Consider the following 71,531-nt stretch of genomic DNA (forward strand, 5'->3'; position numbering starts at 1 on the left):
TCCACAATAACTAGATAGTACTTACTCCCGCCGATGCTTATGTAAGCAATCGGGCCGAATAGATCCATGTGTAGGAGCTCCAGTGGCCTCTCAGTCGTCATGATGTTCTTGTGTGGATGATGGGCACCAACTTGCTTCCCTGCTTGGCATGCGCTACAAATCCTGTCTTTCTCAAAATGAACATTTGTTAATCCTAAAATGTGCTCTCCCTTTAGAAGCTTATGAAGATTCTTCATCCCAATATGGGCTAGTCGGCGGTGCCATAGCCAACCCATGTTAGTCTTAGCAATTAAGCAAGTGTCGAGTTCAGCTCTACCAAAATCTACCAAGTATAGCTGACCCTCTAACACTCCCTTAAATGCTATTGAATCATCACTTCTTCTAAAGACAGTGACACCTACATCAGTGAATAGACAGTTGTAGCCCATTTGACATAATTGAGATACAGAAAGCAAATTGTAATCTAAAGAATCTACAAGAAAAACATTGGAAATAGAATGGTCAGGAGATATAGCAATTTTACCCAATCCTTTGACCAAACCTTGATTTCCATCCCCGAATGTGATAGCTCGTTGGGGATCTTGGTTTTTCTCGTAGGAGGAGAACATCTTTTTCTCCCCTATCATGTGGTTTGTGCACCCGCTGTCGATAATCCAACTTGAGCCCCGGATGCATAAACCTACAAAACATGTTTAGTTCTTGACTTTAGGTACCCAAATGGTTTTGGGTCCTTTGGCATTAGATACAAGAACTTTGGGTACCCAAACACAAGTTTTTGACCCCTTGTGCTTGCCCCCAACATATTTGGCAACTACTTTGCCGGATTTGTTAGTTAAAACATAAGATACATCAACAGTTTTAAATGAGATGTCATGGTCATTTGATGCACTAGGAGTTTTCTTCTTAGGCAACTTAACATGGGATTGTTGCCTAGAACTAGATGTCTCACTCTTATACAGAAAAGCATGATTAGGACCAGAGTGAGACTTCCTAGAGTGAATTCTCCTAATTTTGCTCTCAGGATAACCGGCAGGGTACAAAATGTATCCCTCGTTATCCTGAGGCATGGGAGCCTTGCCCTTAACAAAATTAGACAACTTCTTAGGAGGGGCATTAATTTTGACATTGTCCCCCTTTTGGAAGCCAATGCCATCCTTAATGCCAGGGCGTCTCCCACTATAGAGCATACTTCTAGCAAATTTAAATTTTTCGTTTTCTAAGTTATGCTCGACAATTTTAGCATCTAATATTGCTATATGATCATTTTGTTGTTTAATTAAGGCCATGTGATCATGAATAGCATTAATATCAACATCTCTACATCTAGTACAAATAGATACATGCTCAACAATAGATGTAGAGGGTTTGCATGAATTAAGTTCAACGATCTTAGCACGCAAAATATCATTGTTATCTCTAAGATCGGAAATTGTAACATTGCAAACATCTAGTTCTTTGGCCTTAGCAATCAAGTTTTCATTCTTTACTCTAAGGCTAGCAAGAGATACATTCAATTCATCAATCTTAGCAAGCAAATTAACATTATCATCTCTAAGATTGGGAATCGAAACATTACAAGCATTAGAATCAACCTTAGCAATTAATTTCGCATTTTCATTTCTAAGGTTGGCAATAGTGTCATGGCAAGTGCTTAGCTCACTAGATAGTTTTTGACATTTTTCTACTTCTAGAGCATAAGCTTTTTTAACCTTAACATATTTCTTGTTTTCCTTAATTAGGAAGTCCTCTTGGGAATCCAAAAGGTCATCCTTTTCATGAATAGCACTAATTAATTCATTTAATTTTTCCTTTTGTTCCATGTTAAGGTTGGCAAAAAGGGTATGCAAATTATCCTCCTCATCACTAGCATTATCATCACTAGAAGACTCATATTTAGTGGAGTATTTAGATTTAACCTTCTTCCTTTTGCCGTCCTTTGCCATGAGGCACTTGTGGCCGACGTTTGGGAAGAGAAGTCCCTTGGTGACGGCGATGTTGGCGGCGTCCTCGTCGGAGGAGGACTCGGTGGAGCTCTCGTCGGAGTCCCACTCCCGGCAAACATGGGCATCGCCGCCCTTCTTCTTGTAGTACCTCTTCTTTTCTCTCCTCTTTCCTTTCTTGTCGTCGCCCCTGTCACTGTCACTAGATATAGGACATTTTGCAATGAAATGACCGGGCTTACCACATTTGTAGCACACTTTCTTGGAGCGGGGTTTGTAGTCCTTCCCCCTCCTTTGTTTGAGGATTTGGCGTGATCTCCTGACATCACTTCGAGCGGTTAGGCTCTAATGAAGCACCGGGCTCTGATACCAATTGAAAGTCGCCTAGAGGGGGGTGAATAGGGCGAAACTGAAATTTACACAATTAATCACAACTACAAGCCGGGTTAGCGTTAGAAATAATAATGAGTCCGAGAGAGAGGGCGCAAAACAAATCGCAAACGAATGAAGAGTGTGACACGCGGATTTGTTTTACCGAGGTTCGGTTCTCGCAAACCTACTCCCCGTTGAGGAGGCCACAAAGGCCGGGTCTCTTTCAACCCTTTCCCTCTCTCAAACGGTCCCTCGGACCGAGTGAGCTTTTCTTCTCAATCACTTGGAACACAAAGTTCCCACAAGGACCACCACAAGATTGGTGTCTCTTGCCTCAATTACAAGTGAGTTTGATTGCAAGAAAGAATGAGAAAGAAAGCAAGCGATCCAAGCGCAAGAGCTCAGAAGAATTGAATGCCTAGCTCTTGTAAGTGGTTGGAAGTGTGAAAACTTGGATGACTTGAATGTGGGGTGGTTGGGGGTATTTATAACCCCAACCACCAAGCTAGCCGTTTGGTGGGGCTGTCTGTCGCATGGTGCACCGGACAGTCCGGTGCACACCGGACATGTCCGGTGCGCCAGCCACGTCACCAATGCCGTTGGGTTCCGACCGTTGGAGCTCTGTCTTCTGGGCCCGCCTTGATGTCCGGTGGCGCACCGGACATGTACTGTAGAGTGTCCGGTGCGCCAGTATGGGCGTGCCTGACTTCTGCGCGCGCTGGCGCGCATTTAATGCGCCGCAGGTAGCCGTTGGCGCCGAAATATCCATTGCTCCGTTGTCACACCGGACTGTCCGGTGTACACCGGACATGTCCGGTGAATTATAGCGGACTAGCCGTTGCGAATTCCCGAAGCTGGCGAGTTCCTGAGGCGCCGTTCCTTGGAGCACCGGACACTGTCCGGTGTACACCGGACAGTCCGGTGAATTATAGCGAAGCGCCTCTGGATTTTCCCGAAGGTGAAGAGTTCAGAGTTAAGTCCCCTGGTGCACCGGACACTGTCCGGTGGTGCACCGGACATGTCCGGTGCGCCAGACCAGGGCACACTTTGATTATCCCTTTGCTCCTTTGTTGAACCCAATTCTTGGTCTTTTTATTGGCTAAGTGTGAACCTTTAGCACCTGTATAACTTATACACTAGAGCAAACTAGTTAGTCCAATTTATTTGTGTTGGGCAATTCAACCACCAAAATCATTTAGGAAATAGGTGTAAGCCTAATTCCCTTTCAGGCGGACTGGGCAGACCCGACGGCCACGACTACGCTCTCTGCAAGGGTCCCGGCCCGAGCGGACGCCTCGGCTAGTCGCTCCGTAGCCTCAGCCAGCTGACCCCTAAGGGCCTCAGCCCGGCTCACGGCCTCGGCAACTTGGCTCCGAGATTAGTCCCGCTCGCCGATAGCCTGGTCAAGCTCCAGCTGCCGCCGCCACATCTCCTCGGCCTGGGAAGCCACCAGCTCCCGGGCCGACAAAGCCTCCGCTCGTGCCGACGCCGCCTCTGTCCGCGCCGCCGCTGCCTCTTACTTCAGCTCGTCGCAGAGCAACCGAAGGTCCGCCACCTCGGCGCTACGTTGGGCAAGGCGCTCATTGGCCTCGGCAAGCGCGGCCCGCTGGGATCGCAGCGACTCCCAAACGTCACTTTCGTGGCGGATGAACAGCGACTTGGCGGTGCTCGCGTCCGCAAGCTCCTGAGGAAGGAAAACAAGACGTCATAAAGAATGCCCTGGTGACACAAGGTGAACGTCTAAATCCTTACCTAGAAAACCCTGGGAACGTCCCTGGAAAGGATTTCCATGGTTGACCGAAGCAACCTCATCGCCGCCTCGGTATACCCACAGAAACTGTCCCAGGACTTCTCCTCCAACTCATCGTTGAGGAAGAGGAGGGGCTCCGAGGTGTCGCGGCCCCAGAACCGGAGCGGCTGCCCACACCACTCATTGGGATTGAGCTGCGCAGGAGTAAGGCCGCTGCTCCCCAGGACAGGCCACGATTCTGCACGCCCCTCCACCGAGACGTCGGGTCCCCCTGCGGTCGATGCATCGGGTACCACCGCCGTCGATGTACTGGGCCTCTCCTCGGCTAAGGTGGCGAGCCTCCGATCACCAACCTCGGCAACGACGGTCGCCCCATCCTCATGGCCGAGAACGGGGAGGTCGGGGATGACCACGGGCGGCGGCGCCTCAACCATCCCGACGTCGGCGGCGACGGGCGGCTCCGCGGGCGAATCAGCGATGGCCCCGGCAGGAGTCGATGCCGGCGCCGCCGACGAGTCAGGCGGGCTCGGGGCCACGGCCTCGTCAGCAGCCTCCCCCGGCATGATGGCCGCTCCAACGGGGGGGGTCAGCCTGGGAGGCTTGCCCCATGGCAACTTGCGCCGCCTGGGCCCCCGCTGGAGGACGCCTTGTGCGGAGGCCAACCAACCGGCATGGCGCGCCGCAGCACCAGCCGCCGAGGCCGGCTTCGTCTTAAGGGCCTTCGTGGGGGCCAGACCAGCCAGGCCCTGCCTTCGCTTGCTGAAAGAGAGAGATGGCGAGTTCAAGACACATAATGAAAGAACCAAAACAGAAGTATCCTCAGATACTTACCCGCTCCGGGGCAAGGCCAATCGTGCCTGTGAGGAGGCCCCTCGGGCCCCTATCCCCGCAGGCGCTGCCGAGGGTTGCCCCGCCGCCGGCTTCGGCACCATTTCCGCCTCGGACACCTGAGGCGCCGAGGGAGCGGCCTACCCAGACGTCGTCACAACGACCGAGGGACCTGCCTCCTGTGTAGCCAGCGCGGGCACCTGCTCTTGGGGGACAAGCGGATTGGCCTGACCCCCCAGAGTCACAACAATTGTCTTGGCCAAGGGGTCAAGTACCCCCTTGGCCTGCCTCCGCTCCTCGGATTGGGACCTCGGTGTCCCGGCCCCAGGCACTGATCGTGCCACCCACTTGGAGGCTGGCTCGGTGACCCCTGGCCTAGCCTCGGGTCCGGGCTAAGGCCAAGTCGGGCCGCCATGTCGTCGTCTTCGTCGTCGTCATCATCATCGTCGTTGTCAGGCGTCTCCGGCGACGACTCCCTCAGGAGCGCATCCCTCACCTGCCTCCGACGACGCTTCTCCAAGGCTTCCCGAGCTAGCATCCTCTCGCGAGCTCGGGCCTTTTCCGCGTCCTTCTTCTCCTTCTCCTTCTCCGCGGCAAGCCTCCGCGCGGCTCGGTCTGCCGCGTCCTCCGGGACCGGTGGCCGGACGGGTTTATAAATCCTCAACCCTTAGGGACGAACAAAAATCCCAACAATAAGAATCAAAGGCGTAGAAAACTCGGCGCAAAACAGAAGGAGGATCGGGCACTTACCAGGGACACATACCCACGGTCGGGACGCATCGCGGGCTGGCTAAGGGCGCCAGCATCCTGCCTCCCTACCGTACCTGCTACCCGCTTGAGGAGGTCGTCGGCGGAGAGGGAGGTCGAGGACATCCGCGAGCCCTCCAAATCGACCCCCGGCTTCATCTCCGCAAGCCGCAACCGCCGCTCTGCCAAAGGGAGCACCCTCCAACGATGGATAGCGGCGGCGACCCCCGCAGCGGTAAGGCCCCCATCTCGTAACTTCTGCAAGGCCTACAGAATAGGCTGGAGCTTCTCCTGGTTCTCGCGCGTGGCCCCCCAGTGCCAGTTAATGCCAGCGGCGGTCACCACTCGTTGAGAAAACGGCGGAAGCATCCCGCCGTCGTTCCAAAGATAAAACCACCGGTTCTGCCACCCCTTGTTCGAAGACACAAGGGAGGCAGGGATGTACTGCTGCGCGCGCCCCGGCCTCAGCTGGAGGGTGCAGCTACCGGCCCACACCGCCATACGGACCTTCTTCGCCTCCGTCGTCGTGGCAAAGAACTCCGCGGAGAAGAGATGGGTCCACAGGTCCCAGTGAGGGTCAATCCCCAAAAAACCCTCACAAACCGCCGTGAAGATGGCCGCTTGCACGATAGAGTTGGGGTTGAAGTTATGCAGCTCCACCCCGTAGTGGTGCAGGAGCGCCCGCATGAAGCGGCTCGCTGGCACTCCAAACCCCTGCTCATGGAAGGGGATGAAACTGACCACATACCCCGGTGGCGGAGTCGGGTCAGCCTCGCTCGCGGGGGCCATCCACCCCAGCTGCGGCCCACCGGAGAGGGGACGGAGCAAACCATCGGCAACAAAGGGCCTCCAGATCCTCCACAGCGACAGTGGAGAAAGGCCACGGGTCGCGCGGCGGAACGACGGTCACCTTGTCAGCCATCGCCGAACGGAGGTGGTGGAGGCGGAAGGGATGAGGTGCGCGGTTTCCTTTTCTCTGGCTATTCTCTTAGGTTGCGGAAACCAAAGCAGAAGGCAAGCGCAAATGGCAGGGTAAAGAACCACCACCGGCCCCTCTTCTGGGTATATAAAGGCCCGGGCGAGATCCACCCAAAGCTTCGCCCGAACCCGTCGCGAAATTCAAACTCAAAGGTGAAACGGTCTTTCTGTTCCACGAACGGCTCGCGCACGCGCAACAGACGCCCCGCGAATCGCCCGTCCCGTCGCATTAACTCCTTGGCAGGGCAAGCGACACCTCCGGCAGGCGAAGCGGGCACCGTTTTACCTCTGTCATGGTGGCCGCGTCAAAAAGGTGCCACATTATTTAAATTCATATCCTTTTCCTTTTCCTCTCTCTCTCTTGCCACAGGGACCGGGAAAGGGGATATTCCGAAAAGGATCCTTCTCAGCGAAGGAAACGGGCCCTGAGTCCTCCTACTGATCAGGGGTTCGAAGGTTGCGCCCTCCGGGGTTCGGCAACCGCCCCAGAGCACTCGGGCTCCAAGCCCATTACTGATCAGGGGTTCGAAGGCTGGCCCCTCGGAAGGGTTCGATAGCCGCCCCAGAGCATGCAGAGTCAGGGATGACCCTGGGTACGTCCGTTACATGGCCGAGGCTCGGGCTATGCTCCCGAGGTACCCTAGGACATTTCCGAGACCCACGGGAACGATTTGTAATGGAATCCCACCGGAGGGAGGCACCGAGCCCTCGGACTCTATCGAATGGGTCCGGGTCCAGCAAATCACTCGCAGGTACTTTTGGAGCGCGCCTCTGGGCCACTAGCCGACCCTTATCGAACGGGGCTCGGGCGTCCACTCGGATCACCTGCTAGCAACTCACTGGAAACACCATGTTCGGTGCCCTCCGAGGGTAACACAGCGCTTTCCCCCCTTCCTCCTTGCGGAAAGGCGACGAAGGGGCGTACAATAAAAGTTGAGACGGTCCTTGATCGTCCTCTCGCTCCGTGCAGAGGCTCGGGGGCTACTCTCGCACCAGGCTACGGCCAAACTGTTGACCACGTCAACAAACCAGCATAAAAACTCGGAGCCTGACCGTGCACCCGGGCTACAACCAGGCTGCATGAGGGAACAACAAGGCCGACCGAGACATCACCAAAAGAATTAAGACCTCAGAGGAGTCAAACCACTCCTCCGAGGCCTCGGGGGCTACACCCGACGGGTGCGCTCGCGCGCACCCATCGGAACAAAAATACGACCGAGAAGGGCCAGTTCCCTTGCAAAAATCTGGCAGAACCTCCAAGCAAGTGCCCGCACTCCCTTTGAGGCTCGGGGACTACTGTCGGGTACCGTAATTAGGGGTACCCCCAATGCTCCTAAACACGGCTGGAAAACATCTTCAGGACATACCATAAACAGCTGATAAAGCGTGGTTCAAGTCAAGGCCTCGTCTACCAAGGGATGCGACCTCATCTGAGCCCAGCCTCGGGCAAGGACGGTAGTCCCGAACGGATTCACGCCTCGCCCGAGGGTCCCCTCAGTCGGCAGACGCACCCCCGTCTCACCCGAGGCTAAGCTCGGGCGAACTTTGTCGTGCAGCGACCTTGGCCAAATCGCCTTACCAACCGACCGTATCGCATGCACATTCAATGCGGGGATCGCCTGACACCTTATCCTGACACGCGCGCCTCAGTCGGCAAGGGCGAAGTGACCGCAATCACTTCACCCTTTCACTGACGTTCTGACAGGAAAACAACACTGTTCGCCCCACTCCGGCTAATGTGCCAACCACCAGGGTAAAACTGACGACAGCAGGTCTCGACCTCCCCCGAGTTCAGCCTCGGGCGCAACAGGGAGCTCCGCCTCGCCCAACCCCTGGCCTCGGGGAAGGTCTCCGCCTCGCCCGACCCTAGGCCTCAGCCTCGGGGGAAGGTCCCCGTCTCGCCCGACCTCGGGCCTCGGCCTCGGGAGGAGTCACATCCTCACCCGACCCCAACCTCGGCCTCAGGAGAAGTCTCCATCTCGCCCGACCTTGTCCTCGGACCGACTACGCTACAGGGGATACATCATTGCCCTACCGCTAGCTAGCCACCCTTCGCTACGAAGGAACAAGACCGGAGTCACATCAAACTACTTTGATAGCAGGTAATGATGGTTCCCCGCGTGCGACCATGACGTCGATGGCTCTCAGCTCCTTACGGAAGCAAGGAAACGTCAGTAGGGTCCATGTCGCACCGCCAGCTATGTTTCTACAGGACTCAAGGTGTCAGTGTTTCGGGTCCGACCGCGCACCCAGGGTTGTCCCTCGAGGTGCTTTTAGGAGTAGGACGGTGTTACCGACTGTAGCTCGATGGTTCGTGCTGGGCGCACGAGAAAGAGTAGACAATGATGTATAGGTTCGGGCCGCTTTGAGATGTGTAACACCCTACGTCCTGGCGGGAGTGCTTTATGCGATGGGTTACAAAGGAGTTCTCTAGTGCTGGAAAACGTAGAGAACGGGGTGGATGGCTAAGTAATGAATGATGCCGATCGTCTTGAAGGGGTGCCCCCTAGGCCTTATATACTCGACCGTGGGGCATTACATGTGGATACGATAACAACGTGTGCCAAAATAATAGTGAACTAACTGAGTCTATCTTCCTATAGTTCAGCCGACTCATCCTCGCTCAGTTGTCGCCATCTATACCTCCGCATGATAATGATGGTCCTCGTCTCAGTTGTCGCCATCTCGTTCGCCATCCTGCTTCTTTTCTCTCTCCCCTCATGCCTCCGCCTCCGCGCCACGCATTCTCGGTAGAGGGCATGGGAGCATGCGCCTCCTCCCTGTATTCGTCTGACACCAACCCCGACACCGACCTGCCAGTGGCTATTGCACGTCCATGAGGGTGTTTCACAGCATGCACGCACCATCATTTTCGCTGTCGTCGGATGTCCCGTTCGTCTTTCCAGTCTTCGCCATGTTCTTCGTCCCCAACCTGCTGCTCGTGCCCACGGTCGCAGCCGTGAGCCGACCGACACTCATCGACGCGGGTACGGGCGAGTCGGTCTTGCTTCTGGCTTTTCTTCGTGCGTGTCGCCGTCGAGAACACGATAGTGCCTGTCACGCTTAGGTTATCTTGGCGATGACGAGTCCATATCTGAGATATTGGACAACCAAAGCCTGTAGCACGGCAGCAGTTGGCATATGCTACAGAGTTGGTGTTGTTGTGTCACCTCGGCGGGTCCAGGGCTAGAAGGCACTCGCATTCTCTCGCCCTTTTCGGACTGACGCCTGGTGCGGGTGTTTCTCGGTTTGGAGCTGCTCTGGCTGGGCTTCTTTCTCCGCTTGCGTGCTCTCTCCCTGTATGTATCTAGCGGTATACTACATATGTCGCCTCTAAATATACATGTCTTTGTCGTGTCCTTCTCCGGCAACGAACAAGTATGACTGCCTCTTCCCTTCCCTTCCTGTTCTACGAAACCTTGGAAGTGGGGGAGGCGAGGGATGGGGTCCCTGATTTGCTGCCTATGTTACCCATTCAATGGCTCGGCATCGCCTGTCTACATGGCCTTTACTTTAGCACGATGTCGACTCGCTTAGTCAAATAAAAAAATATGCAGAGGGTAGAGACAATCAATAAAAAATCTTGAGATCTTTTTGGTGGATAGTTTACGTGGGTATTGTTGTGAGCTGTCGCAACGCACGGGTAACCGACTAGTAGTTTTTTAAGTGTGTCATGAGTTCTACGTGGACTTACCTTTCAAGCTATTGACATGTACCTTGTCAAACCGGTCGGACTGGACAAAAAAATAGGAAACCCAAAATTGGAACCTGTAATATTTGAACCCCAAACTGAAATACCCAAACTCAAAATTTTGTTCGGTAATTTCGGGTGATAACTTGTAAAACCAAAATTTATTTTGGGTAATTCGAGTACCACAATCGGATACCCAAAATACCTGAAATACCCGAACTTTCATGTGACATTTACTTATATCATTGTTAATTATCAATTTGTGCATCTATAATTATGTGTAAGTGTGTATGACTTGTGAAATTGTGATTGCAGATTGCCTGCATTTTTTAAGTATATATATATATATCATTATTCATACTATGTTTTTTACTAATTTAATAGGGTGTTTATAAAGGTGATGCAACGGTTTGGGTAGTTCAGGAATATCTAAACCCGAAATCCAGGTATTTTTGGGTATTGTAAAACTATTGTAATTTCGGATACTGATTCTCAGAACCCAAATTTAAATTACCCAAATTACTCAACCCAAATTTTTTGAGTTATCCGAACCCACCCCTAACTGCTTCCCATAAAATTTAGGGTATATTTGGTTCAGCTGTAGATTTCTGAAAATCTGATTATATCTATGAGTTGTGAGAAAGGTGATGTGACCTAACTAATGTGAAAAACTGAAATTTGTTTAGTTGAAACAACCGTCAACTATAGATGCTATAAGAACATGACATCTTGTAACATGGATGACACAAACCTGAAAAATCTAGGGTGTGAGATGATTCTAAATTTAACTAGAGAAATTTATAGATTTTCAATAATCTATTTTGTTGTTGTGCCTGTTTGGTTGAAATTCTAGATTTTTGGCAGCGAATCTAGTCCAAAAAGTTGAACCAAACATACCCTTCGTCTAGTCGACTTTTAAAATCAGCTCGTTCTTTTGTTGGATTCTAAATTGATTCGAAAGGTCCACAGATTTATATGGCCCGACAAGGTTTTAAATAGCGGGCTATAGCCTAGGTAGACTTTTAGATGACATTATGCTATTTCAGCTATAATCGTATAGCCTAGTTTAGCTCCGCTAATGTTGTAGCTTTAGCGCTAAATAGTGATACTATTTTTATGTTCTATGGTAGGCCAAAAAATAATGAATGTAATGAAGAAGGATGAGAAAGCTCATTAACATTAAGAATGTAATGAACAACTGTTGGGGGCCTTCGTCTTCCGAAGGTCCTCAAAAACATAACTAACAATGTTTCCCAAAGCATAATTTATGTGCATAAACCTTCGGACATGGGATGAAGCTGTATACAATATGGAAAGCGGGGGTCAGAACGAAGGTTGAACCAGTGCTAAAGCCGTGCGCAAGGAAGCTTCGGCTCAATAGCAGAAAAAGGAACCGACTTAAGGAGGAAAAGACTATTTAGTCCTCGACAAATTGTTCTTAAGTTAATACTAAATATGAAGGGCATGAATGTAATTTTACACAGGCTGCGTCCTGTGCCTATAAATAGATGAACAGTACCTTCGTACTGTTCACGCTGACTTATACTCGCTCGTGTGTCACGCTTGTATTCAAACCTTCTATCGAGCCGAAGGTACAAATGTAATTCAATATTGTTCTTATTCCTCCATGATTATATAATAAAGATATGTGTCGGCGTTTCGAGACGGGGGGGTCCCTAAGCCGACGAGTGAATGTCGCCGCGTGCCCCAGCCCAGATGGGTCGACGCGAGGCCGAGCGCAAAGGGGGGAAGTGAGGTGGCCGGAGACAGGCGTGAGAGAGGTGGAAATCCCGCGGCCTCTGTGTTCGTCCCGCGCCCAGGTCGGGTGCGCTTGCAGTAGGGGGTTACAAGGGTCCACGCGGGAGAGGGAGCGAGCGGCTTCAAGCGAGCGCCTGTCTCGTCCTCGTCCCCGCGCGGCCAACCCTCTCTAAGAGGGCCCTGGTCCTTCCTTTTATAGGCGTAAGGAGAGGATCCAGGTGTACAATGGGGGGTGTAGCAGAGTGCTACGTGTCTAGCGGAGGAGAGCTAGCGCCCTAAGTACATGTCATTGTGGCAGCCGGAGAGATTTTGGCACCCAGCTGGTGTGATGTCGTGGCCGTCGGAGGAGTGCTGGAGCCTGGCGGAGGGACAGCTGTCGGAGCTGTTGAGTCCTTGCTGACGTCCTCTTGCTTCCGTAAGGGGGCTGAGAGCCGCCGTCGTCACAGAGTATGCGGGGCGCCATCATTGCCTATCTGACGGAGCAAGCCAGATGGGACACCGGTCTTGTTCCCCGTGGCCCGAGTCAGCTCGGGGTAGGGTGATGATGGCGCCTCCTGTTGACGTGGTTGGTCTGCGCTCTAGGTTGGGCGATGTGGAAGCTCCTCCGAAGCCGAGGTCGAGTCTGTCTTCCGTGGCTGAGGTCGAGTCTGAGCCCCTGGTTCGGGCGAGGCGGAGACCGTCGGCTGAGGCCAGGGTGGAGTCCGAGCCCTGGGGTCGGGTGGAGCGGAGTTCGTCGTCTTCTGGGGCTGAGCCCAAGTTCGAGCCCTAGGTCGGGCGGAGCGGAGTTCGTCGTCTTCCGGGACTTAGCCCGAGTCCGAGCCCTGGGTCGGGCGGAGCGGAGTTCGTCGTCTTCCGGGACTTAGCCCGAGTCCGAGCCCTGGGTCGGGCGGAGCGGAGTTCGCCGTCTTCCAGGGCTTAGCCCGAGTCCAAGCCCTGGGTCGGGCGGAGCGGAGTTCGTCGTCTTCCGGGACTTAACCCGAGTCCGAGCCCTGGGTCGGGCGGAGCGGAGTTCGTCGTCTTCTGGGACTTAGCCCGAGTCCGAGCCCTGGGTCGGGCGGAGCGGAGTTCGCCGTCTTCCGAGGCTTAGCCCGAGTCCGAGCCCTAGGTCGGGCGAGGTGTGATCGAGTCCCTCGAATGGACTGATCCCTGACTTAATCGCACCCATCAGGCCTTTGCAACTTTATGCTGATGGGGGTTACCAGCTGAGAATTAGGAGCCTTGAGGGTACCCCTAATTATGGTCCCCGACAGTAGCCCCCGAGCCTCGAAGGGAGTGTTAGCACTCGCTTGGAGGCTTTCGTCGCACTTTTTTGCAAGGGGACCAGCCTTTCTCGGTTGCGTTTTGTTCCGGTGGGTGCGCGCGAGCGCACCCGCCGGGTGTAGCCCCCGAGGCCTCGGAGGAGTGGTTTGACTCCTCCGAGGTCTTAATGCCTCGCGTAATGCTTCGGCTGGTCTGGTCGTTCCCTCATGCGAGCTGGCCGTAGCCCGGGTGTACGGTCGGGTCCCAAGTTCTCGGGCTGGTATGTTGACGCTGTCAACGGTTCGGCCGGAGCCGGGTTTGCGAGAGCAGCCCCCGAGCCTCTGCACAGGGCGAGAGGGCGATCAGGGACAGACTTGACTTTTTTACATACGCCCCTGCGTCGCCTTTCCGCAAGTAGGAGGGGGGAAAGCGCCATGTTGCCCTCGGTGGGCGCCGAACATGGTGTCTCCGGTGAGCTGCAGGCGGGTAATTCGAGTGGACGTCCGTGCCCCGTTCGTTATGGGTCGGCTAGAGGCCCGGAGGCGCGCCCAAAAGTACTTGCGGGTGATCTGCCGGACCCGGTCCCCTGGCAACGGGGTCTGAGGGCTCGATGCCTCCCTCTGATGGGATTCCGTTACAAGATCGTTCCCGCTGGTCTCGGAAATGTCCTAGGGTACCTCGGGAGCGCAGCCCGAGCCTTGGTTATGTATCGAACGTACCCATGGTCATCCCTCGCTCTATGTCTGAGGCGGCTGTGAACCCTTCGGGGGCCAGCCTTCGAACCCCTGATCAGTAGTGGGCGCGGAGCCCGAGTAGCCTAAGGCGGCCGTTGAACCCTTCCGAGGGCCGGCCTTCGAACCTCTGACCAGTAGTGGGTGTGGAGCCCACGCGCTCTGAGGCGGCTGTTGAACCCTTCCGAGGGGCCAGCCTTCGAACCTCTGATCAGTAGGGAGGCTCGGAGCCTGGTTCCTTCACGGGGAAGGATCCTTTTTGTGGTATCCCCCTTTCCCGGTCCCTGTTGCAAGAGAGAGAAAGAGGAAAAAAGGAAAAGGATACGAAATCGAACGACGCGGCATACCTTTTTTGACGCGGTTGTTATGGCGAAGGCGAAGCGTCGCTCGCTTCTCCTGCCAGAGGCGCCGCCTGTCCCGCCGCGGAGTTAATGCGATGGGGCGAGTGGTTCGCGGGGCGGCCGTTGCGCGTGCGCGGGCCGTTCGAAACGGAACACGGGCGCGTCGTCTTCACGCCGCGAGAGAGGGTTCTCTCGTCGCTCCTGGATGGGACGTAGGCTTGGCTGACGACGTGACCGCTGCTCCTGCCCGCCTGCCACCGCCATTACTACCGGCCCATTTTTGGTCGCATTGACCGTCGCGCCAGGCTGGCGCCGCTGGGTCGTGTTCTGGGTCGCCTCGAGTCGCGGTATTGGTTCCGCAGTCGAGGAGGCGCGGTGGTGGTGCAAGTGGCGGTGCAGTTGCATGCACGAAGCATTCGGCGCGCCGGTTGCATGACGCGTGGGCCTGGGCCTCCATGTTGGGCGTGTTGGGAGTCGGAGAAGTGCGCCCACTTGGCGCGGTTGCATGCCGCCTGCATGGCTGCCCGCCCTTTCGCCCGCTGGTCTGGGCAAAAGTGGAGAGCCGCTTGTAACCGCTGGGCGGTTGCACGCATCGCGCACGGCGGTTTGGCTTCTTCTGCTTTGAGCCGGCTTGCATGACGTGTGGGACCCAACCCCCGCGCCGTAGGAGGAGGGCCTTGGAGCGTGTTGGAGAAGACGCAGCCCGCGACGACCGGGGACGCAAGTAAGGAGAGTCGCCTTTAAAAGGGGGGTGACCCCCTTAGAAGGCGACCATGTCTTCGCGCTTCCTTATGCATCGTGTCTTTCCACCTTCCAAGCCCCCGGATGGGGGATACCCGCGGTCTTTCCGCCTTGTCGTTGGGGGAACGCAACTCCGCGAGAGTTGGTACCTCTCAGCCATCGTTCGGCTTCAAGGATTTTCATCATGCAGCCCGGTTGCACCCCTCCGTCGGCGGTCACCCAAGATGGTGACCTCCAGTTCGATGGCGGGGGAAAGCGAACCGGGCTACGGCCTCTGCCCCTCCCTCATCCTCAAGGATTTTCATCACCAGGGCTGGGGAGGGGAGTGTGCCGAGTTGGGGTCGGCCTTTGCGTGGGTGGTGGCCCGCTCCTTCCCTCAGTGATCGGGGGGAAGGGCGGTTGTCGTCCGTGGCGCCGGCAGCTGCCGCGTGCCTGGCTCTCGGACCCGAGTGGCTTCGGAGCCGCTCTCGACGCCGGCTTCCGCCACGGTAGCTGAAAGAGGTTCTTCCGCCGACGAGACAGCCAGGGCCGCCCACGGATCGACCTCCAACTCTACGGCCTTCTGCCCGTCCTTGCCTCACGAGTTTGGGCACGGGCGGGGGCCTCCTGGCAGCGGCATCCGCCCTGAGGTCATCGCTGCCGCTGTTCGGCCCCCCGGAGCAGAAGTCGTCGTCGTCGCCGCTGCCAGAGCGGGCGACGGCGCGCCGTTCGTCGGTCTTCCGTTGCTCCGCAGCCCCCCCCCCCCGTCGAGTGGGGTTGCTCGTACCTGTTGGTTGTCTGAACCGCTTCACCAAGCGTGAGTCGCCTCGTGTAAAGGTGACGAGTGAGGTATCCGTATCCTGGAGGCGTAGGAGTCCCTCGGCTCGGTCAGCCTTGTTGCCCGAGGCTTCTCTTGCTAAGTTAAAGGAACCCCTCGGCCGCTCTTCGATGAGCCGAGGCCAGGGGTAGCGGTGCCAGCGTGAACAGCGGCGGAGTTGGCTTGAAAAGAAGACCTGGTCGGCCGGAGCCTGGCCGGGTCGTCTGTTAGCAGGACCGACGCCGGAATTGACCTGCCGAGGCCTCGGGCCGGGCTGATGTCCTTGAAGGACAGCTGGCCGAGGCCCCGGGGTGGCCGGCCAAGCCGCCTGCTCGGGCCGGATTCTTGGAGAAGACCCTGGCGGCGATGGCCCGGGCTTGGTGATGACGTTGTCCTTCAGAGCAGAGACCCTTGGACCGCGTCGCCGTCCGAGGCTAGGTCGGGCCTCGCCGAAGGTGTTGTCGACGCCGGGGGCGCTCCTGCTCCCTTTAGCCGTCAGGATCTGAGCCTGCAGGATCGGATTATCTTGTAGCGTGTGTTTTCTGCGGCCGCCGAGGCCAAAACACACCCTCGCCGTGTTGTAAAGTCGCGTCTCTTTTCCTCTTGTTTCGAGTATCTGGACTTTTTTGTCGGTAACAGAATTGTTTGTGCGAGCGAGAGTTGCTTCTCACGGAAGGTGATGAGTGAGGTATCCGTATCCCGTAGGCGTGGGAGTCCCTCGGCACGGTCGGCCTTGCCGCTTACACGCACTCTTACCCGTCCATGGGGTTCTGTCACCGACGCAGTTGAGAAGGCTCAAAGAATCGCTCCGGCAGAAGAGCTTCCGAACGTGAAGACTTGTTCGGTCCGCGGAATCACTTATCCGAACGTGAGTTACTTACCGCAGAAGGTGATGAGTGAGGTATCCGTATCCCGGAGGCGTAGGAGTCCCTCGGCTCGGTCAGCCTTGGCTACTTACGTGTACTCCGTCGTTTTCAGGATCCGCTTTCGAAGTAGTCAAAAAGCACGAAAGACATTCTGGCAGAAAGGATCTTTTTTCGAGGAAAAAATTCGACGCAGAGGGGGTTCCCCCTTTTAGCCCCCGAGGGAGGGTCGGGCTTTGCCGAGGCGAGGCCGACCCTTCCTTGATGACTAAACTTTGCGTGGGAGCGAGGTATATGAACAACTTGAAAACATCTTAAGGGTAGAAGCGACGTAGCTGTTGGATGTTCTAGGCGTTGCCGTAGACCTCGCCTTGACTGTTGGCCAGCTTGTATGTTCTGGGCTTCAGAACTTTGGCGATGACGAACGGCCCCTCCCAGGGGGGCGTGAGCTTGTGCCGCCCTCGGGCGTCTTGTCGCAGCCGAAGCACCAGGTCTCCCACCTGGAGGTCTCGGGACCGGACCCCTCGGGCGTGGTAGCGTCGCAGGGACTGCTGGTACCGCGCCGAGTGTTGTAAGGCCTTGTCCCGAGCCTCCTCCAGCTGGTCCAACGAGTCATCTCGACTAGCTTGGTTGCTTTGGTCGGTGTAGGCCCTCGTCCTTGGGGAACCGTATTCTAAGTCTGTGGGCAAGATGGCCTCGGCCCCATAGACCAAAAAGAACGGCGTGAAGCCCGTGGCTCGACTCGGCGTTGTCCTCAGGCTCCAGACCACCGAGGGGAGTGCCTTCATCCATCGCTTGCCGAACTTGTTGAGGTCGTTGTAGATCCGAGGCTTGAGTCCTTGCAGAATCATGCCGTTGGCACGCTCTACTTGCCCATTTGACATGGGGTGAGCCACGGCGGCCCAGTCCACCCGGATGTGGTGATCCTCGCAAAAGTCCAGGAACTTTCTGCCGGTGAACTAGGTGCCGTTGTCGGTGATGATGGAGTTCGGGACCCCGAAGCGATGGATGATGTTGGTGAAGAACGCCACCACCTACTCGGACCTGATGCTGTTTAGGGGTCGGACCTCGATCCACTTGGAGAATTTGTCGATGGCGACCAACAGGTGCGTGTAGCCCCCGGGTGCCTTCTGCAAGGGGCCGACGAGGTCCAGACCCCACACAGCAAAAGGCCAGGTGATGGGTATCGTCTGTAGAGCCTGAGCGGGCAGGTGGGCCTGCCTTGCGTAGAACTGACACCCTTCGCAGGTGCGGACAATTCTAGTGGCGTCGGCCACCGCCGTCGGCCAGTAGAAACCTTGTCGGAAAGCATTCCTGACAAGGGCTCGAGGCGCTGCGTGATGGCCGCAAGCCCCCGAGTGTATCTCTCGCAGGAGTTCCTGACCTTCGGCGATGGAGATGCATCGCTGGAGGATGCCTGAGGTGCTGCGGTGGTAGAGCTCCTTCTCATCTCCCAGCAAGACGAACGACTTGGCGCGCCGCGCCACCCGCCGAGCTTCGGCTCGGTCGGAGGGTAGCTCTCCTCGGTGGAGATATTGCAGGTACGGGGTCTGCCAGTTTTGATCAGGCGTGACCCCACTTCGCTCCCCCCGACGTGCAGCGTCTCGCCCTCGGGGGCCGAGGGTGCCTTGGGCCGAGCCGAGGGTGCCTCGGACTGTGCTGAGGGTACCTCGAGCTGGACCGAGGGTGCCTCGGGCCGAGCCGAGGGCGCCTCGGACTGTGCTGAGGGTACCTCGGGCTGGGCCGAGGGTGCCTCAGGCTCGGGCGTGCCGTCGATCTTGACGGAGGGCTGATGCAGATCTCGGGAGAAGACGTTCGGGGGAACCGTTGTTCGCCCCGAGGCTATTTTAGCCAGCTCGTCCGTAGTCTCGTTGTAGCGTCGAGCGATGTGGTTGAGCTCGAGCCCGTAGAACTTGCCTTCCAGGCGCCGAACCTCATCGCAGTAGGCCTCCATCTTCGGGTCGCAGTAGTGGGAGTTCTTCATGACGTGGTCGATGACGAGCTGCGAGTCACCGCGAGCGTCGAGGCGTCGGACCCTTAGCTCGATGGCGATCTGCAATCCGTTAACCAGAGCCTCGTACTCAGCCACATTGTTGGATGCCGGGAAATGGAGGCGTAGCACGTAGCGTAGGTGCTTCCCGAGGGGCGAGACGAAGAGTAGGCCTGCGCCGGCTCCTGTCTTCAACAGCGACCCGTTGAAGAACATGGTCCAGAGCTCCGGTTGGATCAGAGCTGTCGGTAGCTGGGTGTCGACCCATTCGGCCACGAAGTCTGCCAGGACCTGGGACTTGATGGCCTTCCGAGAGGCGAACGAGATCGTCTCACCCATGATTTCCACCGCCCACTTTGCAATCCTACCCGAGGCTTCCCGGCACTGGATGATCTCCCCCAGGGGGAAGGATGACACCACAGTTACCGGATGAGACTCGAAGTAGTGTCGCAACTTCCGCCGTGTCAGGATCACCGCGTACAGCAGCTTCTGAACTTGTGGGTAGCGGATCTTGGTTTCGGACAGTACCTCGCTGACGAAGTAGACTGGCCTCTGAATGGGCAATGCATGCCCCTCTTATTGCCTCTCGACCACAATCGCGGTGCTAACCACCTGAGTGGTCCCGGCGACGTAGACCAAGAGGGCTTCTCCGGCAGCTAGGGGCACCAAGATAGGCGCCTTCGTGAGGAGCGCCTTCAGGTTCCCGAGGGCTTCCTCGGCCTCAGGGGTCCATGTGAAGCACTCGGCCTTCCTTAAGAGGCGGTACAGAGGTAGACCTCTTTCGCCGAGGCGTGAGATGAAGCGGCTCAAGGCCGCGAGACATCCCATGACCCTCTATACGCCTTTCAAGTCCTTGATGGGCCCCATGCTGGTGATGGCTGCGATCTTCTCCGGGTTGGCATCGATGCCCCGCTCGGAGACGATGAAACCCAAGAGCATGCCTCGGGGCACCCCGAAGACACACTTTTCGGGATTGAGCTTGACGCCTTTCGCCTTGAGACATTGGAATGTCACTTCAAGGTCGGAAAGGAGGTCGGAGGCTTTCCTCATCTTGACTACGATGTCATCGACGTAGGCCTCGACCGTCCGGCCAATGTGTTCGCCGAACACATGATTCATGCACCGCTGGTACGTCGCGCCCGCATTCCTCAAGCCGAACGACATGGTGACATAGCAGTACATGTCGAAGGGTGTGATGAAAGAAGTCGCGAGCTGGTCGGACTCTTTCATCCTGATTTGGTGATACCCTGAGTAGGCATCGAGGAAAGACAGGGTTTCGCACCCAGCAGTGGAATCCACGATTTGATCGATGCGAGGCAGAGGGTAGGGAACCTTCGGACATGCTTTGTTGAGACCAGTGTAGTCTACACACATCCGCCATTTCCCCCCTTTCTTTCTCACAAGCACAGGGTTGGCAAGCCATTCGGGATGGAATACCTCTTTGATGAACCCTGCCGCCATTAGCTTGTGGATCTCCTCGCCTATGGCTCTGTGCTTCTCCTTGTCGAATCGGCGTAGAGGCTGCTTGACGGGTCGGGCTCCGGCTCGGATGTCCAGCGAGTGCTCGGCGACATCCCTCGGTATGCCGGGCATGTCCGAGGGACTCCACGCGAAGACGTCGGCGTTCGCGCAGAGAAAGTCGACGAGCACTGCTTCCTATTTGGGACCGAGCTCGGAGCCGATCCGGATCTGCTTGGAGGCATCGCCGCTGAGGTCGAGGGGGACGGACTTAACCGTCTCCGCTGGCTCAAAGTTGCCGGCATGACGCTTCACGTCTGGCACCTCCTTAGAGAGGCTCTCCAGGTCGGCAATGAGGGCCTCGGCGTACTCCACGCACTCCACGTCGCATTCGAACGCGTGTTTGTATGTGGGGCCGACGGTGATGACCCCGTTGGGGCCCGGCATCTTGAGCTTCAGGTAGGTGTAGTTGGGGACGGCCATGAACTTCGCATAGCATGGCCTCCCCAGTACCGCGTGGTAGGTTCCTCGGAACCCGACCACCTCGAACGTCAGGGTCTCCCTTCGGAAGTTGGAGGGTGTTTCGAAGCAGACGGGAAGGTCGAGTTGTCCGAGGGGCTGGACGCGCTTCCTGGGGATGATCCCATGGAAAGGCGCAGCGCCTGCCCGGACCGAGGACAGATCGACATGCAGGAGCCCGAGGGTCTCGGCGTAGATGATGTTGAGGCTGCTGCCTCCGTCCATGAGGACCTTGGTGAGCCTGACGTCGCCGATGACGGGGTCGATGACGAGTGGGTATTTCCCCGGGCTCGGCACGTGGTCGGGGTGGTCGGCTTGGTCGAAGGTGATGGGCTTGTCGGACCAGTCTAGGTAGACTGGTGCCGCCACCTTCACCGAACAAACCTCCCGACGCTCTTGCTTGCGGTGCCGAGCCGAGGCGTTCGCCGCTTGCCCACCGTAGATCATGAAGCAGTCGCGGACCTCGGGGAACTCTCCTGCCTGGTGATCTTCCTTCTTGTCGTCGTCGTGGGCCCTGCCACCCTCCGCGGGTGGCCCGGCCCTGTGGAAGTGGCGCCGAAGCATGACGCATTCCTCAAGGGTGTGCTTGACGGGCCCCTGGTGGTAGGGGCACGGCTCCTTGAGCATCTTGTCGAAGAGGTTGGCACCTCCGAGGGGTTTCTGAGGGTTCTTGTACTCGGCGGCGGCGACAAGGTCTGCGTCGGCGGCGTCGCGTTTCGCTTGCGACTTCTTCTTGCCCTTCTTCTTGGCGCCGCGCTGAGTTGGCGCCTTGGGGGCATCTTCCGAAGGGCGGCCCTGGGGCTGCTTGTCCTTCCGGAAGATAGCCTCGACCGTCTCCTGGACGGAGGCGAACTTGGTGGCGATGTCCATCAGCTCGCTCGCCCTGGTGGGGGTCTTGCGACCCAGCTTGCTCACCAGGTCGCGGCAAGTGGTGCCGGCGAGGAACGCGCCGATGACATCCGAGTCGGTGATGTTGGGCAGCTCGGTGCGCTGCTTTGAGAATCGCCGGATGTAGTCTCGGAGAGACTCTCCCGGCTGCTGTCGGCAGCTTCGAAGGTCCCAGGAATTCCCAGGGCGCACGTACGTGCCCTGGAAATTTCCGGCGAAAGCTTGGACCAGGTCGTCCCAGTTGGAGATCTGCCCCGGAGGCAGGTGCTCCAACCAGGCACGAGCGGTGTCAGAGAGGAACAGGGGGAGGTTGCGGATAATGAGGTTGTCATCGTCCGTTCCACCCAGTTGGCAGGCCAGACGGTAGTCCACGAGCCACAGTTCCGGTCTCGTCTCCCCCGAGTACTTCGTGATAGTAGTCGGGGGTCGGAACCGGGTCGGGAACGGCGCCCGTCGTATGGCCCAGCTGAAGGCCTGCGGACCGGGTGGTTCGGGCGAGGGACTCCAATCCTCCCCGCTGTCGTAGCGTCCCCCACGCCTGGGGTGGTAGCCTCGGCGCACCCTCTCATCGAGGTGGGCTCGACGGTCGCGGTGATGGTGCTCGTTGCCGAGGCGACCCGGGGCCGCAGGCGCTGTGTTGCGCGTGCGCCCGGTGTAGACCGAGGCTTCCCGCATGAGTCGGGAAGTCGCGGCATGATGTTCCGAGGGGTACCCCTGCCTTCGGGAGGCGGAGCTCTCGGCCCGCCGGACCGCGGCACCTTCCAGGAGATTCTTGAGCTCTCCCTGGATTCGCCGCCCCTCGGTGGTTGATGGCTCCGGCATCGCGCGGAGGAGCATTGCTGCTGCAGCCAGGTTCTGGCCGACCCCACTGGATGCGGGCGGCGGCCTGACCCTGACATCGTCGGCGATGCAGTGCTGGAAGCCCTGGGGTAGATGACGTATTTCTCCGGCCATAGGTTGGCCCGCCCATGCCTGCCCGACGTCCCGGCGGATCGGCTCAAGCGCTCCTGCTCCCTCGTCGAGCCTGGCCTGCACCCCGCGGATTTGCTCGAGCTGTGGGTCATGGCCCCCCGCCTGAACGGGGACCACAGCTAGCTCCCGTGAGATGTCAACGCGAGGCACCGGCCTAGGGAGATCACCGTCCTCCGGCATGCCGAGATGGTTGCCTTCGGAGGGACCCCCTAGATCAACGTGGAAACATTCGCGGCTTGGGCCACAGTCCTCGTCGCCGAGGCTACGGCTACCGTCGGAACAGTCGGAAAGGCAGTAGTCGCATGCGGTCATGAAGTCCCGCATGGCACTGGGGTTGCCAAGTCCAGAGAAATCCCAACAGAAGCTGGGCTCGTCGTCTTCCTCGGACCCAGAGGGCCCGTAGGTCGAGACGTCTGTCAGCCGATCCCAAGGTGACCGCATACGAAACCCCGGAGGGCTTGGACTCGCCTCTACGAGCGCGCCCGCCAAAGCAAAGCCGCTAGGCGGGTCGAGGCTGAATCCGAAAGACGTGGGATGGGAATCGGTCGGTACCCCTTGGTCGACGCGCGGTGATGAAGTCACGTCAGGGACTGACTGCACCGTCGTCTCAGGTACGAGGGCGACGTCCAGCAAGCCTTTCGCGAGCGCGCTGGCGTCGTCCGTTTGCCTGGAATCAGCGCGTTGCGGGGAGACAGCGCTCGTCTTCGTCTCAAGCGCGAGGTCGATGCCCGGCGCGCCCCCCGTTGGGGTGCTGGCGCTATCGACTCGCTCGACAGCCGACGAGGCGCTGCCTCCTGCTTGGCCTTGGTTGCCCCGCCTCCCCCTCCGTCGGCGGGGAAGAGGGTGGGGTGAGCTCGAAGGTTGTTCTTCCACCACGCGGGGAAGACGTCGTCGATTCCGCCGCCGGCGAGCGGGCTGTCGGCCGCCATTGTCGCTGTCGCCCGGCGGTGGAATGAGTATCATGTCGTAGCTGCCGTCGAGGGACATGAACTCAAGACTCCCGAAACGGAGCACCGTCCCGGGTTGGAGAGGTTGCTGGAGACTACCCATCTGGAGCTTGACGGGAAGCTGTTCGTCAACACGCAGCAGGCCCCTACCTGGCGCGCCAACTGTCGGCGTTTCGAGACGGGGGGTCCCTAAGCCGACGAGTGAATGTCGCCGCGTGCCCCAGCCCAGATGGGTCGACGCGAGGCCGAGCGCAAAGGGGGGAAGTGAGGTGGCCGGAGACAGGCGTGAGAGAGGTGGAAATCCTGCGGCCTCCGTGTTCGTCCCGCGCCCAGGTCGGGTGCGCTTGCAGTAGGGGGTTACAAGCGTCCACGCGGGAGAGGGAGCGAGCGGCTTCAAGCGAGCGCCTGTCTCGTCCTCGTCCCCGCGCGGCCAACCCTCTCTAAGAGGGCCCTGGTCCTTCCTTTTATAGGCGTAAGGAGAGGATCCAGGTGTACAATGGGGGGTGTAGCAGAGTGCTACGCGTCTAGCGGAGGAGAGCTAGCGCCCTAAGTACATGCCGTTGTGGCAGCCGGAGAGATTTTGGCACCCAGCTGGTGTGATGTCGTGGCCGTCGGAGGAGTGTTGGAGCCTGGCGGAGGGACAGCTGTCGGAGCTGTTGAGTCCTTGCTGACGTCCTCTTGCTTCCGTAAGGGGGCTGAGAGCCGCCGTCGTCACAGAGTATGCGGGGCGCCATCATTGCCTATCTGACGGAGCAAGCCAGATGGGACACCGGTCTTGTTCCCCGTGGCCCGAGTCAGCTCGGGGTAGGGTGATGATGGCGCCTCCTGTTGACGTGGTTGGTCTGCGCTCTAGGTTGGGCGATGTGGAAGCTCCTCCGAAGCCGAGGTCGAGTCTGTCTTCCGTGGCTGAGGTCGAGTCTGAGCCCCTGGTTCGGGCGAGGCGGAGACCGTCGGCTGAGGCCAGGGTGGAGTCCGAGCCCTGGGGTCGGGTGGAGCGGAGTTCGTCGTCTTCTGGGGCTGAGCCCAAGTCCGAGCCCTAGGTCGGGCGGAGCGGAGTTCGTCGTCTTCCGGGACTTAGCCCGAGTCCGAGCCCTGGGTCGGGCGGAGCGGAGTTCGTCGTCTTCCGGGACTTAGCCCGAGTCCGAGCCCTGGGTCGGGCGGAGCGGAGTTCGTCGTCTTCCGGGGCTTAGCCCGAGTCCGAGCCCTGGGTCGGGCGGAGCGGAGTTCGTCGTCTTCCGGGACTTAACCCGAGTCCGAGCCCTGGGTCGGGCGGAGCGGAGTTCATCGTCTTCTGGGACTTAGCCCGAGTCCGAGCCCTGGGTCGGGCGAAGCGGAGTTCGCCGTCTTCCGAGGCTTAGCCCGAGTCCGAGCCCTAGGTCGGGCGGAGCGGAGCTTCCTATGGTGCCTGCGGCCGGGCCTGACTGCCTGTCAGCCTCACTCTGTCAAGTGGCACCGCAGTCAGAGCGGCGCAGGTGGCGCTGTCTTTTTGTCAGGCCGGTCAGTGGAGCGGCGAAGTGACGGCGGTCACTTCGGCTCTGTCGGCTGAAGGGCGCGCGTCAGGATAAAGGTGTCAGGCCACCTTTGCATTAAATGCTCCTGCGATTTGGTCGGTCGGTGCGGCGATTTGGTCAGGGTTGCTTCTTGGCGAAGACAGGGCCTCGGGCGAGCCGGAAATATGTTCGCCGCTGGAGGGGGGCCTCGAGCGAGACGGAGATCCTCCGGGGTCGGCTGCCCTTGTCCGAGGCTAGGCTCGGGCGAGGCGTGATCGAGTCCCTCGAATGGACTGATCCCTGACTTAATCGCACCCATCAGGCCTTTGCAGCTTTATGCTGATGGGGGTTACCAGCTGGGAATTAGGAGCCTTGAGGGTACCCCTAATTATGGTCCCCGACAATATGTAAATAATGTTATGTGATTATTCATGTTATTCTCTCATGTTTCATATGTTTCTCCTTTTATCAATGTAAACTGTGATGATGAAGGTATGTCCTTCATGACCTTCGTCCGAAGATCGTTATATCCTAAGGGAAAAAATGCTTCGAGAGACGAAGGGCATTAACCATTAACTTCTTTCTGTGTTGCCTTGTTCTTAATTCATAGCATTTGAGAACAAGTCCCCAACAACATCAACCTGAGGTTGCTTCATACAGATAAGAAGATTAAGCAAACCTATAAATTACATATCGTGGAGCTAACTAGCTAATGATTAACTGTGTTACTGAAATGCTAAACACTTCAATTCCATGAATCATGTATTGTGTAATGTATCTAATCTCCTAGAGCCTTGGAAACATATTGCTCTTAGTCAGATATCTTTACGTCTATGCTTTTTTGCATAAACTATGCATAGTTTTTATGTTTTTCATAAATTATACATGGTGTTGGATTAACCCACCCTGAAACATTGTTGAGATTGTTATTCTGTATGTGACATCAGTTGTTTTTTAGTAGTACACCTACTAGATCCTTAGACCTAAGATCGTCATTGTTTCTCACTATGTGTAGTTATACGTTTTAGGATGTTCAAACGCTATGTCATAACTGGGTAATCATAAAAGGAGTCTTCGAGTGTACCATGAAGCATATAATAGGTTATAAGTAGATCAAATGGGATTTGCCCCTCCTAGATAACAGGAGATATATCTCTAGGCCTTCAATATAGTTGGATTAAGAAGTGCATGGCCTTGTCAATATGATTAAATACATAATGATAGTGACTAAATATTAGTCATAAATTAAATCCACTATTTGACCGAGTGAATGATTGAGCTATAACAAGGATGGCACGTATCTCACCTCGTCTTGAGCTTGACTGATATATACGAAAGGATTAGTACGTGTATCAAGGTTCGACCGATATGATCTTTATGTACATTCGAGAGGTAGTATATCCTGCTAGGTATCGCTACTGACTTGTAGTTCAAAAACATCTTTTGTTCACTGTTGTCTGCACATGAACCTAACGAGTCACACACTTAAGAGGGTGGAATATTGAAACTTGCCAATATGATTGCCTCTAGTGCAAGTGGGACATTATTAGAGATATACCCAAAAGGCAATCATAAACAATTTAGATTAGAGTCCAACTCATTTTGGGATGAGGTTTAATAGACCACAGCCCATTAACACGCTTTATAAATATATACGCTTTATAAATATATGGTAATCGACTAGGGTTACATTATTCCACCACACATGCAACCCTAGCTATCGCTTCCCTTAGACCTAATCGTGAGACCCTCGCTGCGCTCGTACGTATGGATTAAGGATGTGACGATCATGATCAACTACTTTCTCCCCATCAGTGTGCGTCTACGTTAGATCGCTACTTCACCTCTTCTTTCGTTGTGCCACACATCTAGTGGTACCGATCTAGGATATCTTACTTGTAAGTTTTCTAAAATGACGTGGTTAATGTCTCTGCATGTTCCTTATAATGATGGCCCCTCATGTTGCGATACCGATACATGTACTTGTTGAATTATCTATTGGATTTTTCTATTTTAGCCTTTAGAAAGATGGAGAGACGTGAGAAACAACATTCCTGATCCAAGTATATAAGAGAGAAACATATAAAAGTTGTTAAGATGATTTAGAAAGTCTAGAATTCGTGATTGTCTTCTATATTTAGGACCAAAATTTTGAAAATTGTTGGAGAAAGCCAATAAATATGCTCTGAACTCTTCACAAATTTTTGCCACTTGAAAACTCATTGATCAACCAATTGCTTTTTTGAATTATTGGAGATGCTCTAAGGCCCACTTTGGTAGAGTTCATCCTACCAGGTTGGGAGTGAAATGATTTTTTTGACTAAAATCACTTCTTTAGGACAAACTATATTATACAATGATTCTCTGAATCCAGAGAAACTACTTTTTCCAGCTTCCAGCGTCCTAACTAATTATACAGCGGTCCTCCTAATTATACAGTAATTCTATGCATAGAGTGGATCAGAAGAAGCTACTTTTTTTAGCTCCCAACCCTCTAGTTAGGGGTGGTAATGTATCGCGATCTAAATGGTTCTTCACAAAATGATCTAAATGGTTCTTCACAAAATGGTAGGACCTTAAATAATTTATACTTTTATAGTTTAAAAATAAATAGAAATAGAGCCCAATCCTAATTCGATCTTTAAATCTTATAGTATAAAATTTAGAGCCCATTGTCACCCGCTACCCCTAGTACATTTCAAAGAAACACTTCCAGAGTCAACAAAGAATCAGAATCACTTATCAGTAAAAAAACTAAAACTCTTTGACGAAGCTTCTATATTTACCCAAAACCTACTATAGAAGCTGTGCCAAACTGGCTCTAAAACACACTTACAAATTCTTCCATGTACTCTCACTGTCTCACAACTTCAGTGTAAGAGCTCGCCTAAGTGAATTGAAGTTCAGAGAAACAGCTATTTCAGTTTCCTTCCACATTAATCCCTCCTAAGAGCATATTTTAAAAAAATTACATGTGAAGCTGTTTGAAAAATGGTTGAAAATACCTGTTCAGCTCAAAACAACTTCAAATGACTCGTGAAGCTGCTGGAAAATATGCGCCACACAGAACCTAAATATTTGTGATAAGAGGAAACAACTTTAAATCTACAAGGCTACAAATGAACCGTCCAGGGAACAAAGAAGAACCATGCGTTTATTACATTGAGCAATCCGAAGTTGGCCGAAGGAAACAAAAAGAATGGCATCACACTGAAGAACCCACAGAGCATACTAAGGATGAATGACAAAGAATTCTAAATAACTGGGGATGGAAAGGGGAAAATGCTTGCACAGAACTACAATCTATACTCCATGTGTACGTTGTTAATGTGTAGGAACCTACACAAATAGAATGGAAAATTGAGAACAAATGGTGAATCAAGGCAAAACCTTAGCATCAAACCCAGGATCTAAGCTCACTACTACAGATCAGTAAACTAAGCCAAAAACTATAGTAATGGAAGATTTATATATATATTATATAAAAAAAGAAACAAAAAGTTACTGCCGTGCTGTTTCTATGATGAAGATGCGATCTCAATGGCACTACCAAGGGGCCATGCTGCTTCAACATACGAATCACCATAAGGCACTTTCTTTACCAAGGTAATGTCTTGATAAGGATCAACGCCTGAAAAAAAAACAGGTGTAAGAACATAGATGTGGAGGTTATATGTTCTACTGTTATCGTGATGTTTTTTTCATTTGAAATAAGCCATACCAAATCCATCGACAAGTAATGTGTACTGGTAGACAAGATCTATGCAAAGGTAGGGAATGTTCTCCTCTGAGACATCAGGGTAGGTTGCATGTGCATCCTTCAAGTTCAATTTACAAACCCGGCGTGCAGTTTCTTCAAAGTCTGAAGGTTTAACCTTAGCAACTGCTGCTTTTGGGTCCACAAAACCAGCCTGAATGATGGGGCACAGTTAGGTGCTAATCTTGACTAGGATCAGTATGGCAATAGCAATTCACTTCAGACAGACCAGAAAGGTCAATCGTAAAATTAGACTTGCCTCGGCAGCCCTATCAAAGAAAAAGGATGCCACAAAAAGATTCTTTTGTCCATCTCCACCACCACCATTCCACACACCACCAAATGTGCATTTCATGTGTGTGCATGCTGGCTCATCAACTTTAAGAGCTCTAACTGCAAGAGCCCTGCACTTGGAATAACTAGCACCAGAAGGTGAGCCTGATGCTTCAAATGTATTACCACCGTAATTGTATTTCCCTGAGTTTAATAGCACATTTAAGATAGGATAATTTTATGAGCAATAAACAGAAAACAGATACTGACAATTTGTTGTAAACTGGAATATGTAGTGTATTCATTGCAAGATCAATCTGCTGATGAAGTAGCATGATTTTATCGACGGACTCATTATCAGAATAGTGTAATGTTTTGACTAATATTTGATAGCACACAAAATTCATAAGACAAGTCAACATATTACTTTATGTATTTTCACAACAGGGCATGGACCCTGCATAGAATAGAACAAAGCTCAGGTAAATATTTGGTTTTGTTACAAATAACCATTTGCCCTATTAATGTTGACATAATTTCAGTAAGAGTATAGGAAGTTCATCTCAAATTCAAAAAAGATAAAAAGGTAATGATACGTAAGATTTATATATTGGGCCTAGTAGATTAAATCAAGCAACCATACCAAGATGCCCCTCCAACATACAGTCGCTGTAATCACTGCCTTCGCCAGCTTTTAAGATCTCCCCTCTAGCCGCCAGCAAACCATAATGCAAATAACTGTGGATAACAACATTTGTAGTTATATATTACAGCTATGTTCTCTACACATATTATTCATATGGAGGCAATCTTTTCATGCCTGTCCCAATAATTGTCCATCACATTGTGGTAAACGATATTCCATGTCTTTTTTTAACATAAAACGATATTCCATGTCAGAATTATTATAATGTAAAGAGGGGGGGGAGGTGATAGGGTTGACCAAAGTACATATAGTGGCCTCACTTCGTGACAAGTAAACACTTTAAGTATGATGGGATGCCAAATATTCTTATTCCTCACTTGGTGACAAGTAAACCAGTTTTAACTCTTCAATATTACAATTCCTTAAACCATTTTTGGACCCAACCAGGCAACCACCCAAGTTGCTAACAACCTGTAGCAACTTCCAAATAATTGCATGTTTCGTCTTTCTATAGTGTTGTATGACATAGGTCCTCAAACTTCAGATAATAAGTTCTCGGTCGATCCTACTATTAATAGTTTAACAATGTCATGAAGACTGCACATGGAATGACTCAACCAATATAGAATAACGGAGTAAGCCACACTAGTCGCATGGTTCACCATTTTGGCATCATTGGTGTATTAGAATGGTAGAAAATAGCAGTAGAACAAAGTCAATGATAAATCTCAGATTGCCATGGCACATTTGATTCAGACCTGTGAACATAAAGATAGTATGTTGTTCCCTTAAGTAGCAGCTCCTTGACATATGAATCTTCACCATCTGCTACTAAAGGTGCCTTTGCTGCATCCTTCTCTGAGATAGCATAAGCCATTTGGACTGAGCCACCTCCTAAATCAACAACTCCAACTGTGTTTGAGTATGGCTTTCCCAATTTTCCCAAAAGATAATTGATGGTAACCTATAACATAATAGAAAAGTCATCCATGTTGCTTTTTTTAATGTGAAGGTTGCAGAAAAGCAGCAAGTGGAGAAACCATTTTGCTTTCAAAGTTAAAATGCCAAAGTCAAAGTTAAGACAGGAACATACAAAGATACGCAACTCTCCTGCTTATTTGAGGGGAAAAAAGTTAAGACAGGAACAAGCTAAAACCAACTGCTCACGCCATTCCAAACTATAGGTCGCTTTAGTTTGTTCTAAGTCAAATGTCTCTAACTTTGATCAAGTTTTTATAAATTTTATTAATATCTAGTAGTTCAAATAAAATGCAATATCAAGACATACTTCATGGAGAAATTACAACAGCAACAAAGTCTTTTAGTCCCAAACAAGTTGGGGTACGCTAGAGTTGAAACTCTACAGAAGCCACAAGTCAAGGTTCAATGGCTGTCTTCCATGCACTCATATCCAATGCTAAATCTTTGTGTATATTCCATTATTCCAGATCTTCTACTGCCTCTTTCCATGTCAACTTCGGCCTTCCTCTCTCTCTCTCTTTTCCTATTACTATCGTGCCTTAGAATCCCACTATGCATTAGTGCCTCTAGAGGTCTCCATTGGATATGTTCAAACCATTTCAACTGATGTTGTATAATCTTTTCTTCAATTAGTGCTACCCCTAACCTATCATGTATCATCGTTCTAGACTTGGTCTCTATTTGTAAGGCCACAAATCCGACACAACATATACATTTTCATAACACGTATCTGCTAAACAAGTGTCTTTTCTAGGCTAGTATTATGCACCATACAACATAGTAGGTCTAATCGTCGTCCTATAAAACTTGCATATTAGCTTCTGTGATACCCTCTTGTCACAACCAACGACAGATGCTTGATGTCACTTCATCCACTTTGCTTTGATCTAAGCCTAACATCTCCATCAATATCATTGTCTCTCTACAGCATTGATCCTAAATATTGAAAAGTATCCTTCTTAGGCACTACTTGACCTTCCAAACTAGCATCTCCTTCCTCATGTGTAGCGTTAGGTAGACTGAAACCCTAACCCTAATGTGGGTTGGGACCAATGTAGATGAGTGTTTGGGCGCAGTTACGCTAACGCCCCCCTCGGTCACAACTCTATCATGTACATATGTGAAACTGTACCGAAACTCGATGAAAAATGTGGAAGGAAGCCCCTTGGTGAGATGTCGACGAACTGCGAAGTGGTCGAGACGTGGAAAACGCGAACATCGCTGACAACGACACGCTCGCGGATGAAGTGGAGGTTGATCTCCACGTGCTTTGTGTGCTGATGCTGCACAGGATTGGTGGAGAGGTAGACTGTGCTGACGTTATCACAGTAGACGAGGGTGGCGCGCGCGAGAGGCTGTGAAGCTCATGAAGCTGACGAAGCCAGGAAGCCTCAGCCACGATATTGGCCACAACACGATAGTCTACCTCAACACTGGAGCGTGGGGCACCACTCGACATGCCTGGGTTGCCATCGAGGCACAATTTCTCGGCAACCGGGACGCCCGCGCCCTCCACCTCAATGCCGCTTTCTGCCTGTTCTCCCAAGGGATCTCTCTGTCGGTGAGTACTGTCATTGGATGAAGGGCATGGCAGACTCCCTCCACGACCTCGGCGAGCCCGTTCCCGACCACACCCTTGTCCTCAACCTTCTGCATGGTCTTAGTCGACGCTATGACCACGTGAAGGCCCTCATCAAGTGATATGTGTCTTTCCCCACCTTCCATGATGTTTGTAACGAGCTACTTCTCGATGAGCTCACCATGGACGTCAAGTCCCCCGCGTCGCCACAGCACTCTACAACGAGTCCTTCGTCGGCAAGTCCCCTCGCCCTCCAACGACGAGGGGGGCCCTACGCGCCCTCCTCATGCCCCCACCGCTCCTAAAGCTCCTCGTCAGGCTCCCAGCTCTGACGACGGTCGTCGGCATCACAAGGGCGACCACGAGGGTGGTGACTTTTCCCGTGGTGGCCCCACCGGTCACGGCGACGGTCCAGCGTGGCCGTCTTTCTAGAACCCCTGGACCAGGACCACCTTCATGTGGCCGGACCCGACCATGGGTGCTTCTTCGCCACGCCCCCCCCCCCCAGTCAGCTCTACTGACTACACCCTCCTACAGTGTCCCACCGCCTTCGGCGCCCCCTCTACCATACCCGTCGTTGGCTCTACCTCTCCTCCCACTCCTAGGGACACCTACATCGAACCCTTAGTCCCCATCGGCTAGAGGTTGGGACCAAGCTACCCTCGCCACCTCATTTAGCACCATGACGCTGACTCCACCCCCACCTCTCCAGATTGGGTGGTCGACTTCGGCGCCTCCTACCACACCACTCCTGCTACTGGCACGTTATCTCACTCTCATCCCTCCCTTCCATCCTTTGTTATTGTAGGGAACGGTTCCACCCTCCCAGTCACCTCATTAGGTGACTCGGTTCTTCCAGGACCGTTCTACCTCAAAGACGTTCTTGTTGCTCCTCACATCATTCAGAATCTTCCTTTTGTTTGTCAGTTTACCACCAGCAACTCTTATTCCATTGAGTTTGACCCTTTTGGTTTATCTGTGAAGGAACTGGTTACTAGGACCCTTTTCGTCCGATGAGACAACTCGGGGCCGCTGTACACGCTCCGGCTACCCACTTCCTCCATTGTCGTGTCTTCCTCGCATGCTTTGGCTACTACCACCTCGTCCACCACTTGGCATCGTCGTCTCAGACACCCTAGGCTGACGTCATGTTGGATAGACTGAAACCCTGCGGGTTGGGAGTATATTAATATAGTTGAGTGTCTGGGTGAAGGCCCATTACAGGAGAGAAATACACAATTACGCTAACATGTAGTAGTGTGGAAGTCATGTCTAATATATTCAACTTTGGTTCTACCGAGTCTCAAACCTTTGGAGTCTAAGAGTTTCCCACCATAACTCTAACTTCCTATTTGTTAGCATGTGCAATTTTAGGCAGTTTAGGTGGCACGACTGCACAGGCTTGTTGCCTTGTGCGCCTGCCCCTTATTTGGTTAATTAGTCTCAATAGGCAAGGATCTCCCTAATAGGATTTTGTATGATTGTTTCCTATTCCTGTGATTGTGTAGGATTGTTTCCTTTTCTGTAGACATCCTTGCCTAAATGTACTTGAGCCTTTGCTCCCATTAATCAATCATCATATTTTCTACCAATTCATTGTCTCTCATGGTATCAAGAGTCCGGGTTCTACCTTGGATTCCCTCGCTTCCGCTCAATTAGCGCGCTGGCCTCCCTACCGTGTTGCGCCATGTATGCCACTCCACAGTCACCCACGACCAAGGCGACTGCTGCTGCCGCTGGACTCGCCGACTTTGTCTCGACCACCCTCACCCGCGTTCAGCAGGACGACGTCGACGCCCGCCGAGCCAAGGAGAAGGCCAGTGCCACTGCCATGGAGCGCCAGCAAGCCTACGACGCAGCCCTTGCCCGTGTCGCCAAGGCAAAGGAGGAGGCATGGCCGCTGCCAACGCTCACGACGCCGCAATGGCGCGCGTAGATCGGGAGTGGGCGGTCGCCAAGGCTGCCGCCACCGCCCTCGCTCCCCTGCTCCATGAGGGCGACTCCTCCGCTCCTGCGCCCACGGATATCCATGGCGTCATGCTACTGCAGGAGGTTGTTGCCCTCCTCCACCTTCGTGCCCAAACTGTCGCCGTCAGCAACATCCGGAGCCTCGTCCACATCGTCCTCGACATCGACTCCGGCCACTACAACCGCTGGCGTGCCCAATTCTTACTGACCCTTGGCAAGTTCTCCCTCAAGGATCACGTCCACCTCAATGCCCCGGTTCCGTCCCTGGATTACGTCGTCAACTCCTGAATCCTCGACCTCCTCGTCGATGACCTCGTCGAGATCATCTCCTCCTAGGGAAACACTGACTGGGACACCTGTCTCGCCGTCGAGTCCTAGTTCCTCGGGAACCGGGAAATACGTGCCATCTAGCTTGAAACGAGGTTCCGCAACTTCGTCCAGGGAGACCTCTCCATCGTCGAGTATTGTCGTTGCCTCAAGAAGTTGGCCGATGACCTTGGCGCCCTCGGGGAGGTCGTCTCAAACCGCACCCTCATCCTCAATGTGATATGCGGCCTCAACGAGCGCTTCAACCACGTCGGCGCCCTGCTTCGTCGCGCTCGACCCTTCCCCACCTTCCTCGCCGTCCGCGAGGAGCTCACCTTGGCGAACCAGCAGCCTCCTCCGGCCGCTATTCTTGCCGCCACCACCAAGTCCCCACAGCGCCATGTGCAGCTTCATCGCTCCCACCGCGCAACGTGCGGCCACATCGCCCCTTCCCGCGTCACGCAAGGCCCCGACGGCGTCTTCCACAGCGCCCGCGTGGCCTCGGTTACGTGTTAGGACCCCGAATACACCTCGCCAGCGCCCCAGCGGCATAGACGGATGCCGCCACTCACGGCCCACCGTCGAGCTTCCCGCCTCTACAGCCTCAGGCGCGCGTCATCACCAACGTCTACACGCATCGGGACCGCACGGATGTCGTTCCGGAGCCGTTCGTTCCATCTCCAGTGTCGCTTCCGAAGGGTGCAGCTGCTGTCAAGCCAGTGACCAACCAACACCCCATGGTGACGCGCGCAAAACGCGGCTTTCGCGTTCCAGCACTGCTCCATGCTACCCAAATCTCCCTGGTACCCAAGATCTACCGTGGTGGCCTCGATGACAGTGGCGGATTCAAACTCAGGGTTGCCGGGGCTGCAACCCCAGTCACGGTCCTGTCTCTGCACTACGCTAGCATGCATCAACAGCACACGCTAGCCCTGTCTGTGCTGCAACAGCAGCTCACGCCAGCAACCTAGCATGCAACAGCTAGCAGCCTAAAAGCAGTGCACTAGCAACTAGCAAGCCAGAACCGTTGTTCAGCATCCAGCCTGCACAGTGCACTGAGTGCACTCCCTAGCAGACGCAAACAAGAACTATTGGGCAGTGAACCACCACGCACAAGAGTAGCGCACAGGATACTGGCACAATTGCAGGCCTGCAACATGCTAGAAACTCTACGTTAGTTGTTTTTCGAAATTTTAATTAATTTTGTTTCATCAATTATTTACTAGGTTAGTTAATAAAACTAATGTTTATGTTTATAGGGATAGAATGGATAAGTTTTTCATCAAAAAGAAGATGGTTTTAACATAATACTTAGAATAAAAAAATAAGCTTGTCTTAGTAGCCCCTCCTTTAGACTATTTCTGGATCCGCCACTGCTCGCTGACCCGAGTTGGCGTGCTGCCATGGAGGAATTGCATGCTGCCCTTCTGCAAAATCACACTTGGGATCTCGTGCCCTGACCACCTCATGCCAACGTGGTGACAGGCAAATGGATCTTCAAACACAAGTTCAATGTCGATGGGACACTGGAGCAGTACAAGGCATGTTGGGTTCTTCGAGGATTCACCTAGCGCTCAAGTGTGGATTTTTCTGAGACATTTAGTCCAGCGGTAAAGCCAGCTATGGTTCGCACAGTTCTCTCCCTAGCTTTATCCAGGAAATGGCATGTACACCGGCTTGATGTGAAGAATGCCTTTCTTCAGGGAACTCTGTCTGAGACAGTGTACTATGTTCAGTCGTCCGGATTTGAAGACCCTGCACACGCCGACCTCGTTTGTCGTCTGAACAAGTCCCTCTACGGATTGAAGCAGGCTCCTCGCGCATGGTTCAGTCGGTTTTCCACATACTTGCTCACCCTTGGATTTGTTGAGGCCAAGTCTGACACATCACTCTTTGTCTTCCGGAGTGGATCTGACGCTGCCTATTTGCTGCTATATGTTGATGACATCGTCCTCACCGCTTCCTCGCCTGCCCTTCTGTGTCGGATCATTTCAGCCCTACAACAGGAGTTCTCCATGAAGGATCTCGATGTGCTACATCACATCTTTGGTTTGCATGTTCATCCCTCAGGCGATGGTCTTCTCTCTTAGAAGCAATACATGGTGGAACTACTTGATCGCGCAGGAATGTCAAAGTGCAAGCCTTGTCTCACTCCGGATGATACAAATCCAAAGGTTGCTTCAACCGATGGTGCGCCAGTAACTGACGCTTCGGATTTCCGCAGTCTTGCTGCTTTGCAGTGGTTGACATTCACTCAGTCCGATATTGGCTATGTTGTTTGTTGGAATATAATATAAGTGAATTGCCCACCTCCTACATGCTTAATCTCATGGGAGAAGGTAGCCAACCCACTTATACATTTCAACACCCACACTCACGTGCAGCCAGAGAGAAAGGCCCAAACGCAGCCAAAGAGAAAGGCGCAAACGTGAAAATAAATGGGTGGAGGCACAAATAAAGCCTCTTCCAGGATTCGAACTCGAGACCTCTGGCTCGGATACATGTTAGAGTGGACGCACTAACCAGTCTACTCTAACATGGTATCATAGCCAGAGATCTCGAGTTCGAATCCTGTCAGATGCTTTATTTGTGCCTCCACCCATTTATTTCCATGTTTTTGCCTTTCTCTTTGGCTGTGTTTACGCCTTTCTCTCTGGCTGCACGTGAGTGGGGGTGTTCAAGTGTATAAGTGGAATCGGCTACCTTCTCCCATCAGTTTAAGCTTTTGGGTTGAACTGGTTAGTGTGTCCACCGTCTACAGCGACTGATCTTGTGGTCTACACTGATGCTAATTGGGCTTGTTGAATGGATACGCGCAGGTCCACCTCGGGTATGCTACGTTCCTTGGTGACAACCTCATCTCTTGGTCTTCCAAGCGTCAGAACACTGTCGCCAGGTCTAGTGCTGAAGTCGAGTATCACGTTGTGGCTAATGGAGTTGTCGAAGCCACATGGCTGCGCCAGCTCCTCCTGGAATTCCACGCTCCTCTTCGTCGTGCAACACTAGTGTATTGTGACACCATCAGTGTCGTCTACATGACCTCCAACCTCGTCCAGCATCAACGCATCAAGCACATTGAGATTGATCTACACTTCGTCAGAGAACGGGTTGCCGCTGGTGCTCTTCGTGTCCTACATGTGCCGACAACATCACAGTATGCCGACATCTCCACCAAGGGCCTCACATCCTCTGCCTTCAACGAATTCAGGACCAGTCTGAACGTGCGCAATGGCTGACGATCTGACTGTGGGGGTGTTAGTGTGTGCTATTTTAAGCATTTAGGTGGCACAGCTACACAGGCTTGTTGCCTTGTGCACCTGCCCCTTATTTGGTTAATTGGTCTCAATATGCAAGGACCTCCGTGATAGGATTGTGTAGGATTGTTTCCTATTCCTATGATTGTGTAGGATTGTTTCCTTTTCTGTAGACATCCTTGCCTATATGTACTTGAACCTTTGCTCCCATTAATCAATCATCATATTTTCTGCCAATTTTGTCTCTCACTATCTACGCATGGTTGGCTTTTATCAACTAGCATTACACCGTCCATAAAAGGCTACACCAAGGGGCATCCCCTTATATGTCCCTTGTGACCTCGTCCATCACCAAGGTAAAAGGGTCAGGGGTATCAAAGCTAGCTCTTGATCTAGTCCTATTCTAATTGGGGAATCATATGTGTCTCCATCACTTGTTCGACTACTAGTCACAACATTATTGTACATGTCCTTAATGAGTCCAGCATACTTCATTGGAACTCTATGTTTGTCCAAAGCCACCACATAACATTGCTTGTTATTTTGTCATAAGCCTTCTCCAAGTTAATTAAAACCATGTGCAGGTCCTTCTACTCCCTATTCTGCTCCATCACTTGTCTTATTAAGAAAATGGCTTCCATGGTTGACCTTTTAGGCAAGCAATCAAATTCATTCATAGAGATTCTAGTTATTCCTCTTAGACAATGCTCGATTACTCTCTTGGCTTTATAGTATGGCTCGTCAACTTAATTCTCCGGTAATTAATACAACTTTGAATAGCTCCCTTATTCTTGTACACCGATACCAATATACTTCTCCACTCGTCAGACTCTTGTTCGACTCGAAGATACGATTGAACTTGGTTAGCCATACTATAGCTATGTCCTCGAGGCATCTCCATGCCTCAATTGGGATACCATCAAGGACCATCACCTTACCATGTTTCACCCTTTTCAATGCCTATTTAACATCGTATTCTAGGATCTTACGCACAAAGCGCCTATTAGTGTCATCAAAAGTATCATCCAAATGAAAGATTGTGTCCCCAATCTCCACGGTGAACAATTTGTCAAAATATTCTCGCCATTTGTGTCTGATCTCATCCTCCTTCACCAAGAGATGATATGTTTCATCCTTAATGCACTTAACTTGGTTGAAGTCCCTTGTCTTCCTATCGCGGACCCTAGCCATCTTATATATGTCCTTCCCTCCTTCCTTCGTGCTCAAACATCGGTAAAGTTCCTCATATGCCCTACCCTTTGCCACACAGCTCATTTTGCAGTCTTCTTAGCTACCTTGTACTTCACTATGTTGTCCATACTCTTATCATGGTACAAATGCATATTGCATTCTTTCTTCTTAATAGTGGCTTCCCTTGACAAGAACCTGGAAAAATTGGGGGGGGGGGGGGGGCAAGACCGGGGGGAGACCACCCTCCCGGTATTATGTTAAGAAGAGACCGAAACATGGTCCCGACCGAGAAAATCCCGAACCCTGGCCCCCATCACTAGCGGGCCGTCACCGCCCACTCTGCAACGGCCTAGTCGGAGGGTGGCGCGCAGGATGTAACCAGAGAGCAGGCGGGGCATAGCAAGGGGAATTTTTTTAACCAAGCCTGAAATTCACCCCCGAGGGGGATAAAACATGGAACCTGGAGGTGCTACTCGGAAGCCTTAACCATTACGCTAGAGGCCCTTTCGCGACAAGAATCTTTTTTTAGGAAAACGCAGGAGAACTGCACCTCAATATATTAAGAAGAAGAAATAAGCCCAGGTCAAAGAGACCTGGACAGAAGGTTTTCAACTCCTTAGTGATCCTAGTCACATGGATGTTGTGGAGGCATAGAAATGCGTGCGTGTTTGATGGTGCCCAACCTCAAGTGCAATCAGTCCTCTCTCGAGTGGCTGCGGAGGGCCATTTGTGGTGCCTAGCCGAGGCCGCCATCCTGCAAGTGCTCCTCTTAAGGAGTGTGCAGACCCCATAGCTGGTTGCTACCTAGCATCGTGTTGTTTTAGCTCTCTAGAGGAGTTGTGTTAGTGTGTTGCGAGTTTAGGGAGGTCTCGTTCCTCTGTGTATTTGGTTCTCTTTTCTTCCTTAATGAAATAATATGCAGCTCTCCTGCGTTGTTCGAAAAAATAGCCCTTTTGACATTCTCGTTCCACCACCAAGTATCTTTAGCTTCGCATTCACTCCCTTTGGTTGCTCCACGCACCTCGAAGGCCATCTTCCAAATGCGTGTTGTCATCTTCTCTCACATGTGGTTTGTATCATCTTCTTCCTTCCAAATGTCCTTGATAATCCTTTCCTTGAAGAATTCTGATGTCTTTCCTTTCAGTTTTCACTGTTTAGTTCTCACGGTCTTGGCATGTTTGTCCCTACGGGCACGCACCTGAAAATGGAAGACCGCCAGACCACCATCTATGGAGAAATTAAAGAAACTAATTTGATATTGTAGATGATGGTGTGTTTTCTATAAACTTAGTCAAACTTAATGGTTCGACTTTGAACAAAGATAAAGTAGCCTATAATTTGGAGGGGGTACAGAACAATGTTAACAATCCTAAACAACAAAATAGGAAGAAAACAAAGCTCTGGAGCAAATTAGAATAACATTGTACCCACTGGAATGCGCCTTCCTGAGATCCATCTAGAACAGTGACCCAATTTGGCTGAGATTTGAAAGAACTGTCATGGAGAAGTTCCCTAACCTGAAGAACTCATATTCAGCAACAACAAAAGGAAAACAAGCAATTCAAAACTAAAAGAGAATATGCAGCACATAAAATACAAATATAAAAAAATAAGGCTACTAAAGAAAATATGGAATGATCAGATCTTGATGGATAAGACATGGAGAACATTTACCGCTTGCAAAATTTCTTCAGACCTTTGAGTCCCTAATGCTCTGAGACCTGCAGTGGCCTGCACAAGGGTCCAAAATCATGTTTTTGGTAGAAACACTGTTGCAAAAAATGATACTGTTTCAGTTTCCACTAGCATAAGATGCAATACAGGAACCATCACTCACCCCAACCCTCACAGGTGTTTGTTCACGCAACTCTGCTGGAACTACTTTCTCAGCTTCCTCTAAAAGAGAAATAAGTGATTCAGCAGCCTCCTGTGGACCCTTTGCAGCACTCAGGCCTGGTTTTTTCTAGAGCCAAAATGAGAGCCAGATAAACAATCAGAGAAGTTAGATTCCCTCTCTTTTCTGGATAGTCAATTGGTCTGTTCAATTCAAATATATAATAGGGCGACAATATATTAGCATAGAGTAATTACAGATGATCAGGTCAATGAGTAGAGATGTATATTTTTACACAGTGGGTTCTCAGGTCCTTCAGAAACTATACATCTATAAGGTATATTATTTTGAGACGTGAGAGCGGGCTCAACCAGGATGATATATTGTTTGAGGCTTTAGCTTGCTTCATAGAGATATAGTCTTGGAACAACTACCTGTAACTTGCATTTTTGCAGTGCATTACTTTGGTATGATTTCTTATGTTTTAACGTCCAATTTTCTTGCTCTAGCACCCATAACATGAAAGATTCCTGAGGGGCAGAATATTTAATTTCTTTATCTCCAAGACTCCAAACAGCTAAGAATCACAAATCCAGTTTCCTGCCACTAACGGACAATTCTTCAAGAAGTTTCAAGCTAGTTTTCAACTTAACTTTCAGTAAACTTTTCCAAAATTCAAGTAGATTTACATAGAAATCTCAAAACAGCATTTTGGTCCAAATCCATACCGAAAATGTTCTTCTTAATCTTCTACTTCTGGTATTCCCTAAGAATTAGCTGTATGCTGTCACATTCTGACATGTATTCTACATAGTTAAAAAATGTTCCTGATTACAAACACACCAAAGCTGTAATATCCCTAAAGTTGTCATCTCTAGGTAAAAATCAACTGATTTCACGTTTGAATTAACAACACTAATTTATCATGACAAGGTCCTGGCTTAATGCCTTTGTATGGCAAGGGCTCACCTCCAGTAATAAGCAGGTAGTGGTTGCTACGTGTGCAATTTATCATATCCTGATACAAAAGACAAAACCACATAGTAGCGTAACTTCATCAGCCAACATTCTTTTGGGCTTCTGGCTGTGAAAATTTTGATACGGTAGGTTTTTGTTCCAACAATTTATGGGAAACAAATATAAAGATCAACATTAAGTCGTGCAGTTTACCATTGTTAAACAGGCCCAAAGTGATTATATATGCAATACAGATTTCTGGATTCTTTTGCAAATTCTGCACAAAATATGTGCAGGACTATTTGGTTGTGAACTCTCAAGAGCCTCGCCAAAGTTTTGGAATAGCCAAAAAAACAAACAACAGCAACATTTAGGCAATACATGATATAACTGGATTTTCGTTGTTAGAGTGGCCAATTAGTGTTACTGAATTTGCAGTGCTATTAGTTTGGCTTGATATAGTAGAAGACCAAACAGGATGCATCAATAATCTCATTATGGGCTATGGCCACTCCAGGATACCTCTGCATCCGACCACAAAATGAACATATCCAGCCAACAAACGCACCACACCACAGCAGGTACAACTCAAACTAAATGGACAAGAGGAAAGCCTAAACCATTCACCTGTTTGAACAGCTCAATCTCCTTCCCTATGGGCACTAGATCCAGGTTTTCGTCGAAGCAATACACGTGCACGCGGCTCCCAGAGCTGCCGGCGTCAAATATGACCGCATACTTGTTCAGTCCGTCCTCGACGGCCCGGGGTCCCCACCTCCGACCACCAACGGCGAGGAGCACACCCCCTGAGGCGGAGGCCGGCGCGCGCGGCATGAGAAGGAGCACGAACGAGATGAGGAGTACCGGCGAGAGCAACACCATCAGCACCCGACGGTACCGGTGCACGCGGTCGGCCACCGCCTCCGTTTGCTGCTGCTGCCGTGCTCCGGCGCCCGAGTAGCGGCGCATCCTCGCGGCCACCACTGTGGCTGCCGCGGCATCCGCCGCGACATCGTCAGCGGGGAGCAGATCGGCTGCCGAGGGCGTACGGTAGCGGATGCGACCGTTGGTCGGCGATGGTTTCACCGCCTCCTGCTGCGGCGGCTCCAGCTTGTCGGTGCGTGCGGCCGCGTGCGGCGGCCTTATCGAGAGCGTGGCGGAGTGGGTGAACGGGTGGGCCTGCGACAGCACAGCTGCGCGGTAACGGGCCCGGAGCGCGAGATCTCTCCGGCACGGTCACGGCGACCTTTGGGGTTGATCACGTAGTGGCATTGCGATCGGGGTGGAGAGGGAGGAGCTGGTGGCGCATGAGCCAATTTGGCTCGATTCGGAGAAGTGGCTACGCGACTTTCGCCGTGGTCGCAACCGAGCCGCGTTGTGGAGGACAGCCGTCTGAGCCAGCGAGACGAATTGCATCACGCCGTCTGAGCCAGTAGTATGAAGAAGTAAATGCAAGTTAGTGCTAAAAATTTACAAATCAACACAAAGATAAGTGTTGACACGATAATTTTCCTAACGGAAATGAATGGTGGCGTACAAAAGTTAGGGTGAATTGGGTAATCTAATTTCTCTCTAAACTATAGCTTCTATTTTTTCACCTAGTTAAAATACATGCAATAAATAAATTATCATATGTGTAATTATTGTTTTGACTAAATGTTGTTATTTCTACCATAAAGAATTATACATGTTTATAACTAAGCTAAAAGAATAAAGCATATGACCAAAGTAACATAATATAAATATGGAATCTTGAAGTGTGATAGGAATATAAACTCCTACTGATATACATGTATTTTTAAGAAGTGTGCAAGCTTTCCCTCGATACTTGTTGGAGCCCCATAAAAGGGAATGCTCACACAAGGTCAAACCTTCTAGTCAGATGACTTCATGAATCGCATCAGACCTTCTTCACACGTAATTGGTGCTCCGGTTATGGCCTCTTCTAGATGCTCCATGTTGTCTCCATTGTTGAGTTTCCTGCCGAAATGTTGTAGTTATTGTTTCCTCCAGTATATAGTAGTGGTCACACCACAAACACAGATGGTGTAATCTCGCAAGACTTACAATCCCTCTTATACAATTATTACAATAACGTGCACAAGCATCAAGGGGTAAGACTTGTGTCTAACCTCACTTCTAATTACTAGAACTAAACCTATAGCAAATGCTAATGGCAGTGATCTAACGTCTAGAGATATTGTATTTGAGTCTCAACTCAATTGATGTCTTCCTTATCTTCCACACTCCTTAAATGGTCAGTTGGGAGGGTATATATAGCTTCTAAGACCAAGACTAGCCATAAAAAATGTCGCTCATCTCAAACAGTTCGATGGCCTACTGTTGGACCAAATCTCATGATCTGACACCTCAAATTATGTCACGTGTCTAGACATTTTATTCTAGTTGTTGCAGCCCAATAGCTAGTTATACATTGATCCGATGTAGTATAGTTTGGTGCTCGTTGAACTATAATCTCCACGGTCTAACACCCTATAGTTAGATCCCCAAGAACTTCTAGGTACTGTCATACTAGTTCGAAGACCTCAATCATACTACAGTCTAGGGTTCAATGCCTCTCTGTCCTTTACACTGACCAATGGACCCTCTAGTGAACAATGTCTCTATTTAGTTTGATGTTGTCTAGGCCAACGGTCCAACGATCGTGTCTGATGCCCTACCTTTAGCCAATTCAGTTTGAAACCTCCATCATACAATCTGAACATCTAGTGAACAGCACAAGTTTGATGCATCGGTGAGGAAAAGTACTAGCATAAGGACTGACGCTTTGTGATGGTTTTTGTTCTTTATTTCTTCGTGGTCTTCATGTCCAGTTTGGTTTCATCTTATGTCTTAGACTCTTGCATGTTGTTGTGAACATTTAATGAGTCTTCTAATGTATTTATCGAGATGTTGATCTTATCGATCACCACTTTGACTTTGTGCAAGTCTATGTTGCATCCTTTGAACTATATCCATAAACACTAGCAAAAAAGGTTAGCCCAAGTTGTTATGTTGATCATTAAACATCAAAACTTAACAATAAAATGGCCTTGGTTCATTTTCCTTGCACAAAGAATTGGTGGTTTGTCAACCACATAATCCACGTTGAGGCAAGCCTAAGGTTATCATCGATTTTTTTGCTAGTGGTGACCTATAAGTCACACTCTCTCAAGTGGAGGGTTCACACAAGACTCTAACACTTGATCTAGACAGACTATTTTTCGCTCTTCACACACCTCTCTCTATTAATGTTTCTCTTCACATTTGTCACACCTGGATTTAAGGACAAATCCAGATTTATCTCAAATGTGTGTCAGTATCAAGTCTCACACATATGATGACTCGTGGTACATGAATCAATGTCACATTTTTATTACTTAATACAATTTTTGTACAAAATAACTAATAGATTACACCATATGACAACAACGATCCTCCATGACCGTAGTTGACTATGTGACGATGACCTAGACCTCTCTAAACTCATCTTCATGATCCTCTGGCGGTACCTACTCTTGATCAGGTGTGATTATAGACAAGGGTGAGCTCCCATATGGTCATCACTCTGTAGGTGTGGGAAAAAGTGTAGTGTAAGCTTATCATGGAATGGGGTTAAGGCTGAGCATTGATTTTAAATTTGTTGGTCAAAATTTTATTAGCAATTACTAAGTATAAGTAAATACCATCCTAATTAAATAAGAGATCACAAATAATAATTTCCACAATGCAATGCTTGTCAAGTTAAGTTTAGTTCCATCATTTAATCACGTGAGTGTTCGAGCCACTCTTGACCATGAGCATAGGTGATATACGAGTTTTACACTCTACAGAGGTTACGCATCTTTAACCACAATATGTGTTTCCCTTTTAGCCTGGGTTAGCTAGACCCTTAGTGTCAGGTACCATAATTAGGGGTACCCCCAACACTCCTAAACTCGGCTGGTAATCACCATCAGCACAAGCTGCAGAGACTGATGGGCGCAATTCAGGTCAAGGCTCCGTCTACTCAAGGGACGCGATCTCGCCTCGCCCGAGCCCAGCCTCGGGCAGGAACAGTAGTCCCAGGCGAATTCACGCCTCGCCCGAGGGCCTCCTCAAGCAACGGGCGCACCCTTGACTCGCCCGAGGCCCAGCTCGGGCAGGCTTCGCAGTGAAGCAACCTTGGCCAGATCGCCTCGCCAACCGACCGTATCGCAGGAGCATTCAATGCAAGGATTGCCTGACACCTTATCTTGACGCACGTTCCTCAGTCGGCAGGGCCAAAGTGACCGCAGTCACTTCGCCCTTCCACTGACCGACCTGACAGGAAAACAGTGCTGCCTGCCCCGCTCCGACTGCTGTGCCACCCGCTAGGGTGAGGCTGACAACAGCTAAGTCCAGCCTCAGGCGCAACAGGAAGCTCCGCCTCGCCCGACCTTGGGCCTCAGCCTCAGAAGGAGGTCTCTGCCTCGCCCGACCTCAGGGCTCGGCCCCCGCCTCGGCCTCGGAAGGAGGTCTCCGCCTCGCCCGACCTCAGGGCTCGGCCCCCGCCTCGGCCTCAGAAGGTGGTCTCTGCCTTGCCCGACCCCAGGGCTTGGCCTCAACCCCGACCTCAGAAGGAATCGCGTCCTCACCCCACCCCGGCCTCGGCCTTAGGAGGAGTCTCCGCCTCGCCCGACCTTGGGCTCGGACCGACCACGCCACAGGGGGTACATCATTACCCTACCCCTAGCTAGCTCAGGCTATGGGGAACAAGACTGGCGTCCCATCTGGCTCGCCCCGGTAAACAAGTAATGATGGCAACCCGCGTGTGTCCATAACGACGGCGGTTCTCAAGCCCCCTACGGAAGCAAGGAGACGTCAGCAAGGTCCTGGCAGCCCCGATAGTTGTGCTTCTACAGGGCTCAAGCGCTCCTCCTACGGCCACGACACCGCGTGCACAGGGCTCTAGCACCTCTCCGACAACCACGTTGGCATGTACATAGGGCTCTGGCTCCTCTCTGCCGGACACGTTAGCATATTGCTACACCCCTATTGTACACCTGGACCCTCTCCTTGCATCTATAAAAGGAAGGTCCAGGGCCCTCATACGAGAGGGTGGTCACGCGGGAGGACGGGCCGACGAACAGGCTCGCACGCTCTCCCTTGTGAACGCTTGTAACCCCCTACTGCAAGCGCATCCGCCCTGGGCAGGATAACACGAGTCGCGGTTCTCTCCCCTTGTGTTCCATCTCGCGCCAACCCATCTGGGCTGGGACACGCAGCGACAATTTTTACTTGTCGGACCAGGGACCCCCCGGGGTCGAAACGCCGATAGTTGGCGCGCTAGGTAGGGGCCTGCTGTGTGTAGACGAACAACTTCCCGTCGAGCTCCAGATGGGTAGTCTCCAGCAACCTCTTCAGCCTGGGACGCTGCTCTGTTTCGGGAGTCTCGAGTTCATGTCCCTCGACGGCAACTACGACATGGTACTCCTTCCTCCGCAGCACGACAGCGATAACGGCGGACTCGACGACATCTTCCCCCGTGGCGGAAGAGCAGCATTCGGGTCTGTCCTGCCACCTTCCTCGCCGCAGGAGGAGGAGGCAGGGCAACTGTGGCCAAGCAGGAGGCGGCACCTCGTCGGCTGTCGAGCGAGTCGATGACACCGGCACCCCAGTGGGGGACGTGTCAGGCGTTGACCTCGCGTCCGAGACGACGGCGAGTGTCGTTTCCCCGCAACGTGCCAACCCCAAGCGGACCGATGATGCCAGCACTCTCGCGGAGGACTTGCTGGGCGTTAGCCTCGTACCTGAGATAACGGTCCAGTCCGTCCCCTACATGACTTCGTCACCGTCCGTCGATCAAGAGGTACCGTCCGTTTTCCACCCTGTGCCTTTTAGATTCAGCTTCGATCCACCAAGCGACCCCGCTTCGGTGGACGCTTTCATAAAGGCATATCCTAACCTTCTGGGGTACCATATGTGGTCAACCTGGGACCGACTGACGGGCGTCTCGACCTATGAGCCCCCGGGTTCCGAGGAAGAAGACGAGCCCGACTCTGGTTGGGATTTCTCCGGGCTCGGTAATCCTAGTGCCTTGCGAGACTTCATGGTCGCATGTGACTACTACCTCTCCGATTGCTCCGATGATGGCCACAGCCTTGACAACGAGGGTTGTGGCCCAAGTCGCGAATGTTTCCACGTCGATCTAGGGGGTCTCGACGAAGGCAACCACCTTGGTATGCCGGAGGACGACGATCCCCTAGGCCTGCGCCTCGCGTTGACATCCTGCGGGAGCTAGCTGTGGTCCCAGTCCCTGCGGGGGGTCAGGACACACAGCTCGAGCAAATCCGCGAGATGTAGGCCAAGCTCGACGAGGAAGCAGGACAACTTGTGCAGCTCCGGCAAAACATCGAGCAGGAGTGGGCAGGTCGAGCAGTCGTCGGAGAAGCGCGTCATCGGGCCTGGGATGTCCAGCACCACATCGCTGACGATGCCAGGGCAAGGCTGTCCCCGGCCTCCAGCGGGGTCGGCCAGAATCTGGCTGCAGCGGCAATACTACTCCGAGCGATGCCGGAGCCATCCACCACCGAGGGGCGGTGTATCCAGGGAGAACTCAAGAATCTCCTGGAGGATGCCGCGGTACGACGGGCCAAGAGCTCTGCCTCCCGAAGGCAAGGGTGCCCCCCGGAGCATCGCGCAGCGACTTCTCGATTCATGCGGGAAGCCTCGGTCCACACCGGGCGCACGCGGGACGCAATGCCTGTAGCCCCGGGTCGCCTCGGCAACGAGCACTACCGCCGCGACCGTCGAGCCCGCCTCGACGAGAAGGTGCGCCAAGGCTACCACCCTAGGCGTGGGGGACGCTACGACAGCGGGGAGGATCGGAGCCCCTCGCCCAAACCACCCGGTCCGCAAGCTTTCAGCTGGGCCATACGACGGGCGCCGTTCCCGACCCGGTTCCGAGCCCCGACTACCATCACTAAGTACTCGGGGGAAACAAGGCCGGAACTGTGGCTTGCGGACTACCGGCTGGCCTGCCAGCTGGGTGGAACGGACGATGACAACCTCATCATCCGTAACCTCCCCCTGTTCCTCTCCGACGCTGCCCGAGCCTAGCTGGAGCATCTGCCTCCTTCACAGATCTCCAACTGGGACGACCTGGTCAAAGCCTTCGCTGGAAACTTCCAGGGCACATACATGCGCCCTGGGAACTCTTGGGATCTCCGAAGCTGCCGCCAGCAGCTAGGGGAATCCCTGCGAGACTACATTCGGCGATTTTCGAAGCAGCGCACCGAGCTGCCCAACATCATCGACTCAGATGTTATCGGGGCGTTCCTCGCCGGCACCACTTGCCGCGACCTGGTGAGCAAGCTGGGTCGCAAGACTCCCACCAAGGCGAGCGAGTGGATGGACATCGCCACCAAGTTCGCCTCTGGTCAGGAGGCGGTCGAAGCCATCTTCTGTAAGGACAAGCAGCCTCAGGGACGCCAGCAGGAAGACGTCCCCGAGGCGTCCGCCCAGCGCGGCACGAAGAAGAAGGCCAAGAAGAAGTCACAAGCGAAACGCGACGCCGTCGACGCAGATCTTGTCGCCGCTGTCGAGCACAGGAACCCTCGGAAGCCTCCCGGAGGGGCCAACCTGTTCGACAAGATGCTCAACGAGTCGTGTCCCTATCACCAGGGTCCCATCAAGCACACCCTTGAGGAATGCGTCATGCTTCAGCGCTACTTCCATAAGGCCGGGCCCCCGGTGGAAGGTGGCAAAGGCCAGGACAACGACAAGAAGGAGGGCAACAAGGCAGAAGAGTTCCCCGAGGTCCACGGCTGTTTCATGATCTACGGTGGGCAAGTGGCAAACGCCTCGGCTCGGCACCGCAAGCAGGAGCGCCGGAAAGTCTGCTCGATAAAGGTGGCGGCACCAGTCTACCTAGACTAGTCCGACAAGCCCATCACCTTCGACCAGGGCGACCACCCCGACTGCGTGCCGAGCCCAGGAAAGTACCTGCTCGTCGTTGACCCCGTCATCGGCAACGTCAGGCTCACCAAGGTCCTCATGGACGGAGGCAGCAGCCTCAACATCATCTACGCCGAGACCCTCGGGCTCTTACAAATCGATCTGTCCACGATCCGGGCCGGTGCGACGCCCTTTCACGGGATCATCCCTGGGAAGCGCGTCCAGCCCCTTAGACAACTCGATCTGCCCGTCTGCTTCGGGACTCCCTCCAACTTCCGAAAAGAAACCCTCACGTTCGAGGTGGTCGGGTTCCAAGGAACCTACCATGCAGTGCTGGGGAGACCATGCTACGCCAAGTTCATGGTCGTCCCCAACTACACCTACCTCAAGTTCAAGATGTCGGGCCCCAACGGGGTCATCACCGTCGGATCCACGTACCGACACGCGTACGAATGCGACGTGGAGTACGTGGAGTACGCTGAGGCCCTCGCCGAATCTGAGGCCCTCATCGCCGACCTGGAGTGCCTCTCCAAGGAGGTGCCTGATGCGAAGCGCCACGCCGGCAACTTCGAACCAGCGGAGGCGGTTAAGTTCATCCCCCTCGACCCCAGCGACGACGCCTGCAAGCAAGTCCGGATCGGCTCCAAGCTCGACCCCAAATAGGAAGAAGTGCTCATCGACTTTCTCCGCGCGAACGCCGAGGTGTTTGCATGGAGTCCCTCGGACATGCCTGGCATACCGAGGGATGTCGTCGAGCACTCGCTGGATATCCGAGCTGGAGCCCGACCCGTGAAGCAGCCTCTGCGCTGATTCGACGAAGAAAAGCGCAGAGCCATAGGCGAGGAGATCCACAAGCTGATGGCTGCAGGGTTCATCAAAGAGGTATTCCATCCCAAATGGCTAGCCAACCCTGTGCTTGTGAAAAAGAAAGGTGGGAAATGAAGGATGTGTGTAGACTACACTGGTCTAAACAAAGCATGTCCGAAGGTTCCCTACCCTCTGCCTCGCATCGATCAAATCATGGATTCCACTGCTGGGTGCGAAACTCTGTCATTCCTTGATGCCTACTCAGGTTATCACCAAATCAAGATGAAAGAGTCTGACCAGCTCACGACTTCTTTCATCACACCTTTTGGCATGTACTGTTATATTACTATGCCATTTGGTTTGAGGAATGCAGGTGCGACATACCAAAGGTGCATGAACCACGTGTTCGGAGAGCACATCGGCCGAACGGTTGATGCTTACGTCGATGACATCGTAGTCAAGACGAGGAAAGCCTCCGACCTCCTCTCTAACCTTGAAACGACATTCAAGTGTCTGAAGGCGAAGGGCGTAAAACTCAATCCCGAGAAGTGTGTCTTCGGAGTCCCCCGAGGCATACTCCTAGGGTTCATCATCTCCGAGCGGGGCATCGAGGCCAACCCGAAGAAAATCGCGGCCATCACCAACATGGGGCCTATCAAAGACTTGAAAGGAGTACAGAGGGTCATGGGATGCCTTGCGGCTCTGAGCCGCTTCATCTCGCGCCTCGGCGAAAGAGGCCTACCCTTGTACCGCCTCTTAAGGAAGACCGAGCGCTTCGCTTGGACCCCCGAGGCCGAGGAAGCCCTCGGAAACTTAAAGGCGCTCCTTACAAGCGCGCCCATCTTGGTGCCCCCCCCGCTGCGGGAGAAGCCCTCTTGATCTACGTAGCCGCAACCACTCAGGTGGTCAGCACCACGATCGTGGTCGAGAGACAAGAAGAAGGGCATGCATTGCTCGTCCAGAGGCCGGTCTACTTCATCAGTGAAGTGCTATCCGAGACCAAGATCCACTACCCGCAAATTCAGAAGCTACTATACGCGGTAATTCTGACGCGGCGAAAGTTGCGACACTACTTCGAGTCTCATCCGGTGACTGTGGTGTCATCCTTCCCCCTGGGGGAGATCATCCAGTGCCGAGAGGCCTTGGGTAGGATAGCAAAGTGGGCGGTGGAGATCATGGGCAAGACAATCTCGTTCGCTCCTCGGAAGGCCATCAAGTCCCAAGTCTTGGCGGACTTCGTGGCTGAATGGGTCGACACCCAGCTACCAACAGCTCCGATCCAACCGGAACTCTGGACCATGTATTTCGATGGGTCGCTGATGAAAACAGGAGCAGGTGCGGGCCTTCTCTTCATCTCACCCCTCGGGAAGCACCTCCGCTACGTGTTGCGCCTCCATTTCCCGGTGTCAAACAACGTGGCCGAGTATGAGGCTTTGGATAACGAGTTACGCATCGCCATCGAGCTAGGGGTTCGGCGCCTCGACGCTCGTGGCGACTCGCAGCTTGTCATTGACCAAGTCATGAAGAACTCCCACTGCCGCGACCCGAAGATGGAGGCCTACTGCGACGAGGTTCGGCGCCTGGAAGACAAGTTCTACGGGCTCGAGCTTAACCACGTCGCTCGACGGTACAACGAGACTGCGGATGAGCTGGCTAAAATAGCCTCGGGGCGGACAACGGTTCCCTCGGACATCTTCTCCCGAGACATACATCAACCCTCCGTCAAGACCGATGACACGCCCGAGCCCGAGGAAGCCTCGGTCCAGCCCGAGGAGCCCGAGGCCTCCTCGGCCGCCGAGGGTGAGGCACTGCGCATCGAGGAAGAGCGGAATGGGGTCACGCCTAATCGAAACTGACAGACCTCGTACCTGCAATATCTCCACCGAGGAGAGCTACTCCTCGACAAATCCAAAGCTCGGCAACTGGCGCGGCGCGCCAAGTCGTTCGTCTTACTGGGTGACGAAAAGGAGCTCTACCACCGCAGCCCCTCAGGCATCCTCCAACGATGCATATCCATCGCCGAAGGTCAGGAGCTATTGCAAAAAATACACTCGGGGGCTTGCGGTCACCACGCAGCACCTCGAGCCCTCGTTGGAAACGCCTTCCGACAAGGTTTCTACTGGCCGATCGCGGTGGCTAACGCCACTAGGATTGTATGCTCCTGCCAAGGGTGTCAATTCTACGCAAGGCAGACGCACCTGCCTGCTTAGGCCCTACAAACAATACCCATCACCCGGTCGTTTGCTGTGTGGGGTCTGGACCTCGTCGGTTCCTTATAGAAGGCACCCAGGGGCTTCACGCACCTGCTGGTCGCCATCGACAAATTCTCCAAGTGGATCGAGGTCCGACCCCTAACCAGCATCAGGTCCGAGCAGGCGGTGGCATTCTTCACCAACATCATCCATGGCTTTGTGAAAGGGAATTAGGCTTACACCTATTTCCTAATTGATTTTGGTGGTTGAATTGCCCAACACAAATAATTGGACTAACTAGTTTGCTCTAGTCTATAAGTTCTACAGGTGCCAAAGGTTCACAATAAGCCAATAAAAAGACCAAGAAAAGGGTTCAAACAAAGAGAACAAGGGACAACCGAAGTGCTCCCTGGTCTGGCGCACCGGACTGTCCGGTGCATCACCGGACAGTGTCCGGTGCACCAGGGGACTCCAAGCTGAACTTCTCACCTTCGGGAATTCTCAGAGGCGCTTCGCTATAATTCACTGGACTGTCCGGTGCACCACCGGACAGTGTCCGGTGCCCCAAGGGAGAGCGACTCTGAACTCGCCAGCTTCGGGAATCCGCTCCGCTAAAATTCAACGGACTGTCCGATGAGCCAGCGGAGCAACGACTACTTCGCGCGCAATGGTCGACTGCAACGCATTAAATGCGCGCCTACGCGCGCAGAGGACAGAGCACGCGAGGGTGGCACACCGGATAGTCTACAGGACTTGTCCGGTGCACCACCGGACAGCCAGGCGGGCCCACAAGACAGAGCTCCAACGATCGAACCCCAACGGTCTGATAACGTGGCTGGCGCACCGGACAGTGTCCGGTGCGCCATGCGACTGCAGCCTCCCAACGACCATTTTTGGTGGTTGGGGCTATAAATACCCCAACCACCCCACATTCAATGGCATCCAAGTTTTCCACTCTTCTACACCTTACAAGAGCTAGCATTCAATACAATACACACCAAAGAGATCAAATCCTCTCCCAACTCCACACAAAGCTTTAGTGATTAGAGAGAGAGATTTGTTGTGCTCATTTGAGCTCTTGCGCTTGGATTGCTTCTTTTCTTCCTTCATTCTTGTGATCAAACTCAATTGTAACCAAGGCAAGAGACACCAATTGTGTGGTGGTCCTTGCGGGAACTTCGTGTTCCGTTTGATTGATAAGAGAAGCTCACTCGGTCTAAGTGACCGTTTGAGAGAGGGAAAGGGTTGAAAGAGACCCGGTCTTTGTGACCACCTCAACGGGAAGTAGGTTTGCAAGAACCGAACCTCGGTAAAACAAATCATCGTGTCTCACTCTTTATTTGCTCACGATTTGTTTTGCTTCCTCTCTCTCGGACTCGTTCTTACTTCTAACGCTAACCCGGCTTGAAGTTGTGTTTAAGTTTGTAAATTTCAGATTCGCCCTATTCACCCCCCCTCTAGGCGACTTTCAATTGGTATCAGAGCCCGGTGCTTCATTAGAGCCTAACCGCTCGAAGTAATGTCAGGAGATCACGCCAAGAAAGAGATGGGGACCGGCGAGAAGTCCATTTCAAGCCACGGGAAGGCTCCATCGGGAGAGTCCTACAACAAAGGGAAGGGGAAGGAAAAGGAATCCCCTTCACACAAGTCGCGTCGGAGCGGTGACAAGAAGAAGAAGATGAGGAAGGTGGTCTACTATGAGACTGACTCCTCGTCGCCATCCACCTCCGGCTCCGACACGCCGTCCGTAACTTCTAAGCGCCATGAGCGCAAGAAGTTTAGTAAGATCCCCCTACGCTACCCTCGCATTTCTAAACATACGCCATTACTTTCCGTCCCATTAGGCAAACCACCAACGTTTGATGGTGAAGATTATGCTAGGTGGAGTGATATGATGCGGTATCACCTAACCTCACTCCACAAAAGTATATGGGATGTTGTTGAGTTTGGTGTACAGGTACCATCCGTAGGGGATGAAGACTATGATGAGGACAAAGTGGCCCAAATTGTGCACTTCAACTCCCAAGCCACTACTATACTCCTCGCCTCTCTAAGTCGAGAGGAGTATAATAAGGTGCAAGGGTTGAAGAGCGCAAAAGAAATTTGGGACGTGCTAAAGACCGCGCATGAAGGAGACGAGGTGACCAAGATCACCAAGCGGGAGACGATCGAGGGGGAGCTTGGTCGCTTCCGACTTTGCCAAGGGGAGGAGCCACAAGACATGTACAACCGGCTCAAAACCTTGGTGAACCAAGTGCGCAACCTCGGGAGCAAAAAATGGGACAACCACGAAATGGTTAAGGTTATTCTTAGATCACTTGTTTTTCCTTAACCCTACACAAGTTCAATTAATTCGTGGCAATCCTAGATATACACTAATGACTCCCGAGGAAGTAATAGGCAATTTTGTGAGCTTTGAATTGATGATCAAAGGCTCAAAGAAAATCAACGAGCTAGATGGCCCCTCCACGTCCGAAGTACAATCGGTCACATTCAAGGCGACGGAGGAAAAGAAGGAGTCTACATCAAGTAGACAACCCATCGACTCCTCTAAGCTCGACAATGAGGAGATGGCGCTCATCATCAAGAGCTTCCGCCAAATCCTCAAGCAAAGGACGGGGAAGGATTACAAGCCCCGCTCTAAGAAAGTATGCTACAAGTGAGGTAAGCCCGGTCATTTCATTGTTAAATGTCCATTATCTAGTGATAGTGACAGGGGTGACGACAAGAAGGGGAGAAGAAAGGAAAAGAAGAGGTATTACAAGAAGAAGGGCGGCGATGCCCATGTTTGCCGGGAATGGGACTCCGACGAGAGCTCATCCGACTCCTCCTCCGACGAGGACGCCGCAAACATCGCCGTCACCAAGGGACTCCTCTTCCCCAACATCAGCCACAAGTGCCTCATGGCAAAAGACGTTAAAAGGAAGAAGGTAAAATCAAGATCCTCCACTAAATATGAAACCTCTAGTGATGAGGATAATTGTAGTGATGAGGAGGATAACTTGCGCACCCTTTTTGCCAACCTAAACATGCAACAAAAAGAAAAATTAAATGAATTAATTAGTGCTATTCATGAGAAGGATGATCTCTTGGACTCCCAAGAGGACTTCCTTATTAAAGAAAACAAGAAGCATGTTAAGGTTAAAAATGCTTACGCTCTAGAAGTAGAAAAATGTGAAAAACTATCTAGTGAGCTAAGCACTTGCCATGGCACTATTGCCAACCTTAGAAATGAAAATGCTAAATTAATTGCTAAGGTTGATTCTAATACTTGTGATGTTTCAATTCCCAATCTTAGAGATGATAATGTTAACTTACTTGCTAAGATTGAAGAATTGAATGTCTCACTTGCTAGCCTGAAAAATGAAAATGAACAATTGATTGCTAAGGCTAAAGATTTTGATGTTTGCAATGTTACTATTTCTAACCTTAGAAGTGAAAATGATATATTACATGCTAAGGTTGTAGAATTAAAATCTTGCAAACCCTCTACATCTACCGTTGAGCATACTTCCATTTGTACTAGATGTAGAGACATTAACATTGATGCTATTCATGATCATATGGCTTTAATTAAACAACAAAATGATCATATAGCTAAATTAGATGCTAAAATTGCCGAGCATGACTTAGAAAATGAAAAGTTTAAATTTGCTAGAAGCATGCTCTATAGTGGGAGACGCCCTGGCATCAAGGATGGCATTGGCTTCCAAAAGGAAGACAATGTCAAACTTAATGCCCCTCCTAAAAGATTGTCCAATTTTGTTAAGGGCAAGGCTCCCATGCCTCAGGATAACAAGGGTTACATTTTGTACCCTGCCGGTTATCCCGAGAGCAAAATTAGGAGAATTCATTCTAGGAAGTCTCACTTTGGCCCTAATCATGCTTTTATGTATAAGGGTGAGACATCTAGTTCTAGGCAATCAACCCGTGCAAAATTGCCTAAGAAGAAAAATCCTAGTGCATCAAATGATTCCAACCTTTCATTTAAAACTTTTGATGCATCTTATGTTTTAACTAACAAATCCGGCAAAGTAGTTGCCAAGTTTGTTGGGGGCAAACACAAGGGATCAAAGACTTGTGTTTGGGTACCCAAAGTTCTTGTATCTAATGCCAAAGGACCCAAAACCGTTTGGGTACCTAAAACCAAGAACTAAACTTGTTTTGTAGGTTTATGCATCCGGGGGCTCAAGTTGGATCATCGATAGCGGGTGCACAAACCACATGACAGGGGAGAAGAAGATGTTCTCCTCCTACGAGAAAAACCAAGATCCTCAACGAGCTATCACATTCAGGGATGGAAACCAAGGTTTGGTCAAAGGATTGGGTAAAATTGCTATATCTCCTGACCATTCCATTTCCAATGTTTTTCTTGTAGATTCTTTAGATTACAATTTGCTTTCCGTTTCTCAATTATGCAAAATGGGCTACAACTGTCTTTTCACAGATGTAGGTGTTACTGTCTTTAGAAGAAGTGATGATTCAATAACATTTAAGGGAGTGTTAGAGGGTCAGCTATACTTAGTAGATTTTGATAGAGCTGAACTCGACACTTGCTTAATTGCTAAGACTAACTTGGGCTGGCTCTGGCATCGCCGACTAGCACATGTTGGAATGAAGAATCTTCATAAGCTTCTAAAGGGAGAACACATTTTGGGACTAACAAATGTTCATTTTGAGAAAGACAGGATTTGTAGCGCATGTCAGGCAGGGAAGCAAGTTGGAGTTCACCATCCACATAAGAACATCATGACGACTGACAGGTCGTTCGAGCTCCTACACATGGATCTATTCGGCCCGATTGCTTACATAAGCATCGGCGGGAGTAAGTACTGTTTAGTTATTGTGGATGATTATTCTCGCTTCACTTGGGTATTCTTTTTGCAGGAAAAATCTCATACCCAAGAAACCTTAAAGGGATTCTTGAGACGGGCTCAAAACGAGTTCGGCTTAAGGATCAAGAAAATTAGAAGCGACAATGGGACGGAGTTCAATAACTCTCAAATTGAAGGCTTCCTTGAGGAGGAGGGCATCAAGCATGAGTTCTCTTCTCCCTACACACCACAACAAAATGGTGTAGTGGAGAGGAAGAATAGAACTCTATTGGACATAGCAAGGACCATGCTTGATGAGTACAAGACTTTGGATCAGTTTTGGGCCGAGGCGGTCAACACCGCCTGCTACGCCATCAACCGGTTATATCTACACCGAATCCTCAAGAAGACATCATATGAACTCCTAACCGGTAAAAAGCCCAATATTTCATATTTTAGAGTCTTTGGTAGCAAATGCTTTATTCTTGTTAAAAGAGGTAGAAAATCTAAATTTGCTCCTAAGACAGTAGAAGGCTTTTTACTAGGATATGATTCAAACACAAGGGCATATAGAGTCTTTAACAAGTCCTCAGAACTAGTTGAAGTTTCTTGTGACGTTGTGTTTGATGAGACTAACGGCTCTCAAGTAGAGCAAGTTGATCTTGATGAGATAGGTGATGAAGAGGCTTCGTGCATCGCGTTAAGGAACATGTCCATTGGGGATGTGTGTCCTAAGGAATTCGAAGAGCCTCCAATGCACAAGATCAACCATCCTCCTCCACGCAAGCTTCTCCACCAACTCAAAATGAGGATGAGGCTCAAGTTGATGAAGGAGAAGATCAAAGAGACGAGCCACCTCAAGATGACGACAATGATCAAGGGGGAGATGCAAATGATCAAGACAAGGAGGATGAAGAACCAAGACCGCCACACCCAAGAGTCCACCAAGCAATCCAACGAGATCACCCCGTCGACACCATCCTCGGCGACATTCATAAGGGGGTAACCACTAGATCTCGTGTTGCACATTTTTGTGAGCATTACTCTTTTGTTTCCTCTATTGAGCCACACAAGGTAGAGGAAGCACTACAAGATTCGGATTGGGTGGTGGCGATGCAAGAGGAGCTCAATAACTTCACTAGGAACGAGGTATGGCATTTGGTTCCACGTCCTAATCAAAATGTTGTAGGAACCAAGTGGGTGTTCCGCAACAAGCAAGATGAGCATGGTGTGGTGACAAGGAACAAAGCCTGACTTGTGGCCAAGGGATACTCACAAGTCGAAGGTTTGGATTTCGGTGAAACCTATGCACCCGTAGCTAGGCTTGAATCAATTCGCATATTACTTGCCTATGCTACTTACCATGGCTTTAAGCTTTATCAAATGGACGTGAAAAGTGCCTTCCTCAATGGACCAATCAAGGAAGAGGTCTATGTTGAGCAACCTCCCGGCTTTGAAGATAGTGAGTACCCTAACTATGTTTATAAACTCTCTAAGGCGCTTTATGGGCTCAAGCAAGCCCCAAGAGCATGGTATGAATGCCTAAGAGATTTTCTTATCACTGATGGCTTCAAAGTCGGAAAGGTCGATCCTACTTTATTTACTAAAACTCTTGACAATGATTTGTTTGTATGCCAAATTTATGTTGATGATATTATATTTGGGTCTACTAACGAATCTACATGTGAGGAATTTAGTAGGATCATGACACAAAAATTCGAGATGTCTATGATGGGGGAGTTGAAGTACTTCTTGGGATTTCAAGTGAAGCAACTCCAAGAGGGCCACCTTCATTAGCCAAACAAAGTATATTCAAGACATTCTAAACAAGTTTGGGATGAAGGATGCCAAACCCATCAAGACACCCATGGGAACCAATGGGCATCTCGACCTCGACACGGGAGGTAAATCCGTCGATCAAAAGGTATACCAGTCGATGATAGGTTCTTTACTCTATTTATGCGCATCTCGACCGGATATTATGCTTTCCGTATGCATGTGTTCAAGATTCCAAGCCGACCCTAAGGAAGCTCACCTTACGGCCATAAAACGAATCTTGAGATATTTAGTTTATACTCCTAAGTTTGGGCTTTGGTACCCTCGGGGATCCACATTTGATTTAATTGGTTATTCGGATGCCGATTGGGCGGGGTGTAAAATTAATAGAAAGAGCACATCGGGGACTTGCCAGTTCTTGGGAAGATCCTTGGTGTCTTGGGCTTCAAAGAAGCAAAATTTCGTAGCTCTTTCTACCGCCAAAGCCGAGTATATTGCCGCAGGTCATTGTTGCGCGCAACTACTTTGGATGAGGCAAACCCTTAGGGACTATGGTTACAAATTAACCAAAGTTCCTCTTCTATGTGATAATGAGAGTGCAATCCGCATGGTGGATAATCCCGTTGAGCATAGCCGCACTAAACACATAGCCATTCGGTATCATTTTTTAAGGGATCACCAACAAAAGGGAGATATTGAGATTGCATATATTAACACTAAGGAACAATTAGTCGATATCTTTACCAAGCCACTAGATGAACAAACTTTTAACAAACTTAGGCATGAGCTAAATATTCTTGATTCTAGGAATTTCTTTTGATGTCTTGCACACATAGCTCATTAATATACCTTTGATCATGTCTCTTTTATATGCTATGACTAATGTGTTTTCAAGTATATTTCAAAACAAGTCATAGGTGTATTGAAAGGGAATTGGAGTCTTCGGCGAAGACAAAGGCTTCCACTCCACTCCAACTCATCCTTCGTCGTCGCTCCGAGCAATTCTTCGTCTTTGGTATAATCTTCACTCATGTTTTATTTGCCAAAGGGGAGAAAGTAGTAAAAGGGCTTATATTTCACTCAAAAGTATCAGTTTTTGGCGATTCATGCCAAAGGGGGAGAAAGTATTAGCCCAAAGCAAAAGGACCGCACCACCGCACCACCACCTATTCAAAAATTTTAAAGGTCTTGAAATGATGAATTTTTTAATCGGTATCCTATTTTCTAAATTGGGATCTTATTATATTCAAAAAGGGGAGAAAATAGCACCTTCAAAAATTGGTATCTTAAAACTCTCTTGAACACTAAGAGGAGGAATTTTTGAGGGGGAGTTTTGTTTAAGTCAAAAGAAAATCATTTGAAACAGGGGGAGAAAATTTCAAATCTTGAAAATGCTTCTCAAAATCTTATTCATTTACCTTTGACTATTTGCAAAAGAACTTTGAAAAGAATTTACAAAAGAGTTTGCAAAAACAAAACATGTGGTGCAAGCGTGGTCCAAAATGATGAAAATATAAAGAAACAATCCATGCATATCTTATGAGAATTTATATTGGCTCAATTCTAAGTAACCTTTGCACTTACATTTATGCAAACTAGTTCAATTATGCACTTCTATATTTGCTTTGGTTTGTGTTGGCATTAATCACCAAAAAGGGGGAGATTGAAAGGAAATTAGGCTTACACCTATTTCCTAATTGATTTTGGTGGTTGAATTGCCCAACACAAATAATTGGACTAACTAGTTTGCTCTAGTCTATAAGTTCTACAGGTGCCAAAGGTTCACAATAAGCCAATAAAAAGACCAAGAAAAGGGTTCAAACAAAGAGAACAAGGGACAACCGAAGTGCTCCCTGGTCTGGCGCACCGGACTGTCCGATGTGCCACCGGACAGTGTCCGGTGCACCAGGGGACTCCAAGCTGAACTTCTCACCTTCGGGAATTCTCAGAGGCGCTTCGCTATAATTCACCGGACTGTCCGGTGCCCCAAGGGAGAGCGACTCTGAACTCACCAGCTTTGGGAATCCGCTCCGCTAAAATTCACCGGACTGTCCGGTGCACACCGGACTGTCCGGTGAGCCAGCGGAGCAACGACTACTTCGCGCGCAACGGTCGACTACAACGCATTAAATGCGCTCCTGCGCATGCAGAGGACAGAGCACGCATGGGTGGCACACCGGACAGTCTACAGGACTTGTCCGGTGCACCACTGGACAGCCAGGCGGGCCCATAAGACAGAGCTCCAACGGTCGAACCCCAACGGTCTGATGACGTGGCTGGCGCACCGGACAGTGTCCGGTGGTGCACCGGACTGTCCGGTGCGCCATGCGACTGCAGCCTCCCAACGGCCATTTTTGGTGGTTGGGGCTATAAATACCCCAACCACCCCACATTCAATGGCATCCAAGTTTTCCACTCTTCTACACCTTACAAGAGCTAGCATTCAATACAATACATACCAAAGAGATCAAATCCTCTCCCAACTCCACACAAAGCTTTAGCGATTAGAGAGAGAGATTTGTTGTGTTCATTTGAGCTCTTGCGCTTGGATTGCTTCTTTTCTTCCTTCATTCTTGTGATCAAACTCAATTGTAACCAAGGCAAGAGACACCAATTGTGTGGTGGTCCTTGCGGGAACTTCGTGTTCTGTTTGATTGAGAAGAGAAGCTCACTCGGTCTAAGTGACCGTTTGAGAGAGAGAAAGGGTTGAAAGAGACCCGGTCTTTGTGACCACCTCAACGGGGAGTAGGTTTGCAAGAACCGAACCTCGGTAAAACAAATCATCGTGTCTCGCTCTTTATTTGCTCACGATTTGTTTTGCGTCCTCTCTCTCGGACTCGTTCTTACTTCTAACGCTAACCCGACTTGAAGTTGTGTTTAAGTTTGTAAATTTTAGATTCGCCCTATTCACCCCCCTCTAGGCGACTTTCACTTTGGGGTCCCGAACTCCATCATCACCGACAATGGCACCCAATTCACTGGCAAGAAGTTCCTGGACTTCTGCGAGGACCACCACATCCGTGTGGACTGGGCCTCCGTAGCTCACCCCATGACGAATGGGCAGGTAGAGCGTGCCAACGGTATGCTTCTGCAGAGACTAAAACTGAGGATCTACAACGACCTCAACAAGTTCGGCAAGCGATGGATGAAGGAACTACCCTTGGTGGTCTGGAGTCAGAGGACGACGCCAAGCCGAGCCACGGGCTTTTCGCCGTTCTTTCTAGTCTATGGGGCCGAGGCTATCTTGCCCATAGACTTAGAATACGGTTCCCCGAGGACGAGGGCGTACGACGACCAAAGCAACCAGACCAGCCGAGAAGACTCACTGGACCAGCTGGAAGAGGCTCGGGACATGGCCTTACTACGCTTGGCACGGTATCAGCAGTCTCTGCGACGCTACCACGCCCGAGGGGTTCGGCTCCGAGACCTCTAGGTGGGAGACTTGGTACTTCGGCTGTGGCAAGATGCACGAGGGCGCCACAAGCTCACTCCTCCCTAGAAAGGGTCGTTCATCATCGCCAAGATTTTGAAGCCCGGAACATACAAGCTGGCCAACAGTCAAGGCGAGGTCTACAGCAACGCTTGGAACATCCGACAGCTACGTCTCTTTTACCCTTAAGATGTTTTCAAGTTGTTCATATACCTCGTTCTCTATACGTACACAAATAAAGTCTAACCATCAAGGAAGGGTCAGCCTTGCCTCGGCAAAGCCCGACCCACCCTCGGGGGCTAGAAGGGGGGAACCCCCTCTGCGTCAAAATTTTCCTCAGAAAAACTTTTCCACCAAAACGACTTTCATACTTTCCGACTATATCGATATCATAATTCTACAAAACGAGTAAGAGCGCACGTAAGCGGCAAGGCCGACTGAGCCGAGGGACTCCTACGCCTCCGGGATACGGATACCTCACTCGTCACCTTCCGCAAAAGTAACTCTTACTCGGATAAGCGATTCTGCTACTAACGAACAAGTCCGGATACTCGAAACAAGGGGAAAAGAAACACAACTTTATAACACGACAACAAAGTGTTTAGGCCTCGATGGCCGCGAAAGACACATGCATGTTCCAAACAAACCGCTCCGGCAGAATCAGGCATCGCCCGGGGGAGGTGCGGCACCCTCGGCTTCGTCTCCACCCTCGGCGCCGTCTCCACCCTCGGTGAGATTCGCCCTGGCCTCGGACGGCGACGCGAGCGGAAGGATCTCCACCTCGAAGGAGGACGCCATCACCGCGCTTGGGCTCGCGACGGCTGCGTCAAGCCTCTGAACCTCGGCTAAGGCAGCTTCATCTTCGTCGGGTAGACAGTACCCCTCACCGACCCGCTCCAGGTCCACATCGTAGTGGGAAGCGAGCACGGCGAAGGCCTGCCTAACGTCGTGATGCAGCGCCTCGCGGAGTCTGCCGCGCACATGGCCGCCCAAGGCCCGCAGGCGACTCTGGGGGGAGCTTCCCGAGGGTAAGAATCAAAGGCGACCCGGCACAAGGTAGAAGAAGGAGCGGACACTCACCAGGGACACATACCCACGCTCGGGACGCATCACGGGCTGGGTAAGTGAAAGTCGCCTAGAAGGGGGTGAATAGGGCGAAACTGAAATTTACAAAGTTAATCACAACTACAAGCCGGGTTAGCGTTAGAAATAATAATGAGTCCAAGAGAGAGGGCACAAAACAAATCGCAAGCGAATAAAGAGTGTGACACACGGATTTGTTTTATCGAGGTTCGGTTCTTGCAAACCTACTCCCCGTTGAGGTGGTCACAAAGACCGGGTCTCTTTCAACCCTTTCTCTCTCTCAAACGGTCCCTCGGACGAAGTGAGCTTTTCTTCTCAATCAATTGGAACACAAAGTTCCCACAAGGACCACCACACGGTTGGTGTCTCTTGCCTCAATTACAAGTGAGTTTGATCTCAAGAAAGAATGAGAAAGAAAGCAATCCAAGCGCAAGAGCTCAAAAGAACACAACAAATCTCTCTCACTAATCACTTAAGCTTGTGTGGAATTTGGAGAGGATTCGATCACTTGGGTGTGTCTAGAATTGAATGCTAGAGCTCTTGTAAGTAGTTGGAAGGTGGAAAACTTGGATGACTTGAATGTGGGGTAGTTGGGGGTATTTATAACCCCAACCACCAAACTAGCTGTTTGGTGGAGGCTGCTGTTGCATGGCGCACCGGACAGTCCGGTGCGCCACCGGACAGTGTTCGGTGCGCCAGCCATGTCACCCGGCCGTTAGGGTTCGACCGTTGGAGCTGTCTTGTGGGCTTGCCTGGCTGTCCGGTGGCGCACCGGACAAGTCCTGTAGACTGTCCGGTGTGCCACCTGCACGTGCTCTGACCTCTGCGCACGCAGGCGCGCATTTAATGTGTTGCAGTCGACCGTTGCACGTGAAGTAGTCGTTTCTCCGCTGGCTCACCGGACAGTCTGGTGTGCACCGGACATGTCCGGTGAATTTTAGCGGAGCGGAAATCCGAAGCTGGCGAGTTCAAAGTCGCTCTCCCTTGGAGCACCGGACACTGTCCGGTGGTGCACCGGACAGTCCGGTGAATTATAGCGGAGCCCTCTAAAAATTCCCGAAGGTGAAGAGTTGGGCGTCGAGTTCCCTGGTGCACCGGACACTGTCCGGTGGTGCACTGGACACTATTCGGTGGCACACCGGACAGTCCGGTGCGCCAGACCAAGGCAGCCTTCGGTTGTCCCTTGCTCTCTTTACTGAACCCTTTTCTTGGTATTTTTATTGGCTTTTTGTAAACCTTTGGCACCTGTAGAACTTATAGACTAGAGCAACCTAGTTAGTCCAATTATTTGTGTTGAGCAATTCAACCACCAAAATCAATTAGGAAATAGGTGTAAGCCTAATTCCCTTTCAATCTCCCCCTTTTTGGTGATTGATGCCAACACAAACCAAAGCAAGTATGAAAGTGCATAATTGAACTAGTTTGCATAATGTAAGTGCAAATGTTACTTAGAATTGAGCCAATATAAATACTTTATAAGATACACATGGATTGTTTCTTTATTTTTAACATTTTGGACCACGCTTAAACCACTTGTTTTGCTTTTGCAAATTCTTTTGTAATTTCTTTTCAAAGTTCTTTTGCAAATAGTCAAAGGTAAATGAATAAGATTTTGCGAAGCATTTTCAAGATTTGAAATTTTTCTCCCCCTATTTCAAATGTTTTTCCTTTGACTAAACAAAACTCCCTCTTAATGAAATTCTCCTCTTAGTGTTCAAGAGGGTTTTTAAGATATCAATTTTGAAAGTACTATTTTCTCCCCCTTTTGAACACAATAAGATACCAATTTGAAATTTTCCAATTAAAAATCATTAGTTTTAAAATTAGGTGGTGATGCGGTCCTTTTGCTTTGGGCTCATACTTTCTCCCCCTTTGGCATGAATCGCCAAAAACGGATACTTTGAGTGAAATATAAGCCCTTTAAACTACTTTCTCCCCCTTTGGTAAATAACATGAGTGAAGATTATACCAACGTTGGAGAATTGCACGGAGCGACGGTGAAGGATGAGTTATGGAGTGGAAGCCTTTTTCTTCGCCGAAGACTCCAATTCCCTTTCAATACACCTATGACTTGGTTTGAAATTCACTTGAAAACACATTAGTCATAGCACATGAAAGAGATATGATCAAAGGTATATTGATGAGCTATGTGTGCAAAACATCAAAAGAAATTCCTAGAATCAAGAATATTTAGCTCATGCCTAAGTTTGTTAAAGGTTTGTTCATCTAGTGGCTTGGTAAAGATATCGGCTAATTGATCTTTAGTGTTAATGTATGCAATCTCGATATCTCCCTTTTGTTGGTGATCCCTTAGAAAATGATACCGAATGGCTATGTGTTTAGTGCGGCTATGCTCAACGGGATTATCCGCCATGTGGATTGCACTCTCATTATCACATAGAAGAGGAACTTTGGTTAATTTGTAACCATAGTCCCTAAGGGTTTGCCTCATCCAAAGCAATTGCGCGCAACAATGGCCTGCGGCAGTATACTCGGCTTCGACGGTAGAAAGAGCTACGGAATTTTGCTTCTTTGAAGCCCAAGACACCAAGGATCTTCCCAAGAACTGGCAAGTTCCCGATGTGCTCTTTCTATTAATTTTATACCCCGTCCAATCGGCATCCGAATAACCAATTAAATCAAAAGTGGATCCCCTAGGATACCAAAGCCCAAACTTAGGAGTATAAACTAAATATCTCAAGATTCGTTTTACGGCCGTAAGGTGAGCTTCCTTAGGGTCGGCTTGGAATCTTGCACACATGCATACGGAAAGCATAATGTCCGGTCGAGATGCACATAAATAGAGTAGTGAACCTATCATCGACCGGTATACCTTTTGATCTACGGATTTACCTTCCGTGTCGAGGTCGAGATGCCCATTGGTTCCCATGGGTGTCTTGATGGGCTTGGCATCCTTCATCCCAAACTTGTTTAGAATGTCTTGAGTATACTTCGTTTGGCTAATGAAGGTGCCCTCTTGGAGTTGCTTCACTTGAAATCCTAAGTACTTCAACTCCCCCATCATTGACATCTCGAATTTCTGTGTCATGATCCTACTAAACTCTTCACATGTAGATTCGTTAGTAGACCCAAATAGAATATCATCAACATAAATTTGGCATACAAACAAATCATTTTCAAGTGTTTTGGTAAAGAGTGTAGGATCGGCCTTTCCGACTTTGAATCCATTAGTGATAAGGAAATCTCTAAGGCATTCATACCATGCTCTTGGGGCTTGCTTGAGCCCATAAAGCGCCTTAGAGAGTTTATAAACATAGTCAGGGTACTCACTATCTTCAAAGCCGGGAGGTTGCTCAACATAGACCTCTTCCTTGATTGGTCCGTTGAGGAAGGCACTCTTCACGTCCATTTGATAAAGCTTGAAGCCATGGTAAGTAGCATAGGCCAATAATATACGAATTGACTCAAGCCTAGCTACGGGTGCATAGGTTTCACCGAAATCCAAACCTTCGACTTGGGAGTATCCCTTAGCCACAAGTCGGGCTTTGTTCCTTGTCACCACACCATGCTCGTCTTGCTTGTTGCGAAAAACCCACTTGGTTCCTACAACATTTTGATTAGGACATGGAACCAAATGCTATACCTTATTCCTAGTGAAGTTGTTTAGCTCCTCTTGCATCGCCACCACCCAATCCGAATCTTGAAGTGCTTCCTCTACCCTGTGTGGCTCAATAGAGGAAACAAAAGAGTAATGCTCACAAAAATGTGCAACACGAGATCTAGTGGTTACCCCCTTATGAATGTCGCCGAGTGTAGGAAAAGGGTGACGCCTAAGAGGGGGGGTGAATTAGGACTTCTAAAACTTTTACTAACTAGGCCACAATTAAATCCCTAGAGCAAAACCTATGCCAGTAATCAAACTGGAATGTGCAAAATAGGTTTAGTCTAAGTGTTGCTATCTCTACCGCAAAGGCTAAGTTTCAATCTACACTAGATAAGTATGAATACAAGATTGAAACTTAAATGCTTAATATAAATGCGGAAACTTAAAGAGCAAAGTAGAGAAGCAAACTCTCGTGGATGACGCCGGTATTTTTACCGAGGTATCCGGAACCACATAAGGTCCCGACTAATCCTCGTTGGTGCCCCTACGCAAAGGGAAGGCCACGCGAGGGCCAAGCACCTCGGTCGAGTAACTCCGTAGAGAGTCGCGGGCCTTCTCCACGCACAAGTGGTGCTCCGCTTCCGGCTCCTCTCGGACGCTCCCCGCCGTCTCCACTATCGAGCTCCCGGCCGAAACGCCGTGGGCCTCGTTCCCTCCGGTACACGGTGGCGGCCGTGACACAAACACGGTTGTCACGGTCTCGCAAGACTCTCGCCCCACTCGGTACAATTACAACGACTCACGTAAGAGCCGAGGGGTTGTGAGGTTTGTCTAAACTCGCTCAACAATCTAGGGTTCACCTAGAGCAAGCGCTAAAGCGGTCTAACTAACCTAAGCACTTCGCAAAGCACCTACGCTAATCACCGAGTGATTCTATTAAGCACTTGGGTGTTTGAGCTCTTGGAAATGTGCACTATATGCCTTGGTATGTTGCTTGGACTCCCACACTTGAGAATGGCCGGTTGGGGTGGTATTTATAGCCTCCACACCTCAAACTAGCCGTTGGACAGAAAGCAGCAGCTTTCTGTCGTCGGGTGCACCGGACAGTCCGGTGCACCACCGGACATCTACTGTGCAGTGTCCGGTGCACGCCACGTCAGCCGACCGTTGGTGCCTATAGCAGTCGACCGTTGGATCCGACCGTTGCCGTCTGTCCGGTGCACACCGGACAGTCCGGTGCCGACTGTCCGGTGCCCCACCGGATAGACCGGTGCTACAGCCAGAGAGCGCCTGTCTGTGGCCTCTCTGCGCAGACTGTCCGGTGCCACACCGGACAGTCCGGTGCGCCACCAGGCGCTGGCTGACAGCCCTCATCTTGGATTTTTTCACTGATTTCTTCGGGCTTCTTCTGTTCTTGAGTATTGGACTCCTATGCATCTTTTTATGTCTTCTTTTTAGGTGTTGCATCCTCATTGCCTTGGTCCAATTCTCTTTGCATCCTGTGAACTATAATTATAAACACTGGCAAACTTATTAGTCCACAGGTTGTGTTAATCATCAAACACCAAAACTCAATTAGCCAAATGGCATGGGGTCCATTTTCCTTACAATCTCCCCCTTTTTGGTGATTGATGACAACACAACCAAAGCAAGCAAATAATACAAGTATTTGAATTAAAATATGCAATCTACTTGCTAAGATGCATGATCGTCCCCATAAAGTGATATTATGGACTTAAGCCTCCCCCTAACTCCATAATTCACTTACTTCCTATTTTAGGACCAAATAACCAAAACCACTTGAAATATCATTTGTAGAAATAAAATTTTAAATTTGTGGTGTTTGGTGTTTGATATAGATTTCATTGCTTTGGTCCCTAAACTTCTCCCCCTTTGGCATCAACCACCGAAAAAGGAAGACATTAAAAGCATGTAGGAAGTAAATAAAAGCTTGCCCTCATCAAGAAATTTATCAAATGATACCACTAGAAGGATATTAAATTAAGCCATATGAATGATATCAGTTGAAAGGATTACTCCCCCTAAATGAGTGTTCTCTTTAGAAAGAAATTTCTCCCCCTTTTTAGAGATGAAGAAATACTCCCCCTGACAGAGACCCTCTACTTAGGAAAAAGCATGTGAAAATTAGAGGTGCAAGACGTGATTTGAAAAGACTAACTTCCCTTATGCATAGGTAACAGAATATGAGTTAAGTACTTATGCATTTTTAGCAACATGGAAGCATATGATAAGAAATATAGTCTAATCAAATATTGGAGAAGACATGTAAATAATACTAGATGTAGTCTCAAAAGATACCAATTGAAGGTCAATGGTGAGCTTGAGAGACATGAGAGTTCTTGGAGATTTTGCAGTGGAAGATTGTTGTCTTTCTCCGGGGACCTCATTTTCCTTACAATGAGACTATCACAAGAAATAGACTTGAAAAGGTGTTAGTCTTAAAGTGTTAGATTATAGAGTAACCTCCCTCTAAAGGTGTACATACAAGTTTTGAATACTTGTAGGAGACATGTACTTTGATTTGATATCAAGAGGGGTAAATTATCCATAATCCTAACTTTGGCACATATAAGTTAAATGATACAACTTGTAGGAATCAAAATTTTCAATTGATGCATCATTTACTATGGAGCGATATAGAAGCTATGTGTCGTGCTTAAATAAACATTTTAAGCCATGTAGGTTTGCTCAAGTATATGAATTTAGAAACAAGCAATCCTACCATATGATTTACCTAGTATGCATGACTTTGAACAAAAGTACATAACAAATGTAACACTAGGCAAGAAAGGTAAACTAGATAAAAGGTAAATAGATACGCATATCTAACAACGAGAAATACAATAAAACTAGTTACCTTAGTTATGGGTGGGAAATTTGGGTCCAAAATTTTCACTAACTCACTTGGCAATAACCTTGATCCAATATGATGTATCCCATGATATACATCCCAATTTTGCCAAGTCTCCAAATTTTCCGTTGACCTTCGGTCCACTCACTTCCCTTTCGGGATCCAAACCTTCTTGGTGCTTTTCATGGTTGAAATTATTTCCTTTGGCACCCAGATGCGTTTGGCCCCCTTTCCTTTGTTGGCTTGCTTGTTGGCCTTGATTGCTATCACCTTTCCATTCTTTTTCTTCTTGATCAAATATGGTGTAGCATCCTTTTTGTTCACCTTTTTGATGTAGGTGATGGAGATTTTGCTTGATGGCTTTTGCTTGAGCTTTTGCCTTTGTTTATCCCCGGTCATCGCCTTGCATTGGAAAGACTTGTGGCCTTCCATGTGGCATAGCCTACAAATCACAGTTTCTCTCTCTACAGGCTTGTTCACTCCCGCAGTGGTGTTATCTTGTGGAGTTCGGATCTGTTTGGCTTTGCCTTTCTTGTCATACAAAGCCTTGCCAAGGCGAGCCACTTCTTGCTTTAATTGTTCATTTTCCTTTGCAACCTCATCCGAACATGTCTCTACAACAATATTCTCAACAACGACTTGGTTGCAGGGGTTAGAATCATCAATTAAATCAAAGCAGGAAGTAGAAGCATCCTTTTTAATTATTTCAGGTATTTCAACTAAAGATGCTGCTGGGGTGCTACCAATGTTTTCTAGCTTAGTAGTTAGCTCATTATTGTGTATGCTAAGAATTTCCATTTTCTCTAGCAAATTTTCAATAGCTTCTTGGGAGCTAGCTAACTTAGCCTTAAGTTTTTCATTCTTTTTAATAAGGTTGTCATCGGTAGCAGTGGATGGAGCACTAGATTCTAATAGCTCAATTTTAGTTGATAGCTCACTATTTAAGTTTGCAAAAGTTTCAAATTTTTCTAGCAAACCTTTGTAATCATTTTGAGAGCTAACCAACTTATTTTTCAAAGTTTTAAGTTGAGCTTTTTTGCTTAGTGCAAACATCCTGGAAAAATTCTACGGCTTCTGCAAGCTCATCTAGAGAGGGCTTTCCCTCACCTTCATCATCACTACTACTTTCATCACTAGAGGATGGAATGCTTTTGTTACCTCTTGCCATAAGGCATTTGTGTGATGACCGTGATGAGCGTGATGAGGACCGGTGGCTGCGCGTCCTTGGAGGTTCATCTTCACTTGAAGAATCATCCCAAGTTCTAACACTTGTTAGCGCCTTGCCTTTGC

The 71,531-nt window shown here is 50.8% G+C and overlaps 1 protein-coding gene across 6 annotated transcripts; it reads right to left on the bottom strand.

Moving 5' to 3' along the window:
- Positions 1–27,785: 27,785 nt before the first annotated feature.
- On the bottom strand, positions 27,786–43,204 carry LOC103634608 (probable apyrase 1). Of its 6 annotated transcripts, XR_556803.4 has the most exons (11): positions 42,413–43,204; positions 40,832–40,957; positions 40,669–40,725; positions 40,422–40,511; positions 30,474–30,679; positions 29,713–29,807; positions 29,056–29,273; positions 28,761–28,950; positions 28,545–28,670; positions 28,045–28,109; positions 27,786–27,926 (listed from the first exon to the last, which is right to left on the bottom strand). XR_556803.4 is itself a non-coding variant. In XM_008657056.3 (10 exons), the coding sequence occupies exons 1-9, from the start codon at positions 42,752–42,754 to the stop codon at positions 28,558–28,560; spliced, it is 1,437 nt and encodes a 478-aa protein (XP_008655278.1). In that variant the 5' UTR covers positions 42,755–43,204; the 3' UTR covers positions 28,124–28,378; positions 28,545–28,557. The 6 variants fall into 6 exon arrangements, 5 of the variants coding, with proteins under 5 accessions (XP_008655278.1, XP_008655272.1, XP_008655289.1 ...); XM_008657056.3 differs by lacking the exons at positions 27,786–27,926; positions 28,045–28,109 and adding an exon at positions 28,124–28,378; XM_008657050.4 differs by lacking the exons at positions 27,786–27,926; positions 28,045–28,109 and having other exon boundaries at positions 28,124–28,670.
- Between the last annotated feature and the right edge of the window lie 28,327 nt (positions 43,205–71,531).

The sequence above is a fragment of the Zea mays genome, chromosome 1 (assembly GCF_902167145.1).
Source record: "Zea mays cultivar B73 chromosome 1, Zm-B73-REFERENCE-NAM-5.0, whole genome shotgun sequence".
NCBI lineage: Eukaryota > Viridiplantae > Streptophyta > Magnoliopsida > Poales > Poaceae > Zea > Zea mays.

What these genes read in the sequence shown, in the direction of transcription:
- LOC103634608 (XM_008657056.3), bottom strand. Translation starts at nt 42,754, where the DNA reads ATGCGCCGCTACTCGGGCGCCGGAGCACGGCAGCAGCAGCAAACGGAG. An exon ending in AGGAAGGCGCATTCCAGTGG is followed by an intron (nt 30,680 to 40,421) that starts GTACAATGTTAT and finishes ATTATGTTATAG; the next exon opens with GTTACCATCAATTATCTTTT. An exon ending in TATGTTGGAGGGGCATCTTG is followed by an intron (nt 29,274 to 29,712) that starts GTATGGTTGCTT and finishes TATTAAACTCAG; the next exon opens with GGAAATACAATTACGGTGGT.